Source organism: Periplaneta americana, chromosome 15, assembly GCF_040183065.1.
Source record: "Periplaneta americana isolate PAMFEO1 chromosome 15, P.americana_PAMFEO1_priV1, whole genome shotgun sequence".
Classification (NCBI taxonomy): domain Eukaryota; kingdom Metazoa; phylum Arthropoda; class Insecta; order Blattodea; family Blattidae; genus Periplaneta; species Periplaneta americana.
The window spans coordinates 124,725,477-124,797,565 of NC_091131.1; the positions used below are offsets into that span (position 1 = coordinate 124,725,477).

The 72,089-nt window shown below is 36.2% G+C and overlaps 1 pseudogene; it reads right to left on the reverse strand.

Annotated features, from left to right (window-relative positions):
- Positions 1–27,961: 27,961 nt before the first annotated feature.
- Positions 27,962–44,304, reverse strand: LOC138715734 (E3 SUMO-protein ligase KIAA1586-like; annotated as a pseudogene).
- Positions 44,305–72,089: the final 27,785 nt, after the last annotated feature.

Below are 72,089 nucleotides of genomic sequence, written 5' to 3' on the forward strand. Positions count from 1 at the left end.
CTTTAACATGTTTCTTAATTGTTATTACATGCAACCATAGTTTAATGAAGATTGACATATCATTTAGTTTTAATGTGTATACTTTATATTACTTGCTATATGTTTCAGAAGTTACTGTAAGAACATTGTAGAATTATGTCCATCTAGAGAAACTACACTTTCCAATGGTGAAATAATAATTAGACAAGTAATTAGCTTCCGATATTACTTCATACAAACACAGAAACATTCTCTTATGCTATGTTTAATAGCTTTCGATTGTTGTTGTCCAAGGCCCCTTATAGACGAAGTCATTTGTTTTTATTTCAGTACAGCGCCTTAGATGGCGTTGTTATTGTAATTTAAAACTCATTTATCTCATTAAATATCAGTCCTCTCAAAATTGTGTATAGAATAAAACTTATCGAAAATTATTTTTAAAGAAACTTTTGTTATGTAATATTTTTCATGAAAATCAATAATAAGCGAGATATTTCGATTTACTTAATTCAGGCCACCTTATAAGTCCCCTTTTAAATAAAGTATTTTGAATGCTATATAGCCTAAAATCTAAGTTACAACGAACTTAATTTATATTCCAATTTTCCTATAAGTCGGTTCAGCCATTATCGCGTGAAAAGGTAACAAACATACAGACAGACAGACAGACAGACATACAAACAAAAATGTCAAAAAAGCGATTTTCGGTTTCAGGGTGGTTAATTATATATGTTAGGACCAATTATTTTTGGAAAATCGAAAATTACCAGAAATATTTTGGCTACAGATTTATTATTAGTATAGATTCGCACGTTTACCTTCTTTAATTTTCTTCCGATAACCATGGTCTTCGTATTGTTTGCATTTATCTTTATCCCATACTACTCACAGCTGTCATTTATCTCCAGTAGCATGTTCCCTACTATCGTATCCTCTGCTGGTGACAATGCCATATCATCAGAAAATTTTATGCACTTTATTCTTCTACCTCTTACTATCACTTTCCCATGTTCTGAAAACAGTTCTTCACTAAATCCTCCAAGTAGATGTTGAACAGGGTAGATGATAAAGAGCATACTTGTCGTACTCCTCTCCGTATTCCACTTCCTTTTGACATTTCTTCTCCTATCCTGACTTTGACTCGTTTCATACAAAGTCTACAGAATGACCTCCTCTCTTTCCAATCCAAACCTATTTTCTTAAAGATCTCCGCAAGTTTATTTCACTTCACTTTGTCACAAACCTTTCCCATGTCCACAAATACTATACACTACTATATTTTTCTCTAAGGACTTCTCTTTCGCCGATTGTTCGCAGCAGCCCAATTCCATCTCTCAAACCTTGTCCCTTCCTGAAGGAAAATTGCTCAAATATCCCGGTTATATGCCACGTTACTAAATTGAGGCGTTCAAATTACCAAATTCTTGTCATTACATTTCCGGTAAATCACGTCGATTTTAATGCAGATCACTTCGCTAATTGTGGTCACGAGTCTCTGTAATTGTGACGCTGCCGTCTCTATACGGATGAACTACAGAGTGATTTATATAGAACCGACACATTTCTTTCTTTCTTTATTTCAAAACGAATGATGCTAGCCACAATTTGTTATACGTCAAATGTAGAGTATCTTTGGGAGATTACTAACCTCTATAGCAAATGTTGAAAATTTTTATTTATTCTGCTGCAAATTCATTTAATGACCAGTTTTTAACGTCAAATTAAGCAGGAGTTTTGATTCCCTGTCACGAGATGCGCAGATGTTTATTCCTTGTTCCTTATTGTTGGCAGCTGTTATCGACATTTTGTTTTAGTCACTGAAAATGTAGTACACATTAAATCAGCGGCTCTTCCTTGTGAAGCAATATTGGATTACAAATTCAATTACAGCTACTCAAAGGGCATACCAGAGAGAATTTGGTGTTCGTAATCCCCTCCAAAGAAACACAATACTGGGACTGGTAAACAAATTGGAAACAACTGGATCTCTAAAAGAATAATAATTTTGATGACAATAAATATACAGAATAAAGAATAAACATCTGCGCATCTCGTGACAGGGAATCAAACTCCTGCTCAATTTGACGTTAAATCTGGTCATTAAGTGAATATCCAGCCGAATAAATTAAGAATTTTTATCATTTGCTATAGAGGTTAGTAATCTCCCAAAGATACTCTACATTTGAGGTATAACAAATTGTGGCTAACATCATTCGTTTTGAAATAAAGAAAGAAAGAAACGTGTCAGTTCTATATAAATCACTCTGTACATTGTTAATTCTTCGAAGTTGTATCCTCTCTGGCCAAGAGCCTCACTGTTTTACGTTAAGGGGCTATCATCCTTCAACAACCATTTACTGGCAGGGCTTGTAGTGTTTTATATCAAGTTTCTCTTCTCCCTAAACGGATTTCAATCACCTTGACGTTGCTCTTCTTATACTCGTCGTGAGTTATGCTTCGCTTCTCCTCCCTTATTACTAGCCAGTAGCTTGCAGCGTAGTTGTCTGGTTCATTGGGTACTCCGCTCCTGTGCCACTGCAAGGTGATATTTCCCTGCGAGCGATGTAGAGGCTTTTACTGATTACACATGTTGAGGAAAACCGAGCTGGCTCTGTGAGTAGAACGACTATGGATTGAAAAGCTTCAGATTCAGTGAAATCTTGATAATTCATCTTTTCATAACTCTCAGAGCTGATCTGGGGCTACTATACTCATTTTCGTACAAAATGGAACACAAGGTACTTCCTAGAATAAAATGCGGCTGAAGCGTGAAGCTACCATATCACCTCTTAGTGCCGAAGTATTCCTGCTTCCCAAACGAATTTAATGGATTATACGTGAACACTTTTACCTTTACCCGTTTTCATTGTCTCTGATATGAAGGAAAATGTTATTACCATTTCGTCTGTTGTTTTTCTTTTTTCCTATCTTTGTGTTAGTATACCGTCCTTTCCTCAAAACGTCGACCCGGTTGGCAAGTTAGTATAGCGCTGGCCTTCTATGCCCAAGGTTGCGGGTTCGATCCCGGGCCAGGTCGATGGCATTTAAGTGTGCTTAAATGCGACAGGCTCATGTCAATAGATTTACTGGCATGTAAAAGAACTCCTGCGGGACAAAATTCCGGCACATCCGGCGACGCTGATATAACCTCTGCAGTTGCGAGCGTCGTTAAATAAAACATAACATTTAACATCTTTCCTCAAAACTACTAAACGTACTTTGGCCAGCTTCATAAATATAGACTTGTCTGAGAATTACGAATATACAAATTGTAGTTATCTAGTCAACTATCCGAAAACAGGTTTGAACCTCATAAGTGAGGCAACTGAGCCAGGAGATAATAGGATAGCATGGCCAGTTCCTTTCCCCCCCTCCATTGCATACATCGCTGACTAGTTATAGGTCTCGCAACCACGGATTACCGATGGAAGGAATGCGAATCAAACAATGGGATAAGGAAGAGCGGGCGACAGGAAAGGTCACGAGGCAACTTGAATGATATTCGAGAGTACAGTCGGAAGAGAAATGACATCGATAGAATCAGTCTTGCGTTGTGATAGTTACATTACAACTTTAGTTTGTTCCATTGCATGTGAATGCGTGTCTTGTATCGCACGGTATTATTATTTCATTCGTAAACGTATGTTGCGCGTTTAATTAGCTTCGAATTTGCCTCTTGCTACGTTCTTTATTTCCACAACGATGTCCTCATTTGTTCATCTTCTTGGAAGAGACAGTACTTCCATCGGCTCGCACCTCTCTCCCCTCGGCGTGCCTACATACACACGTCAAAACAGACAGCAACGCCACCATTAGTTTTCGGTAATAGTTTCTTGCGCGAGCTATACATATTACAATAATCAGGCTTCAGATGTACACAAACAATTGTTTTTCCTCTGACACATACCGTCAAGTGGCCATGGCGTAGCTCAGTCGGCTAAGGCGCTTCCTGCCAAACTGGAGTTGCGTTTGGGCGCGGGTTCGATTCCCGCTTGGCTGACTACCTGGTTGGGTTTTTTCCAGGTTTTCCCCAACCATAAGGCAAATGTCAGATAATCTATGGCGAATCCTCGGCCTCATCTCGCCAAATATCATTTCACTGTCACCAATTCCATCGACGCTACATAACCTCGTAGTTGATACAGCGTCGTTAAATAACCAAGTAAAAAACAGTCAAGTGAGATGTATGCCTGATAATAGATGTACATAGGCTATCAGCCAGAACCTCAATTAGAGGTAAGAATATACAAGATGAGAATAATATAACTATGCACATTGAAGGGGGCAATAGAATACATTAAAATAAATAAGAAACCTATTATGCGTTTTATAGTTAAGTGCATGATTTATTAGAAAATTAGACGAAGTCTGCATAGTTTGGCAACAGCGCATCGCCGACTCACGAATACACGCACGAACTCGATCTGAATTACAGAATTCCGTCTCTAAGTCAGCGTAGTTTGCTTACTAAACTTCTAATGACAGAAAATGAATCTTAATCGTTTTATTTAATTTGCAAGAAAGCCGTCTATTTTATTTGAAAAGTGTAAAAGGACAAATGATTCCTTATCAGTTTCTATAATGATAGGAGTTAAAATCAGAATCTTACGTACAGTACTTATCTAGTAAAACAGTGTTAACATTTAGCGGGAAATTATGTTTCCTAAGGAAAGTATTCATTTAGGACTAAAATGGTATTAGAATTTTTTCTTGTGCTCTGTCCAAGGTATAAGCTGTTATAATCTGCGCATTTATATTACTAACACCTTCTAGAGGACAGAAAAATGTTTATTTCGGAATTAAAATTAAATTGTTTGAAGTTTTTACATCATAAAGAGACTAACATGGAATTACTGGAAAACAGATCAGCAGTTTTCTTTTATTTGATTCATTTATGTAAGAAACAGTGCCAAATGGAACAGCAATGTACCGATTACTAAACAAACTTTTTCGCATTCAACTACTTAACGTTTTGTCGACCACCAAACTCAGGAGAGAAGTTACAGTGATCTGAATCTTTCATCCTCGGCCGGATTTAGACCTGAGAATGGTGGAGAGGATTGTAACCACCGATATATCAATATTATGAAGAAAATAACGATAAGCCCCTCCTTCGCGACATCTTCTTACAGAAATTTTCGCAGTTGACACCGAAACGACCCCGGAATCTTCCGGTGTACCCCAATGAGAATGAGGCATATTTTGAGTGTCGACGTCATCATCAGTAACACTCGTCAGCCCAGAGTGGACCTGGCTTTCTATAGAAGTTTTCCTAACGTAACTCACCAAATAGTTATGCTGTGCGATTATTGTGACGTGGGGTGAACAAAACATACATGCCCTGTGCGAAATTCCAACCCACGACCGCGTACTTAACCGCTACTGTAGCCACAAACGGCATCAATAAGTATTAATTGAAGTGCGATAGATTGATTTAATTTGCAAGGAATTGAATTCAGTGCATCTTCAGAGTGATACAATTTTACATTCATCAAGGGAAGCACTAACTATTTATATATTTAATCCTACACACAAAGTGGACAATCTTGCAAAGTCACGAACGACATAAATCTGAGGACAGAACCAATTTGAAATATATTTCAAAATATGGTTGAAAAATATATCACAACCATAATGTTAACACATATGGTTCGAATTGGAGATCACCGAAAGATGTTAGTTTTCAATTATTTCTCTGTAACGCCAACATTTTTGAAACTGATTGATTGTTTGTTACGTACCCTTAGCATTACGCTTCGATTTCTCCGACTCCTCCCCGATCGGAGAGCAGGGACGACCCCCAGGCGACCTGGGACGACGGCGCACAAGTCTACAGAGCATAACGTAGCGTGCCACATCAAGAACTGCAGAGTTCTTGTATGCACGATGTTTTCATTATCAAATTTTTGTCTAAATCTGGTTTTATAATAGGGTATCCCAGGACGAATGTAATAGTACATTATGCAACGAGCCTATAATGGTAGTAATTAAGACGCGAGTATGTTTGTTTATGAAACGAGCGCAAGTTTCATACGACTTCATAAGTATTCATGTTATGGTTATGTAAATGAGGAAGGGGACTGACCTTCTAAATTGTGAGATGTGCGCAGACGCGAAAGTATTGATTTTTTTCGAGGAACGAATGTCATTGACCTTGATATAATCTAGAGAATAACATGAACATTAGTCTTGATATAACCTGGAAATTGATTTAGAATTGAAAAACGAGAGACAAATTGAATTTATTTGAATATTATTTACAATTAACGCTAATTATTATAGTAACAATACTGCGACAGTATTGGATTTCCAGCCTCCGTGACTTTTCGCTGGTTGTCTTTCGATTGCATATCCGAGAATAATCGATACTTCCGCTTTTATAATGCTACAATGGTGATTTCTAATTGGCTGAACAACTAAACTATAACGAATAGGTGTACTTTAATGAGGTGCATTAAAGGGTTACTACCAGGTGTATAATTACTACATTTCGGCATGGTCGAGCATAAAATACTTTAGGATAATGTACTTTGGGTTAATCTATATCGATTTAAGCTGATATACCTATGTCCAAAATCTCACCCACCTACCCGCTCGCTCACTTATCTACACACTCATTCAATTATTCACTCATTCACTCACTGAATCCTTTACCCACTCACCCACTAATTTATTGACTCATTCATTCTCTCAACCATTCACCCAATCACTTACACATTCATCCACCCACCCACTCACCAACTCAATTAGTATAATGTATAATCTTGTTATTGAAACAGAGCTTCCGGGCTAAGATGGCGTTGTCTACTGGTGCTGACGTTACCAGACGTTTCGTCTACTTCTACGGCAGACATCTCCAGTGGTTAGGTATCCTCGGTCGAAGTCTTCTGCTCGGGATACCTGTAGGATAACAGTTGCTACAGGTATCCCGAGCAGAAGACTTCGACCGAGGATACCTAACCACTGGAGATGTCTGCCGTAGAAGTAGACGAAACGTCTGGTAACGTCAGCACCAGTAGACCACGGCATCTTAGCCCGGAAGCTCTGTTTCAATTAGACACCGGCCGTGAAAGCCTGCATGCTAAGATTAATCTTGTTATTGTATTTAGATTCCATATCAAAATACTGTTTCTGTGTAATGGAAGATAAACTACTACTACTACTGCTACTGCTCACCCATCCATTTACTCATCCATTCATTCACACATTCAGTCAGTCACTCATTACTAGATTCCGCCATTTGCTTACTTTGAGTGCAAGTTACATGCACATGGATCATACCAGCTTCACTTTCAAAGGAGGGCTCTGACTTGTCTCCTCGCTCCGTTTCGTGTGTTACATCTGCTTATTCGTATAGGGCAGTATAGGCACTGAATAAAAAGAATTCTACTCACGTACAAAATATACTGTCATGTGTATTAATTAACAGATTTAATAACAAACAAAATATTTATTTAAAGCCATCTTATGTACAACAGAAGATTATTCTTACAATAAGTAAAACGAATCTAGATTCTAACGTACATAGGCCTACGTTTCTGTTTCACAAAATATTTTTCATTCAAAAAGTAAATGTCAATGTTCATTATTTTATGCCTGTTTACAGAGTTTTGAATATTTAAATTCACTTTTTAAAGTAAATAGATATATTTTATTAAAGCGAAATGAGTTTAGACGTAAATACAGCAATATGATACTTTATTTAAAGAATTCAAAATTTGAATATTCACAATTAAAATGACTTAATATTGAAATATAAATATAATATACAGTATTTCGATTTTGATGTTTCGACTTCTGTTCACTTAGAAATGTTTATGTGTTGTTTTTGTCTGCATATAGTACCGTCTCTAATGCCCGAATACAAAAATTAATTATGAATAGGGTTATTTGTTTTACAGATGAACGTTGTAAATAGACATAGCCCGTGTATATAGCCTACACATCTGCAAATAAATACATAAATAAATTATGGAAATTACAATTATACAATGAATCACAATAAAATGAAAGCTTTACAAGTCCCTATACATTACAACGAGACTGTAAACATTTAGTAGTAGTAGTAGTAGTATTAGTAGTATTTATTTATTTAACCTGGTAGAGATAAGGCCGTCAGGCCTTCTCTGCCCCTCTACCAGGAGATTCCAACTATAATATGAAGAATAAAATTACAATTAGTATTAAATTTACAATTACAATTACAAATAAAATTATAATTAGTATTACATTTACAATTACAATTACAATAAAAGTCAAAGTAGGAAAAGATTACCTGACTAATTAAAGCTAGATAATTTATCATAGAAAAACAAAGAATTTTTAAAGAACATTTAAAGTGTTTCAAAAAAAATTATTCTCCTTTCTGATAAAATACGTTTTCTTCTTTCCTAATAAAGTGGTCGCTACCAAATTCTCCTATTGGAACACTCATTTCCAACCGTCTAGCTTTGTTTTGTTTTGACATGGTTCACTGAACAGCAGCAGTCCTAAAGTGTGTACGCTGCGCTGTACTTCATACATATCTACATACACTGTTGCGCGTTGGTCGGATGCTTTAGGTAATCAAACGTGGGACTCTACTCATTACTCACAGTGTAGAGAACAAGAAACACTGACGAGTGTATTCTTGCATCAAGTAGATCTTAAATGTATTACAGGTACTGTTTCATAAGTAATGTTGGGTTTGGAGTAAATATTTAGCTGGAGTGTGTTATGACAAAAAATTAATCTAAATGCAAAGGTCATTAGATTCTATAGTCTTTAGCCACCTGCTAGCGAGATTTTTTTTATCTCGTGAGGGTGCCATTTTCTGTTTTTTTTTATGCGAAGAATTCGGTGATACTTATTTCAAAGGCTTCCAAGTTCTGGAAATTTCTTCTCCGCAGAAGGTGGATCCTGAATCGAAACAAATGGAATCTGAAGATGCAAGATCTTGTCTATAAATCCCACTGTGGTAACAGTTCGAATCCTCACAAATTCCGGACTTATTCCATAGTTGTTTGAGCGGTATGGGTCTCACATTGTCCTTTTGCAAGAGAATTTTTTCGTAATTTTCAGTGCCTCTCTCCCAAAACTTCATGAACTCGTTCTAGCTGTTAAGAATGAAGATATGCATCGACTACATTTCGTTTGGAAGAAACTTTTATTGAATCACACCTTCAGAATTCCAACAGACACATAACATTACTTTGGGGTAGAACCGAATTTGTTTAATAACGATTTTGACAGGGTGAAGGGGATCGATTCACTGCTTTGAGTTGTCAGGGTTGCGGTACTTTACCAATTTGTCATCATATACGACAATTCTACTAATATCACCCATGCGATTTTCGATAAGTGACGACAGATATTCACTCTGTGTTGAGCCTGGTCAGGTATCAATAATTCATGAGGTACAGATCTAAAACTTAAATGTGATTTTTAGACCGTCTTAATGTGACAATGTATTGTATCTTTTGGAACACAAAATTTTTCTGACAATCTACGGGTACTTTTTGTGGAGTTTCTTCCAAAACTCTGTGTGTACTCTCAATATTTCATACCTGAGGTCTTTCAGGATGTTGTAAAACTTTAATGCCTCCTTCTCTGTCATTGAAAGGCTTCACTGGAATTATCGTTGTGCTACACGTTCACTAACGACACCTTCACCCTCGAATTCGCATAGTCTTCGAGCTGCGGTAGCAGCTTTATAATCTTGTTTGCGGTAGTGTTTTAGAAGGACTCTGATCTTACCTGCGTTTCATATTATTTGTATTAAAAATTGACGAATGCCACATCCTCACAATACGCAATAATAACAACTTATTTCATTCATAGTTTTCTGCTCAGGGGCAGGTATTTCACTGCAAACCAACGTTCTCTAATCTTCTCTATTTGCCGTGTCCTGTAAATAGCATTGCCCGATTAAAGAATATCATTCAAATCTTACAAAATATCAAAGTTAAAAATCCAACAATAGTTATGAGTAAGGATTATTTAAAAGTGAGGAAGGCTTTTTAAGTCCTCTACGTCAAGAAGTAAGTTTATAGAAAAATAATAATATAGTTATTTTTCCATAAAATAATGAGTTATATTCAGGTATAAAGGAATTTAAGGACATTTACATTTGGTCGTCTATTTTCGCATCTCTCATTAGTAGTCTTTCTTTTAGGGGGTTAATGACATTCAGAAGAAAATCTTGCGGAATATCTTCATTTTTCTACAAGTTTCCACACGGAAACGAAATGCAGATCCATATTCCAATTCGTTTTGAGTTCAAAATCTTTCCATTGCGATGGAACAATCACTATAACATAGTAACACCGAATAAAGACATTTCGTATATGTATTGGCAAAACAATTAACCCACTCAAGAACAACTTGAATTGCTATTTATTTCACTTGTCATACCAACAACAGTGAAACAATTCAAATAGAAGTTTCTGTGGAAGTGAAATAGTATTTTCTAACTTGTAAATGATTCTATACAATTTAAAGGCTATATACATACAGAGTGGCGTAAATGTTACTAGTCTTATGCTTGTGCTCCTCCTGAGGTGTTCGAAGGTTAGGCGAGACCGCCGGATGGAGCGCCGGGAGTCTACACATTGAAAGGTTGTGTCCTTTCGAGTAACCTCGCTTGTGTAACTGGGTAATAAATGTCGAAATTTAAATTTGGAAAAACACCGCGATCTTTATGGAGAGGGGATGTAGGTCCGTCGCTCATTTCTTTTAGGATCATCTCGACATTTGTCTTAATGCCTTAGGAAAACCACGGAAATACCTTAAGCAGGATGAGTTGTCTCGTATTAAGAGACTAGCATTTAAGAGACTCTTTAGGTGACTCTTTTGGTGGGTGAATATATTTACTATGACCCGGTGAGTTTCTGAATTTAGGAGACTAGCCAATTGGCTCTTAAGTGAGGTGACTTTATTGGGTTATAACGCGATGGGCTGGATGAATTGTCTCAATTCAGGAGACTAGCCAATTGGCTCTTTAATGACTCCACCGATCTGTAAGAGGGTACTAAAAGATTCTATTAGCCTATAGCCCTAGTTAGAACAAGGTCATTTCACAGCGGTTGCTTTATTCAAGTCGATATGACTCCCGCCATGATATGACTGGTACCAGCATATCAGAATCGGCAAAAAATAGTCTAAAAAAAGCTATGTATTGCAGGCCTATGAGACACTGACATGCGGGTCTATGGAGTGAAGTTGGTTAAAAGCGGATTCATAAATTATCCTGAATCTATTGGGTTAAGAATATGAGAAAGGACATACTTTGCCTATTTTAAAGCGCTTTTCTGCAATGACTGCTGTGTTTTAAAATAAGTATGAAATTGTCTTTACTTAGCTTTCAAACTGTCTTACCTGTTAATATTTGAGGAGAAAATTTCACTCCGGCGCCGGGGATCGAACCCGGGTCCTTGGTTCTACGTACCAAGCGCTCTGATCACTGAACTACGCAGAATCCAATCCACAGATTACTGTGCACTTAACTGCGGAATCCCGGCCAAACAGTCACTCAGCTGAGTGCGCCCCTTGTATAATGGTAGTTGACTTGGACATAAAAACGTCAACGTATATACCTAACTTGGAGTCAGGCCACAAAGGGAAACATTGAAGAAGGAGAGTTCGATCCGGTGCTGTGGATTGGATTGGGCGTAGCTCAGTGGTCAGAGCGCTTGGTACGTAGATCCAAGGACCCGGGTTCGATCCCCGGCGCAGGAGCGAATTTTTCTCCTCAAATATTAATTTTCAATATTACAGATATTATTCTGTAGGACAAAATAATAAAATCTTTAATATTATCTTACCGGTATTATCAAAAAAATATGGATATGATATCAAGATATTTGCTAAGAATATGTCGAACAACACGAAAAATATTGAAACAAAATCTTGAAGTGCAATTGGAAGTTATAAGATAATGACAGTACATACAGCCAACTTATGAAAGTTAAAATTGACAAACAAAACAAAATGTAGCCAACAGAGACAAGACAAGATTCTTATTTTCCATAATGGGATTCTCGTTTGTAGATAAAAGTGTAGTTCAGTAGTGAGATACGAAATAAATGGGGTCTAGGTGTTAACTTCGTAGGGAAAATAGGAGAAAGGAAACAATTTTTAAGAAAAAGCGGGAAATCATTAAATTACACGTCCAATCCAAACCGAGACGTGAAATGACTCTAACAAGGTGAATCTTCTTCAATTTCAGACACAACTACAGTAAATTCATAAAGGAAATATATCACTTGCTGAAGATGGAGCTAGGCAGTGTATATAATGACACCATACTCACTGCTGAAATTGTATTCAAAGAATCTCTTGTCTTGTCCATTAATGCATCAGAATATCAGTGCATCTCGATCTTCTTAACATAATGGCATCATTGTCTTCACTTTTCCGCTGTATATTTGGCGAAGAGCTATTTGTACATCCTTTTAGTTTCATATATTCATATCTTTATATCCTCTCAAACTACCTATCTCCTTTCACAATAGGCTTAAGTAATTGTCAATTATGTAATGTTTTTCCTTCGGTAAATCTTTGAAGATTTGAAGTAACCGAGGCTACCGCTTGTTTCCAAGGAAAACAATATTTTCTTCCTTGATCATATGTGAACTCATCTACTGTGACTTTCCTATTCTTTATTGAATTCGAGTATGAAAAATATAAATAACGAGTACCTAACAAAAACCCGAATACTCTCCTAAAAATTGACAACAGCGATCTTGGAGGGACACCAGTGACTTTACCTGTTATTTCACCAACATATTTCAAATTTTAATTCTGACGCTTTTCAGGTATTAAAACTACTCCTATGCAATTCAAATTACCAACTGTAACACATGGGTTGTAAATAAAGTAGTGCCAACACTGTTGGGAATGGATCATGCGCATTCGCATGCGATACGAAACAACTAGTGATCATAGTAGGATATTGTCGAATGATAAAACCGTTTGCTATGACAATAGATGTTATTGTTAAATGTAGAGCACTATTTTAACTGCTCTAAAGCATGTTTACTAAACTCGAGCAGCGATCGTGAATAAAAATCGAGGTAGCACGCCGCCAATGTCATCAAGCTTTACTTGAAGCTTGTGGCAACGATGAATTGCCGTATCGGACAGTTGCAAAATGGGTCTCTGCATTTCCTACGGGTCGGAATGAGACGGCACATGTGGCTCGCACAGGTGGACGAATAAGTGCAGTTAGTGCGAGGTCTTCTTGCTTTTGACCATCGCTGGACTGTACGAGAATTATCCATCGAAGTTGGACTCAGTCATCAAAACTGTCATCCTGAAGAAAAAACTTGACGTGAGAAAAATTGCAGCACGCTGGGTTCCTCATAACCTGACAAAAGCACAGAAGTGGCACCGATACGCAATAGCTCAATTCCACATACAGAGGTACCACAACGAAGGGGACGTATTCCTGCAACGTATTGTTGCCATTGACGAGACGTGGGCACGGGTTTACGAGCCTGAACAAAAGCGTCATTCTAATGGATGGCACCACAAAGGATCATCACGAACAAAAAATTCGATATGAACCCTCTAGGGTGAAAGCCATGCTCATAGTGGCATACGACAGTGAAGATGTTGTCATTAGCCATGCCGTACACCAATATGTCAATGCAGCGTACTACCAAGATTTTCTCAACACAACCTATGTCCAGCTATGCTGCGCAAACGTCCACAGTTCCTGAGAGACAATCCACCTTTCCTCTTGCATGATAATGCTCGTTGTCATGTCGCAGGAGCAGTGGCTGAATTGCTACAGAGATGGGATTGGAACATCCTCCGTTTTCCCTTGACATGAGTCCTTGTAACTACGACTTGTTTCCACGATTGATAGAACCACTTAATTAAAAGCAAGAGGTTTCCAGATATTGCATCAGTGCTTCATGTAGTAGGACAATCCATTAGAGAGATCAACAGAAACAACCTCCCTAACGGCATTCAACGGTTACCACATATTTGGCATAAGATACAGGAACTCGCTGGTGGTTATATTGAAAGGGTTGTAAATGTATTTTCCAAATTCAATAATATGTTCGTATTGTCTATGTTGCCACTACTTTATTTACAACTCTCGTATGTACGCTCTTAGACACTCGAGCAATTTTACAGATAGCCTGAGTCCCTTTATGTAAAGACAAGATGTGATTTTGTCACGGTAGTTAGTTACTGTAGCTGGTCCAAACTGTAACAGAAGACCGAGAATAATTGCTCCGAGAATCGCCGAGGGATAATACAGCCGCAGCCACACACGCGACAACTGCAGAACCACAAGACTACGGTAATATTTTGCCACGTCTGGATATATTTCTTTCTTTCTCCTCCTCTATGCCGCAGCTCTACATTTAAAATCACTCTTTATGCTTGCAGTATTTATTCGTACGAGGGCTATGGAGTCGGAGTCGGTAAAAATGTATCTGCTTTCGACCCAGATCTTGACGAAAATATTTTAAGATAATTCAATTTAATTTTTTCAATACCTTGTGAGCAATCGACGCTTCAAGTTTACAGAGGCTCGAAGAATCGTTGAGGCTCATAATGTGGGAATAATGTTTTGTAACTTTATACTCTAAGAATCGAGCTTTATCCTTGGCTACAATAACCATTGGACCTATACTTGGAGAACAGTTTATTTCTCGGCCGGAAATTGTTAACATTTATTTTGTGCGTTCCCACTCGTTTATTACGGAGATTCTGCAAATCACGAACTATTAAAAAAGTATAAAACAGTTAAAACGTCATTTAGCCTACTTTCCTACATTATGAAAGAAAATACCGAATCTGTCTGCCTTCTTTTTCCAAACATCTTTGGTACTTGCTCAAGAAATGACGCAACACTGACTTCGGTTCTCTTTGAAGAAAAGAGACGATGTTTTCCTCGATGTATTTTTCATTAGGATATGTGAATTGTTTGTATGCAATTTATCTTTTAAGTTCACCAGAGAGCTGTTAGGTCGGGGGATTGAGAAGGCCACACAGCCCTGCAGAGAATTCTATAAATGAACATTGTATGAATCCGTCTATAGAATAGTGGGCTGCACGGCAGAATCTTGTTGTAAAAAGGTAAAAGCACGCTGCCTCTCCGTTAAGTTTCTGAAAACAGATTAAAATCATTCATTTCATATGGGTTCTATTATCATCTCACTTCATAGCACACTATACTTGTATTTTTTTTTTTTTTTGTCATCGAGAGACTCTTCATGAAGGAGGTTGAGTTTATCGGAGCTCCGATACTCGTTGTTAGGAATATTGATACTCTGAAGGAGATTTTTTATTGGGTTATTTTTCGACACTGTATCAACATCTAGGTTATTTAGCGTCTGAATGATATGAAGGTGATACTGCCGGTGAAATGAGTCCGGGGTCCAGCACCGAAAGTTACCCAGCATTTGTTCGTATTGGGTTGAGGGAAAACCCAGGAAAAAACTTCAACGAGGTAACTTGCCCCGACCGGGATTCGAACCCGGACCACCTGGTTTCGCAGCCAGACGCGCTGACCGTTACTCCACAGGTGTGGACCTGAAGGAGATGAAGGTAAGCATCTCCCGAAAGCATTAAGAACTGTAGCGAATGATTCGTAATTTCTTAAGCAGGAGTCAAAATATTTGAAACAAGAAGACAGAGAGTTTTAGTGTCTTTTTTCAATATTTAGGTGAGTAAATAATGTTTAACTGCCTATATTTGGTGTTTTATAATATTTTGTTGAATCACCACTACGTTGTCTCCATAACCAGTGTTTGGAACCTAACTATTGGATTATAATATAATTAAATTTGGACATCTCTGCCACATCTCAGACATCGAATACGTCTGAGCAGAGTTGCCAGATTGTCGGTTTGAAGTAAAAGAAAATCACACTTGATATGTAACTGCGAAAAGTAGTAGGTTCGGTTTCATAGTGGTAACAGTTAAAATAGTGATAAAGAAGTAACAGGTTTGCTCGTTATAAGATCAATAATTATTATCATTGTGAATTTGCGAAATAAAAAAATTGCGTCAGCGCACTTTTTCTACCTTGCCCTGACACCATTTTTGTCCACACAAATTACCATTGGTTTCACAGACATTTTAGTCAGGTTATCCGGTATGGAAAGCTACGTTCTAGAATCTTGTCAGATTGGCGATGCGTTGACGTTACTATACGTTATGCGAAATCGCGTTGTGTGCCCCTAGAGATAATACGGTCGGGCGGATGGGTGATGCTGGTCCAGTCGCGCTTGGCTGAGCTATGATGAAAGACGAGAGTGGAGTGACGAGTGGTGGAGAGGCCATGTTTCGACATGTGGGAACCACCGCCACACTTTCAAATACTTACACCAGCCCTTCATGTCTCATCTGATAACATATGCAACGCGGATAAAAACGATGGAGCTTCTTAGAAAAATATATAACAATTTAGGCATCCTCTTCATTCTTTGTACACCTTATGTAATTTTATTTATGTATGCTAGTGCATATAGGCCTATGTTTCTTTTTATAATATCTCCGGCTGTTAATTAATCGGAATATGCTTCCATCCTCCGCATTAAAGTGGAGCTTTATCTCCATTTTGTAAGACTTTAGTGTATGTGAATTTTCTTGTGATTGTTTTGTGATAACCACATGAAAGTTAATGATTCTGTGAAGGTAAAAAATATGTTTAGCAGAAGAATTTCCAACGTCCATGTAAATTTTCTTATCCTTTCATAAATAGGTACTTTTTCACCAACGGATACTCAGTTTTAACAAAACTAATTTCTTATCAAAGCCACCGGCGTGGCTCAGTCCGTTAAGGCGCTTGCCTGCCGATCTGAAGTTGCGCTCGGGCGCGGGTTCGATCCCCGCTTGGGCTGATTACCTGGTTGGGTTTTTTCCGAGGTTTTCCTCAACCGTCCACACCTGTGGAGTAACGGTCAGCGCGTCTGGCTGCGAAACCAGGTGGCCCGGGTTCGAATCCCGGTCGGGGCAAGTTACCTCGAGGTTTTTTCCGTGGTTTTCCCTCAACCCATAGGAGCAAATGCTGGGTAACTTTCGGTGCTGGACCCCGGACTCAGTTCACCGGCATTATCACCTTCATATCATTCAGACGCTAAATAACCTAGATGTTGATACAGCGTCGTAAAATAACCCACTAAAAAAAATTTCCTCAACCGTAAAGTGAATGCCAGGTAATCTATGGCGAATCCTCGGCTTCATCTCTCCAAATACCATCTCGCTATCACCAATCTCATCAACGCTGAATAACCTCGTAGTTGATACGGCGTCGTTAAATAACAAACTAAACAAATTATTTTCTGGGTTACACTTTGGTGATCTTCATTGTAACTAAGGAAGCTTTAACCAGCACAATAGCGTTCGGAATCGGAAGTGTGCCTGTACACGCCGCTAATAATATCGAGGGAAAATATTACATTTTTATTTTGGTCCACGGTAATTTTTGCTCCATTTGTATTTCATTTTTTGGTCCATGGGAAATACTCGTCTTTTATTCACAGATTTATAGTTCAATTTTCGGTCGAGGAAAGTAATCTTTACCGAAAAAAAAGAGCTAAAGATCGTCTCGAATTGTACACTTTAACATATGAACAGTGAGAGCAAACGAAGGTTTACGCACAATACAGAGTGTCTGATGTCGTTCATTTTTGTTTAGGCAGTCCAAATATCAGTAGAGAGATGTGGGAAGTATTTCATGTTTTGCAGGCGGAACCAGGAATGTGTATTAGCTCCCATGTAAATGGCTTCGTATGATAATGTTATGTTAAACATGTGCAGTCAATCTGTTAATTATTTCTTTTCTTTCGGCTTTTCAACGTTTCTTATAGTCGCGTTTATCATTGAATATGTTTTATTGAGTAATTTGCTCTTACTAGAATCCCTATATTATTTCTTAATCCTATGTTATCTCCAGTCACTCAGATTAACTTGTTTTCTTTCATTCAGAATAACTAACGGACATAATAAAAAAGTACGGTACCTTTAAAGAACAGACAGTGTAGAGTTTTAATACAATTTATTAATTCATTTACAGATATTTTGAATATCTCACTCCTAACGACACTACCATGAGAACGTGACAACCTGATTAGACCAAGAAAAACGTTGGTTTCAGACTGCGACAGACCATAATGGTCTACGACAGTGATTTCAATGTATGGTACTCCCACTGACTAGATATGTAAAAATGCTGCCACATTTATTTTATTATACTTGTTAATAATTATTACAATTTATATATTTTTCTTTCACAATATCAACTCTTGTTTTTCTTTGCTTCAGTAATATTTTACATAATTCATAACTACTGTAAGTTCAATAATAATAATAATAATAATAATAATAATAATAATAATAATAATAATAAAGGTAAAAGGTGAAGGTATCCCTGTAACATGCAATGAAGGCACTTGGGGGCATGGAGGTAGAGCCCCATGCTTTCCATGACCTCGGCACTAGAATGAGGTGGTGTGGTCGGCACCACGCTCTGACCGCCTTTTACCCCCGGGAAAGACCCGGTACTCAATTTTATAGGAGGCTGAGTGAACCTCAGGGCCGTTCTGAAAGTTTGGCAACGAGAAAAAATCCTGTTACCACCTGGGATCGAACCCCGGACCTTCCAGTCCGTAGCCAGCTGTTCTACCAACTGAGCTATCCGGCCGCCAATAATAATAATAATGATAATAATAATAATAATAATTATTATTATTATTATTATAATTATAATAGCAGTAATAGTACAAATGGCTTTTGAGCAACCAGAAGGTTCATTGTCGCCCTCACATAAGCCCGCCATCGGTTCCTATCCTAAGAAAGATTGGTCCGTCCCTATCATCATATACCATCACCCTCAAATCTATCTACTTCAATATTATCCTCCCATCTATGTCTCGGCCTCCCCAAAGGAATTTTTCCCTCACGTCTTCCAACTAACACTTTGTATGCATTTATGGATTCACCCATACGCAATAATGTTAATAATAATAATAATAATAATAATAATAATAGATTTAACGCAGAATAAACATGGGAAATGCGTGTTATTATTCGGTTGATAAGCTTTTGTCATCTAGTCTGCTGTCAAAAACTCTGAAAATAATAATTTATAAAACAATTATATTACCAGTTGTTCTATATAGTTGTGAAACTTGGACTCTCACTTTGAGAGAGGAACAGAGATTAAGGGTGTTTGAGAATAAGGTTCTTAGGAAAACATTTGGGGCTAAGAGGAATGAAGTTACAGAAGAATGGAGAAAGTTACAAAACGCTGAATTGGACACATTGTATTCTTCACCTGACATAATTAGGAACATTAAATCCAGACGTTTGAGATGGGCATGGCTTGTAGCACGTATGGGCGAATCCAGAAATACATATAGAGTGTTAGTTGGGAGGCTGGAGGAAAAAGCCCTTTAGGGAGGTCGAGACGTAAATGGGAAGATAATATTAAAATGGATTTGAGGGACGTGAGATATGATGATGGAGACTGGATTAATCTTGGACAGAATAGGGACCGATGGCGGACTTGTGTGAGGGAGGCAATGAACGTGCGGGTTCCTTAAAAGCCATTTGTAAGTTGTTTGTAATAATAATGACAATAATAATAATAATGATAATAATAATAATAATAATACTATTATTAATAATAATAATGTATTTTGGTACAACTTCAGTCATAGTCTTTTATTATTTTTTATGCAATTGCAACGCAGTTTGGGAGTACTAAGGTAAAAAGAATGTATTTTGGAGTGCAGTATGAAAAAATATTGAATACCACTCCTCTACAACACACCAGATCGATGACAGTCCGCATGTAGTTGGACCATATTGACGTATTCTGTTTGCCGGAACACGTTATATTCATTCTTCATTCACTATCTTTCACTTTTGCTGTCATTAGTTTCAGAGATTCGAAACATGAATGATTACCGAAGGTAGGATTCGAGGTTTTATAGGTACATCTATGGAACATTCTGGTTCATGTGATATTTCGATCGATTACATATTTCTGTTTTAAATAATTTTAAATAGAACGTTCTAGAATCACGTGGAATCTGAGTCTGATATTAAAGAGTACACGTACGTAAAGAAGAACCGAGCATCGAACCCTAACAGGCAGTCGAAATATTCATAGATCCATTACGCTAGCTTAGATCCATGAAGTACCTTGAAATATCAGCGTATTAGAAATTAATGTTTCTTTCTTCAGACGCATTGTATGAATCAAAATATTAATCAGTCCATCCGTCTCTGTTTATTATTTTCGCTGTTTTCAGTCATTACATACTTACTTACAAATGGCTTCTAAGGAACCCGCAGGTTCATTGCCGTCCTCACATAAGCCCGCCATCGGTACCTATCTTGTGCAAGATTAATCCAGTCTCTATCATCATATCCCACCTCCATCAAATCCATTTTAACATTATCCTCCCATCTACATCTCGGCCTCCCCAAAGGTCTTTTCCCTCCGGCCGGGCCTCCAAACTAATACTCTATATGTACTCAGGATTCGCCCATACGTGCTACTTGCCCTGTCCATCTCAAACGTCTGGATTTAATGTTCCTAATTATGTCAGGTGAAGAATACAATGCTTGAATTTCTGCATTGTGTAACTTTCTCCATTCTCCTGTAATTTCATCCCGCTTAGCCCCAAATATTTTCCTAAAAACCTTATTCACAAATATCCTTAGTCTCTGTTCCTCTCTCAAAGTGAGAGTCCAAGTTTCACAACCATAAAGAACAATCGGTAATATAACTGTTTTATAAATTCTTTCAGATTTTTTGACAACAGACTAGATGAAAAAAGCTTCTCAACCAAATAATAACGAGCATTTCCCATATTTATTCTGCTTTTAATTTTCTCCCGAGAGTCATTTATATTTGTACTGTTGCTCCAAGATATTTGAATTTTTCTATCTCTGCGAAGGATAAATCTCCAATTTTTATATTTCAATTTCGTACAATACTCTGGTCACGAAAGATAATCATATACTTCGTCTTTTCGGGATTTACTTCCAAACCTATCGCTTTACTTGCTACCAGTAAAATTTCCGTGTTTTCCCTAATCATTTCTGGATTTTCTCCTATCATATTCACGTCATCCCCATAGAAAAGAAGCTGATGTAACCCGTTCAATTCCAAACCCTCTCTGTTATCCTGAACTTTTCCAATGGCATATTCTAGAGCGAAGCTAAAAAGTAACGGTGATAGTGCACCTTCTTGCTTTAGCCCGCAGTGAATTGGAATAGCATCAGATACAAACTGGCCTATAGTTTTCAATGATTATTAAAACTAAATACAAACGCTGCGAATTAGAGAATTCCAATGACGAAAAGTGCCACACCTGAAACAATTTATGAACATTTTGTTTCAGACACCCTGTATATAATCGGCTAAACTTTTTATCACCGAACATTTCAAACAACATACACTTTCTCATGGTAAACGCTTTCGTTTTTGTTTATAATTACAAAGAAGCTTCAATGTTAACTATATGTCAATATCCCTTGGTATTTCACAATAATCTGATACATTGTGTTCTAATATTCCGTTCCAATCACGCATATCACTGATCATTGGTATTTTAATGTTCAATGTTTCAATTATCACGACAGTTGAATAGATGTCTTCTGCTGCAAGTTAATATCGTAAGTCAGTTGATCCAAAAGTGATTTCATGTATTGAAGACTTATTTCTTAAATAATTGCAAGGGAAAAATTGTTCCGGGGCCGGGTATCGATCCCGGGACATCTGGTTGAACGTACCAGCGCTCTGCCAACTGAGCTACCCGGGAACTCCACCCGACACCGTCTCAACTTTTTCCTTTATATCCACACAACTCGCGTGGGCTGACGAAACGCCAGAAACCCATCATCGAGTGCACACAATCTCTGTGTGACTTGGAATTGTGGTTTTCCCTCGAAATTATTCAAATCTGCTTCACAGGGAGCTTCACCTGAAAGACTAGATTTACATAATATATACGTCACTGTGTACGTTAACAGAAAACCACAATTCCAAGTCACACAGAGATTGTGTGCACTCGATGTGGGTTTTTGGCGTTTCGTCAGCCCACGCGAGTTGTGTGGATATAAAGGGAAAAGTTGAGACGGTGTCGGGTGGAGTTCCCGGGTAGCTCAGTTGGCAGAGCGCTGGTACGTTCAACCAGAGGTCCCGGGATCGATACCCGACCCCGGAACAATTTTTCCCTTGAAATTATTCAAATCTGCTTCACAGGGAGCTTTACCTGAAAGACTAGATTTGCATAATATATACGTCACTGTGCACGTTAACAGAAAACCACAATTCCAAGTTACACAGAGATTGTGTGCACTCGATGTGGGTTTCTGGCGTTTCGTCAGCCCACGCGAGTTGTGTGGATATAAAGGGAAAAGTTGAGCCGGTGTCGGGTGGAGTTCCCGGGTAGCTCAGTTGGCAGAGCGCTGGTACGTTCAACCAGAGGTCCCGGGATCGATACCCGACCCCGGAACAATTTTTCCCTTGAAATTATTCAAATCTGCTTCACAGGGAGCTTTACCTGAAAGACTAGATTTGACTTATTTGTTGTTAAATTATACACGTTATAATGATATACGATATCTAATTTTCTTACATAACATCCTTAATATTAACCTTTTCATCATCTAAATAATATCTAAGTGCCGTTAGTCCGTATTTTCGTACAATACAGTCAATTCCATTAATGCTGTCACATTTTGAAATTGTGTTTACAGTCACTACTTCATTCCCCACCCATCGTTATGCGAGTGAGCATGCATACAAGACATACAGATAACTATTTCTATGAGCAGTGGCGTCCCGTGTTGGCATACATCGCAAACGAGTTCTAGCATAGTAATTGTGTAGCTACTGTTCGCATTTCAGGAGAAGATCCGAGCAAGGGATACGAATTTTTTCCCCCACTCTTACAACTAACGCCCGACACGTAACCGACGACCAATGACTGAGCCTTGTTTGTCCCAGCCAGGCAATGACACCAACCCCATCCACCTGCTTCTTCAGAGGCGCTGTGTTACTAGCTTACCCTCTTCTCTTACCCCGCAAGGACCATACTCTCATCGCTGGAGAGATCCTTTCGTGAAATTTTCACAGTACTACGCTAGCATTAACACCGCTGGAAACCGGACTACAGAAGACAGACGAGTCAGCTGCACGTCTAATGTAAGGGTGGGATTGAAATTCGGAGTTTCGTTGTCAGTAAACGACTAGGAACGGGACGGCGTTAATGGATTCCAGTATACAGTAAAGGTTGGTAATATTGTGATAGTTGTTTTTAAGAATTTATTACAGTTTTACTGAGCGAGAGAAGGACCGGTTTTGTGCAGCAATTTATCCACGACCATTCCATTAATATGTTGACGGTATTTATATATTTTTTTTCGTAATTTAATTTAATGGTTTGTAATTTATAGAACGCAAATGGTGTCGGAAGCTAATCTTAAACATTGAAGGGAAGATGAAATCCGGGTGCCAAAATGAACTCATACAAGCAGAAAGAAACATGTATCTCTGAATATATTGAAACTGCCTGCATGTTGTGTGGAGAAACATAATTAAGACTGGATCCAATGCTCGTCTTGTAAAATATGAGCTCACGAAGCTTGTGGCAGTGTTCCAAAGAACATCAGACAACTAAGAATGCGATTATTGTAAGCATTAAAAAATGTGTCCGGTACTGTACTCGATTTCTAAATATATTCTGAATTTTATATTCACTTGATTTCTTTACAGCATTTTTATATTAATTTTTGAAGATTTTATATTAGAAATAGCTATTAGTTAGTTTATATGCTAATTTTCGTGTTAAAGGAAAAATAAAGTTAATACTATAGTAATTGGTTCTGTATAAGAAAAAACCGTAAGTGTCCGGTACTGAAAGAGCTCCACTTAAATAGTAAAAGTAAATTGGTGAATGTATAAGGCCTATATTACACTATCAAATTTCTGTGTCACAGAATATGATAAAATGTTTGATCAACTATGTATTATCAAATGTAAGATTTTGACTATATTACACTATGTCAAAATTTTGATCATATCTTTCATCACAGTTCTAATAATGGATCCATAATAGTTTTATGTTGTAACTGTAAAATATGCAGTAATGGTTATTCCATTAATACTTACTTACAAATGGCTTTTAAGGAACCCGAAGGTTCATTGCCGCCCTCACATAAGCCCGCCATCGGTCCCTATCCTGTGCAAGATTAATCCAGTCTCTATCATCACATCTCACCTCCCTTAAATCAATTTTAATATTATCCTCCAATCTACGTCTTGGCCTCCCCAAAGATCTTTTTGCCTCTGGTCTCCCAACTAACACTCTATATGCATTTCTGGATTCGCCTATACGTGCTACATGCCCTGCCCATCTCAAACGTCTGGATTTAATGTTCCTAATTATGTCAGGTGAAGAATACAATGCGTGCAGTTCTGCGTTGTGTAACTTTCTCCATTCCATTAATACTAAAGAAGAAATAAAAAAAATGTATTTCGTCGGTTTAGAGTGTAAACCTGCTAACCAGCAAAAAGGTAATTTTACAGGAGAAACAAAAAACTGAGTATAAATTAACTCTGAAACTTAGGACCAAACCCAAAGTACAGGTGGTGAAGTTTCAGAGTTAATTTATACTCACTTTTTTGTTTCCCCTGTAAAATTACCCTTTTGTTAGTTAGCAGGTTTACTCTCTAAGCCGACGATTTGGGTTAGAGATTGGGGTAGGGAGAAGAGATACAGAAGGAATCCATCAAACTCTACTGAGAGAACTTCAGTATGAAGGTATGAAATCCTATATACAGGGTGTTTCCAGGCTGGTGTTACAAACTTTCAGGGATGATGGAGAAGGGCACATGTATCAATTTGAGATCAGGAATCCTGGTCCGGAAATGACTGAGTCGAAAGCTATAAGCAAAAATAGTTGTGTGGAAATGGAATTGTGATTTCGCACCACGTGCCCTCCTTCCCTTACCTTTGGAACAGTCGTGGAAAGATGGTATGAGCCGGATGTATTCGAAACCAGGTCTGCATATTCTGCTCTCGTGTACTCCTCCATTTCACTAAGGCTGATCGACTGGACACTGCAACTTGTACACATACATTACTGTCTACAGACGTGCATATCAGGACCGACCATGTTCGTTACACATTACTCCATTTGCATTGCTTTGGTATAGTTTCCTGTCCCCACCCCTCAGACAACGCACTGAATGGAATACTGTAACTAAACAACGTAAACAACGTCAGATGAAAACAGTATGTGTAAGATGTACAGATAAATACCCATAAATAAGGTGTACAGAGGAATAAAATTATTCAATTTCCACACAACTATATTTGCTTGTAACTTTCGACTCAGTCATTTCCGGACCAGGGTTCCTTATCTCAAATTGATACATGTGCCCTTCCCCATCATCCCTGAAAGTTAGTAACACCAGCCCGGAAACATCCTGTATATAGGATTTCACACCTTCATACTGAAGTTCTCTCAGTAGAGTTTGATGAATTCCTTTCGTATCTTTTCTTCCTACCCCAATCTCTAACCCAAATCGTCGGCTTAGAGTGTAAACTGCTAACTAACAAAAAGGAAATTTTACAGGGGAAACAAAAAACTGACTATAAATTAACTCTGAAACTTCACCACCTGTACTTTGGGTTTGATCCTAAAATTTCAGAGTTAATTTATACTCAGATTTTTTTGTTTTCCCTGTAAAATTACCTTTTTGTTGGTTAGCAATTTTACATTCTAAGCCGACAAAATACATATTTTCTTTGATACCTTCTTTACTATTAATGCAATAACTATTACAGCATTTACAGTTACAACAAGCATGGAACTATTGTGGATCCATTATTAGAACTGTGATAAAAGTTAGTAACACTAGCCCGGAACCATTCTGTATATATACTAAGTACAGTATTTAATAATGGATGATGAAACATTTCATGTGACTCATAATGTGATATTAAAGTTTTGTGGTTTTCACAGACCATTTGTACTTAATATCCGCCATTTTCTTTCTTCTCAGTCACAGATTTTATCAAAGGTATGATGATTGCCATAATTTTTATCACAGAACTAACTATGTCACAGCTATAGGGTGATCAAAGATACTATATTACACTGTAAAAGATTTTATCATATGTATATTGTCAAGCTTCTGTAACACTGAAATTTGATAGTGTAATATAGGCCTAAAAGAGAAATAAAATTGACATCTGAAAATACAAACTAACTTATATTATGGCATACTTGTGAACCACCGTACTAAGAGCATTATAGCACTGTATTGGAAATTAGCAGCAGTTGGTACATGGTCTGGTCCCTCGCTTAATATAGTTGGTTACTATTTTGAAGAGAACTCAAAGCGGACGTGGATTCCTCTAACATGCGTCCCCCGCCGTTACTGCTACTCCTGGATTATTAATCCGAATTGATTTTGCAAAACCCCGGCCCGGAGGGAGAGAGAGGGGATAGAGAAAGAGAGACCGAGCATGGAGAGAAGAGAAGAGGGGAAACAGGCGGCCCGATTAACACGTAGGGAGATAGCCGGGGTCTGCTTGCCATACAACGCACAGCTAGGCCCATCATCTCCACTCGCTCTCTGTCATTATGTGCCGGCACGGCTCGGGAAAACGGAGCGCGGCGCAACAGTGTGCTATGACTACCACGATACAGCGCAGAGCTTGGTTTTAGACGTGCGTATCACTCAGCCGTAGATTAATTGCTGATGACAAACGCAATAGGGCTCTATCACCGACATGTTGTGTGTTACTTGTAATAGATGTGTGGTAAAATTCCTTTTCAAAAAGCGGAGTTGTTCTGCTGATATATTTTGACCATTGCTCAGTCAGTAGCATCTCCACAAATACCATTAATGTATTATATTTTTCTGTTCTCTGTTTCCATTTCTCTTTTCTTGTTTTTTGTTTGTTTTTGCAAGCTTTCTTTCTTTTTTACAGCTTTCACGTATTCTCTTTTAATTTGATTACTCGTTTTTAACCCTTGTACTACCAGACATTTTTGTGACACTGAATACCATGAGGTCAATACTGACCCCAGTATTTAAAAAATCGGAAAAAAAAAACTTTCATTTTCAGTACTGACATTTTTGCACAAGATTAGTCTTCAGCCATTGCTTTCGTTATCATTTATTCATAAAATGATTATTTAATTACAATATTAATATTTTTTTACAGTTATTTATACATACTGCCTCCGTGGTCTGTTAGTCAGCATTCTGGCGTCCTGATCTGGAGGTCCCGGGTTCGATTCCCGGGCTCGACTCTCGGTGAATTTTTCTTGAAGAAGAAAAAGTACCTGGATGTCTAGAGTCTGGAAATTAGTATGAATGTGAGTGTGCCGGGTTAATATTAATTAGCCGATCATCAAAATATAAAATACATCAGGACTGTCGCTGGGCAGTAACTTGAACAAACGTTTCTGCGTCACATTGTTGACAATTAACTCCATCTGTTAGCACAACCATAAAACACTAATAGATGCTATAGAGTTACGAACAACGATTAAAAAAAAAAGTTATTGATACTGATCTGTAGAGAGGTAATACATTTTTTCAAACATCTTTCATATCTGCTTCTCATATGTGCTTCTACATTGTTTGCGTGTCAAATGTTTTCGGTCCACAGATGTGCTCCGATAAAAGTCCTAATGTTTCAATTTTATCAATCACAATTATTATTTCAGTCAACACTGGGAATTGAACCCGAGAGCACCTAGTGATAGGAACACGCGCTAGCGCTGTTGAACTGGAAGGCTTTATTCTATTTTATGACATTATACAGAAAGGATATGACTTACTTTTTTTTACTTGGTTATTTAACGATGCTGTATCTAGCGTCGATGAAATTGGTGATAGCGAAATAATATTTGGCGAGATGAGTTAGAGGATTCGCCATAGATTACGTGACATTTCCTTAGAGTTGGGAAACACCTCGGGAAAAACCCAACCAGGTTATCAGCGCGAAGCGAGAATCGAACCGACGCCCGAGCGAAACTCCGGATCAGCAGGCAAACGCGCTACCGCCTGAACTACGCCAGTGATTATGACTCGAAAATGCGTTGGACAGCAGCAGTCAACACTTTCATCCTCACCGTCAGACGAGGACTCAATACTTGATGCACAGTAACTACTCGAAGCATCACCGTCTTCAAGACTTCCGATGGCGTCAACTTCCCCATCGTCATCAGAAAGGTTCTGGTCATCGTTCGTCAACAACGTAGCATCACAATGTTTCGCATCATCATTTTCTTGTAAAAATTTTTGCATACGTCATGATCGAGCAGATTTAGACCGCAAAAAAAAGGCAGCTAATCGCTGAAGTACAGGTGAAATCTGGTCGAAAAAATTAAGAACTGTACTAAAGAGTGTCATAATCTGCCACAAGGTAGCATAAGAGTTAATTACGAGTGGTTTGTCCGCAAATTATAAACAGCACAAAATGTCTTTTTGGGGTCAATGCTGACCCCACGGTACTAGATATAATTGAATCAATATTTCAGAAACTAAAAATGGTAGACGAGAAATATTTTACAGGAGTATCATTAACGTAAAATAAATAAAAGTCAAAGGGGGAAAAAATATAAGATTTTTTTTTTTAGAAAGTACGAACGATTTGCTTAATGCGTGAGGTCACCATTGACCTCGCGGTAGTAGGAGAGTTAAGCTTTCTTTGTTCCTTCCTAATTTTTCTTTCCTCTTCCTTTTTATTTAATTGTCTTTATTTATTCTTCAAACTCTTATTATTATTTCTTTATTTTGTGTTTTCTTTCTTTATTTTTATGCTCTCCTTGTTACTTTTTTATTTTGTTTTCTTTGTTGATTTTATACTTTCGTTGTTACTTCTTTATTTTGTGCTTTCTTTCTTTATTTTTATACTTTTATTGTTATTTCTTTATTTTGTGTTTTCTTTGTTTATTTTTATACTGTCATTATTACTTCTTTATTTTATGCTTTCTTTCCTTATTTTTGTACGTTCATTGTTATTTCTTTATTTTGTGTTTTCTTTGTTTATTTTTATACTCTCATTGTTACTGCTCTATTTTGTTTTTTCTTTGTTTATTTTTATACTGTCATTGTCACTTCTTTATTTTGTGTTTTCTTTGTTTACTTTTATACTCTCATTGTCGCTGCTTTATTTTGTGTTTTCTTTGTTTATTTTTATACTGTCGTTGTCACTTCTTTATTTTGTGTTTTCTTTGTTTATTTTTATACTCTCATTGTTATTTCTTTATTTTGTGCTTTCTTTGTTTATTTTTATATTCTCATTGTCACTTCTTTATTTTGTGTTTTCTTTCTTTATTTTAACACTCTCATTGCTACTTCTTTACTTTATGCTTTCTTTCTTTATGTTTACACTCTCATTGTTACTTCTTTATTTCGTACTTTATTTTTACACTCTCATTGGTACTTCTTTATTTTATGCCTTTTTCTTTATTTTTAACATTCTCATTGTTGCTTCTTTTTATGCTTTTTTTCTTTATTTTTACACTCTCATTGTTACTTCTTTATTTCGTACTTTCTTTATTTTTACACTCTCATTGGTACTTCTTTATGTTGTGTTTTCTTTCTTTATACTTTCATTGTTATTTCTTTATTTTGTACTTTCTTTTTTATTCTTTATACTTTTTTGTTATTTATTTTTCTTCTTCCTCTCTTTATCCTTTAAACTCTCGTCTTTACTTCTTAATTCCTTTCTTTTCATTCATTTCTCTACGTTTATGCTTTCTCTTTTATGCCTTTCTTTGTTATATTTCTCTAGCTTCCTTTCTTCATTCTGTATCGTTTCTCTTTCATTTCTGTCTTTGTTTCTTTTTCCTTGCTTTCTTTCTTTATTCTGTATGCTTTCTTTTATTTTTTTTAATTACTGTATTTTCCTCGTTTCCTTAATTTATAATTTATGCTTCGGAGTTTATTTCTTTTTCTTTCTTTTCTTCTGCTCTTTCTTTATTCCATGTACTTTTCTTTTACTTGCTTCCTTCTTTATGCTTTTGTTTTACTACTTTCTTTATTTATTTTTATTTTTTCATTTATTCTGTATGCTTTATATTTTATTAGTCTTCTTATTCTTTCTTTCTTTCTCACGAATCCGTTCACATCAGAGGAACTCCAGACTAATATTGAGCAATAAAGTAATGAGAATTTCAGTTGATGAGCTTAAACAAATGAGTGACAAACATATTGTCGCAATATCACATTTGTATACGAGTGGAATATCTGCTGCAATGTAGGTTCCATATTTCAATTCTGCTTCCATCGTTGTAGGCAGCAGTTTACCGGCTGACGCTTGACCTGCCGCCCGGCAGTCAGATCCTGGACTGTGGCAGCCATATATATTAACGACTCTAAGTTCTTATGGCTAAGCACAATTTCAATAATATTATCTACACAAGATGTGCAGATAATCCTAAGTCTGTTAAAATGGAATGGAAAATGTGTTGAGACAAAACTGAGTTAAATTGTCCATTGGAACTGACTTAGGTTGTGTACTAAGAAATGCCGGACCGAGTTTGGCTGTATACTTAAAGAAAGCTGCTACTGAGTTTGGATGCTTATTCCTCCCACGGGACCGAGTTTGGATTTTGTGTTCCTGATACAAGGGGAGAACAGGTGGCCAATATCACGCGTAATATTGTGTTACGGAGCTAAGACGAAGACAAAAATTGTTTCTGGCAATATAGAATACAACTTACTCTTCCTATACCTAACTAGTGGCTCTACCATTTCAATTCTCCAGATTATTCCTGACTTTGGTAAACCAATCATCATATTATAAAGCCCCCTCCTTATCTTGTCCACATAATGCTTCGTCGTTGCAGAGAGAAGGATGGAAGATGAGGTCTGTTGCCATGACGTTCGGGTTGCCTCTTGTGCTACCTCAAATTTGTTGTGGTTACATAGATTACACCAATTACTGGCTCTTGGTTGGGATTAAACTGCAGACTCTAGAGTATGAGACCTTGATCTTGCCTGCTTCATATACTGCGAAGAAAATGGCTTAATTAGTTTGTAAAGTTTCTCTCAAGTTCAACGTTTCGTAACCCTGGGAATGGATATTGATCGAAATAATTTCTGATCAGTATTTGCTACAACATGCAAACATATCGTAACTATTACACTGCTTGTGTGAGATTTATGGTTTCGTATGACCTACTTTTTTCATCATTAATGTCAAATATTCCTACTGGACCTGCAAAATCTGTTAAGTGATATAGAAGTTGAAATAGCATCCTATTATCACACAGGAAAACTTACAGCTTAGTCTTTTTCGTGCTTATATTTTAAAAAAGTATTTAGCATATACCTCATATTCCCATAATAAACTCTCAGTCTTCCATTGTGTTATTACGGTCTTGTATTATATTTACTACACTTTGTCTTTAAGTTGGAATGTGTAAATAATTTCTCGTCAAAATTTCTGTGACTATAACCAATTACATCACGTCTTGTAACTACATCCAGAAATTTATGTACAACTTTTTTATGCATTTCACTGTTTAATAACATAGGTGCGTTTCCAAAAGTAAGGTACACTTGGAAAAGTAAATTCAAATTTCATTTTTCTTGTAATTGTGTACTAAAATGAAGCTTAGTTCTTACTTGTCAACATCCTTAAGCCTCTTTAAACTTTTGTCCCAACGCCACGCTAACTTCAAAAAAGCCTCTACATAAAAACTTTTGTCATTTTATTTCATTCAGTTTACGATCTCATTTTACATTTCTTAATAAGATGACAATATTGTTTCCTTAGACCTTTCAGCTTCCTAAAATCCTGGGGTGGTATGAGACAAGTGCTGTGAAGAGGTTGCTACAGAATTTTCCAACTCATTTCCAATAAATAATGTTTACGTGTTCTTCCAACAGAACGGAAAGTTGCATAATCACACAAAAAACTTGATGGTCAGTATTTCAACATGTCTTCAACAACTGGCTTCCTCGTAGTTTGTAAAACTTCAAGGTAACGGTCAGCATTAATTTGTTTCTGAACATTGTTGTTGCCGGTGCTTTAGTTGGAAATAAATATTTCGGGGAGCTCACCTTTATTTCAACAGTTTCCATTAGGGATGGGAGGTTATTCGAAAATAACCGGTTTTCGGTTAACCGGTTATTTTAAAATTAATTTAACCTAAAGGAAGTTAATCGATCAAACATAACCAGTTAATCGGTTATTTTCAGGTTATTTATTATTATTATTATTATTATTATTATTATTATTATTATTATTATTTTTTTTTTTTTTTTACATTTTAAAGTCGGAAAATTAGTCAGGAAAACAAAATGAGAGGTTACTGGCAATAGAAATCAAAGAACAACTTGCAAGCAACTTCAATGTAAGCCAACCAGAAGATAGTTAAAAGAACGTCATTAGATGCTGAAGATCATGAAAAAAATCCCTAAACAAAATACAGAAAAGAATAGGAGGTTGTGAAATTGGATATAATTATTCATTTCACTCACATTCGGGATAATAGATAAAATAAATAAATAAAAAATATAATAACACAAACCGCATAATTTTTACAATAATCATCTTCATTATCATACATTTCGATGGTCTATCTACTCTCCTATTTAACCAAGTTCTTCGCCGTTTATAATGCTCCAATACCCGCAGATATATACAGTATTATAAGCCAAACGGATTCTGAGATTAAGATAGACACATACTGTATTATTGACATCGATTCGAAATCGAATTTCATTTTGACATCTATGGACAGATGAAGTAAGTAAAGCAGTAGGCCTATGAGACAATTTGTGTACGGGGTTGATTACATGGCGTACAAAATAATAAAAATAGACGGTGTTCGACTGACATTAAATGTGAGAAAAACTTAACATACATTTGATTCGATGTGTACTTTTAAAAATAACCGGTCTTTCGGTTATTTAGAAAAATAACAGGTTATTAGGTTAAACCGGCAAGCAAAAATAGCCGGGAATTAACTGGATAATCGTATGAAAATAACCGGTTATCAGAATAACTGTTACTTTTGCCCATCCCTAGTTTCCATATCGGTTGATACTGGATCTTACTTTCACTTGACTCCGACTTGCGGCATGCTGTCTCGTTTGCTGATCGCCTCCCTGCCCCCAACCATAACTTCACATAAGGAATTGGGTTGAATTCCTTAGTTAGAGTCCAACACTGCTGATGAAGGTAAGTCCACTGGCTCGTTCCACTAGTAACGAATTTCTTCTGTCAGTCATATACCATTCATTGCACTACATGCTCTCTCACACTCAGACGTAGATATTAGAATGGTGTCAACAATTCTTATCATTGGTTTCAAATCCTCAGGAAAATTACTGGCGTCAATATATTCTCGAAATACATTAATCATTTTTCATTTTTCTGAAAAGTGAAATTGTTCACATAAATTGGCAATGAACTTGTCACCGTATGTGATATCCACATTGGAGAGCCAGTTTTTCTTGTAGAGAACATTCAAATCTGAAATAACATTCTTCATTTGGTTATCACGTGCAAAGGTGAGGCTTTCATGAGATGAACGATTTTCATTGTCTACAAGTCTATTGCGCAGATTATGTACAAGGCTCCAGAATAATTGGTCACTGTTTACTTACACTACTTTTGCATTACATTGCAGATCAATGTTTTTAAATTTCATGTCTTGACAAGCCTTAATTGTTTCTTCAAAGAATTCTCCCGGTAAACCGCACATGGACTCAAGAACTCTGACTGTTCTTCGGATAGCATTGTCAGCATCTGGTAAAATCATGCTTCTCCTTTGTAATTGCAATGACAAGTCACTCAGTTCAGTCAATGCATCATGCGTCATTCTCAGATTCATTAAGAATTCTTTTGATGTTATAATATTGAAAAGGCCCTGGTATTTTGCCCTTTTGTCATGTCATTCTTTGCAATTCTGAAATGTGTTGCTAGTGCACCATAACAGTCCCATATGCTTTTCACAGTGCGCAGAGTCGATGACACCCACCTTGTGGTAAATATTTTGCAAATTTTCTTTATTCGTTACTCTAACGATGCTGCACATTCCATCAACTCACTCTGATTCTTTGGGGACATGTTGTACGTACAGAGAGTAGAGTTTATCAAAAAAGGAGTGGAAATGATTGTTGCCTTGAACATCATTTCTCGTATCGAGAACTGCTAATTCCAAACGGTGATTTGAGCAGTGCCAAACTATTAGGTCGGTAAATATCTTAACTAGCTTAGCTGCAACTCCATTTTTTGTGCCCAACATAACTGAGACCCCGTCAGAAGCAAATGCAACAATTTTTTTTTTCAAGAACTTTTCATTCATTCCATGCGATATTAAATTGGCCAGAATTGCATCTTTAACCCTAGAAAGCTAACGCTTCGTCAAAATGACGACGCTTAAATATAAAATCTCTCCCCCCACCACTTCTCATTATGTGAGGCGCTTGGCGCCTTGTGTACCTTCAGTTGGTCTTGAGCTACGGCGAGAGTGATATCAGTCGTGTTTAATTGTTGTGTTGTAAATTGGTTATTGGTGCTGCGTAGTCATTCTGACGAAGCATTAGCTTTATCGTAAGTATATTGGACTGCTCGGCGGAAGTTATATATTTTGTTTTACTGTCTGTTATCTGTAAAGTTTACAAATATTCTTTACATCTCTCTATGTAGGTACTGAAACTAATACGTCTTAATATTGTGAAGTGTAATTTGTATAGAATGGCATCTACGGAAGAAATTTATACAGAAAAGAAAATCATAAAATGGCTAGAGGAAGAGGAAGAAATTGGTGAGAATGGCAATAGTTGTAGTAAAAGTGAGGATAATACAGAAAATGATATTGTGTTGACAGACGACAACTCTGATATTGATCCAACTTTTGACCCTCTTAGCGAAAAGACAATACATCATTCTATAGACTCCAGCTCTGATGAAGTGGAATAGTCTGCTGAAGAAATAGATTATACAGTTCAAACATCTGATACTGATAATTCACAACCGCAAGCAGGGATCCATAGTCAAGCAGCTCACCCAAACATCATTGTATGCAGTAAAACTGGACTGGTTGGGAAAAATGGGCATCGTTGGTCTGCAATTTCTTCGAAGCCACCGAATACTCGTTCAGCAGCTAGAAATATTATACATGTTCGACAAGGACCAAAAGCTGACGTTAGAAATGTGGACTTGCCGAAAGATGCATTTTCCTTATTTTTTACTCAGACAATGCGTCAAAAATAATTCAGCACACAAATGAAAAAATTGCAACTAAACGTACGAATTATAGTGTTCAAAACGCAACTGTATCTGAGCTCAGTGTAGAAGAATTTGATGCATTTCTAAGTATTCTGATATTGTCTGCAGTTCAGAAGAATAACCACTTACCATCAAAGGAATTGTTTGATTCAGAAAACTGTGGGATGAGATATAAAGCGACAATGAGTTGTGATAGGTTCGACTTCCTTTGTGAATGTTTGCGTTTCGATGACCACACAACCAGACTTGAAAGAAGGCAAACACAAATTTGCTCCAATAAGGGAGATCTGGGAACAGTTTATAGCTGCCTGTAGGGAATCGTACAAGCCTGGCTCTTTCCTTACAATTGATGAACAACTTCTAGCCTTCAGGTGGCGATGTCCTTTTAAAATGTACATCCCTAACAAACCATCAAAGTATGGCATCAAAATTTTTATGGTATGTGACAATGGTACTAAGTACATGTTCGATGCAATGCCTTATCTAGGCAAGAACACTGCTCCTGCAAATCAACCGTTGGCAGACTTCTTTGTAAAGGCCCACACCAGGAGTGTTTATGGTACCAACCGCAACATAACACTGGACAACTGGTTCACGTCGATTCCTCTAGCATCTGAGCTCCTGAAAACTCCTTATAATTTGACAATAGTGGGCACTCTACGCAAAAATAAGTGGGAAATTCCACCCGAATTACTCAACCATAAGACTAGGAAAGTGGGAACGTCAATGTTCTGTTTCGATCAAGAAAAAACTCCTGTATCCTACAAAACAAAACCTAACAATGTAGTGTTGCTGCTTTCGACAACTCACGACACAGCATCCATTAACCCAACTTCCAAAAAAACGGACATCATCGAGTTTTACAACTCAACAAAAGGCGCAGTGGACACATTGGGCCAAATGTGCAATCAGATGACTTGCAGCAGAAAGACAAGAAGATGGCCGCTTTGCGTCTTTTATGGAATGGTCAATATCGCTCTAGTGAACAGTTATGTGATTTACACACACAACAAGGTCAGCAATAAAGAAAAACCATTGACTAGGCGTCAGTTTGGAAAGGAACTTCACTCTGCACTTACGAATTCATGGGTGATACATCGCCTTGGAATGCGCAACTTACCGCGCTTGCTACGTTTGTCCATGGCAGAAATACTTCATGTGAACATGCCTGTGGATGAACCAGAAGCCCAGGAATCAAGAAAACGCAAGATCTGCGCCTTCTGTCCAAGCAAGAGACTGAGAATGACGAAAGTATTTTGCTACAAGTGTTCCAGAGCAGTATGTGGTGAACACCAAACAATGTGCTGTTTTGAATGTAAATATGGACGTTAAGAGTGTCAGGAATATTTTGTATGTTTATAATACTGTAAGGAACAAAAATATTACATTAGCAATTATAGAATACAAATAAACCTCTTTCTTCAATGCAAGAAAAAATTGTCGTCAAAATGACTACACGTTAGCTTTAATGCTCCTGATGTAGCACGTTAGCTTTCTAGGGTTAATGGCTGCTGCTGTACTTTTATTAAGTTCCACAACATCCCAGAAAAAATATATCGGTTCAGACTCTTCCGAAAATGACACCTTAGACAGATCACAAGCACAGATTTCTTGCTATCTGTGGTGGATTTGTCAACGAGAACACTAATTTTGATATTATTCTGGACTATTGTTTCAATAATTTTTACCCTCCTTTGTTTTTATATGTGGTCAGTTATATTTTCACAACTGACCTTTGTAAGAAAACCTCTACCCATATCTAAGCCATTGATTTCCTCAAGTTCTACATCCCAAGGGAAATCACTGAATGGTCTATTATGTTTGGCAATCTTATATCCTGTACAAAAATCCTCACTGTGCAGTCTAATTGTTTAGCATTCATACTATCTACTGTGGCTACTAGCTATTATCCGTGAGATTGAATTTTATTGGATTCAGAATTTTTGTGAAATAATTATACTCTGTTTTCGCAATTTTTTTTTCCTCTGGCTCTTTTGTTGCTTTATTTTATTATCACCTTTCAAATAAACCTTGCAATCGATCCATTCTTTTGAAAATTTAATTCCTACTCCTTTGAATGTTCCCATTGCCCGTTGGTTGTCCATTCAAAGTATTCCAAGGCTACCAGATCAACAGAAAGAATAGAATGGACAAACACATATACTTCGTTCCATAATGTCTGATAGGCGATGTAAACATTGCGGCAGAGAAGGAGACAAGTATAATTGCTAATCAACCAATGGCAGAGGTATCATTCCACGCTTGTCTTGAAGTTGGGCGGGGGTAGAACGCTTCATACCGCTCAACTTCAAGGTAATGAGAGCTCTGCTATTGTTCAATAGCAATTATTCCTCTCTCTCTTTCTGTCAGACATTATGGAAGGAAGTATAGAATCCTATTGAATTAATTTTAAAGGCATATTGGTTCCGTTAAGTTCAATGTTAATTGATAAATGAGTTCTATTCAGTCAATACTTAACATAAAAACACAATAAAGCATGCTATAACAACATTTAAACAGATTTAAAAACAAACGTTTTCGCCAATTTTGATTGGCATCTTCAGGTCGTGTAGGTCGAGTAGAACATGTTATAATAAGTGAACACTTGGTATATAAAGTTAAAAATAGAAGTTAAAACTATGGTATAACTTAAAACAGAGAATAGAACTTAGCAAAAAGCCACCACTATGTATGTAGAAGCACTATGTTGAAAGAGGCGTGTGTGATCCAAGGGAACGGCAAAACTCTTCCGTCATTGTAGGTACAGTTTTCAAGACAGATTTGACGATGCTACAAACAGGTCGGTCGTGTGGCCGATTATGGAAAGCAGGAAAAATCCTGTAAATTGTAAGGATAGAATGAATGAGTATTTAGAAGCATTTAAGTATTATTATAAATCTTCTAAAACAATACTTACAAAAAGTTGGAAAAGCGTCTTGAATCCATGAGGTCGGTGACACGACTGAGCTTTACATTAAGTGGTAGCGTATGACGAAAACTGTATACCTGGCAAGACTAGTGGATGGGTGAAAGTTACTTGCGTATGATCTTAAACAGCGGGTTATTTGAATTTGGGTATTGTTCATTAAGGAGCGGGCTGTCAATATTATTATAATGGGTGGTAATATATAGTTCCTCTGCAGCATTCATGTAATTATGATTGTTAATGGTCTTCAAGACCTGAAGGGCTTCTTCTATGCCAGTGAGTTCGTGATTAAGAGAAATGAGATGCGTGGCAAACTTTGATTTATTCCTATTGAATTTGAAGTCAGAGACGTGTTCTTTGTAATGCGTGCGAAAGTTCCTTTTTGTTTGGCCAACATATTTACTGGGGCAGTTTTTACATTGTAATAGATAGATACCGCTATTGGCAAACTTATTGTAATTTTGAATATTATTGGGAATTATATTATTAAGTTTGTTGTTGGTACGGAATGCTACGTTAATTTTTTTCTTTTCTAAAAAGGTTACCTAATTTGTATGATACATTTCCGAAAAATGTCATGGGTTTCCAGTGGGTGGTTTTAGTCTTTTTGACTGAACTTATTAAAGTGCTATTAGTTTTGGTTTCTGATTTAAATTTATTTAAGCGTTTTCTTATCAAATTGGTAATTAAATTAATGCAAAGCTCAGTCGTGTCTCCGCCCTCATGGATTCAAGACGCTTTTCCAACTTTTTGTAAGTATTGTTTTAGAAGATTTAAATAATACTTAAATGCTTCTAAATACTCTTTCATTCTATCCTTGCAATTTACAGGATTTTTCCTGCTTTCCATAATCGGCCACACGACCGACCTGTTTGTAGCGTCGTCAAATCTGTCTTGAAAACTGTACCTGCAATGACGGAAGAGTTTTACCGTTCCCTTGGGTCACACACGCCTCTTTCAACATAGTGCTTCTACATACATAGTGGTGGCTTTTTGCTAAGTTCTATTCTCTGTTTTAAGTTATACCATAGTTTTAACTTCTGTTTTTAACTTTATATACCAAGTGTTCACTTATTATAACATGTTCTATTCGACCTACACGACCTGAAGATGCCAATCAAAATTGGCGAAAACGTTTGTGAAGTTCGAAGACGACGCCAGGTGTTTAAAAATTTATTATTTGTGATCCACGAGATGAAGAGCGCGGGATGAAGCTGCAGGAGTTACGTTATTAATGTTCACATTATATGACACAATAGCGATACTATTAATTTTATTAACAGAAAGCAGACTTCATTAATTGCTGCTCATTGAGCTTGTGCTTAGGAAGTGAAGAGTTAAGCTATTTCTTAAAATGTAATTCTTAGTATATTAAATAGTTTTTGATAAGTAGCGTATTTTATCAAAATAATTAATAGGCTTACCTTTTAATTTCTATACGGTTATTGCAACTAATGTTTTCGGCATTAGTAATAACCTGACTACTGGTATACTCATCTGAGTGATGTTTATTAGAATGAGCAAACACAGTCAAGAAAGTCATATTCCTTCCGCTCGTTTTTTTTTTTTTCTGAGTAACCAACAGTAAGTTGTTCAGCATTACACGATAAGTGTTACAGTAAGAAAAGCAGAAGATATATTGTCCTGAAAGACGAGAATTTGGGTAAAATTGTACGATCGTTTGAAAATTCGTTAAAATCCCTTCGTCGCCTTATGCAAGAAAGAATATGGCTTAAGCCCTATAGTTCTGTGGAAATTTAAAAAATCTGTGGAAGTTAAAGCCATATAAATTTAGAGTGATACTAGAACTACGACGCGGTGATCTTTTAATCAGGCGTGGATTTCGTAAGTAGATTTGGAATTGAGTGGATGAAGACGAAATTGATTCTAATTTCCTTCTGTCTTCGAGCGAGATTTCATTTCATCTCCATAAATATGTAAAATACCAAAAACATGTATTGCAACTGCGAAAATCTTAAATTCCTTCATGAAGAGCTCCTCTGCTATGTGGAAATAGGAGTATGGTGTACTACGAGTGTGAGAGAATAAAATACTTTATGCTCGACCATGCCGAAATGTAATAATTATACACCTGGTAGTAGCCCTTTAATGCACCTCATTAAAGTACACCTATTCATTATAGTTCAGTTGTTTAGCCAATGAGAAATCACAATTGTATCATTATAAAAGCGCAAGTATCGATTATTCTCGGATATGCAATCGAAAGACAACTAGCGAAAAGTCACGGAGGCTGGAAATCCAATACTGTCGCAGAAGGTTATGTTCTGTTACTATAATAATTAACGTTAATTGTAAATAATATTCAAATAAATTCAATTTGTCATCTCGTTCTTCAATTCTAAATCAATTTCCAGATTATATCAAGACTAATGTTCATGTTATTCTCTAGATTATATCAAGGTAAGTGACATTCGTTCCTCGGAAAAAATCAATACTTTCGCGTCTGCGCACATCTCACAATTTAGAAGGTCAGTTCCCTTCCTCACTTACATAACCATAACATGAATACTTATGAATAATTTCAAGTTAGAAATATGGTCGAGCATAAAAAGTCGTATGAAACTTGCCTGTAATGGTAATTAAGACGCTCGTATGAAAATTATGAAACGAGCGCAAGCGAGTTTCATAAACAAACATACTCGCGTCTTAATTACTACCATTATAGGCTCGTTGCATAATGTACTATTATGTTTAAAATGAACTTTTAACGCCGAGTGGTAGGCCTATGTGAAGATTATTATATTTCCCTTTTTTGGCGACTTAATGGAGAGGGATCGTATTATTTTCTTCTTCTACCAGAATTCTACTTTTCCTCATATACCCGACTGTTATATGGAAGAATTTCATGCAGTATTGGAGGATAGAATTATCAGTAGAAATTTGTGACCCCCTCAATCACTTTTCCTAAGATTCTGTGACTTTAATCTCTGTTAAACATGGAAGATAATGTGTATAAAATAATCCAGAAAGAACTGAAAAATTAAATATGGGAAAACATGATCTACATTTCTCTAAGGGAACAAACACTGTGTGTTGCCTTTCTATTGCTTCTTTCAGTAAAAATAAGACAGTGAAATACCCATGTGAAAGGTTTCCGGAGTGCAGAAATATGCTACTGAAATTTGTGGAATATGTCTATTTTGCTTTCTCTCTTTTTTGTTCTTTGACATAAACTGATACTACTGTAGCATATTTAAATTATATATTCGTATGTTAAAATTATAAGGACTTCATTGGCAAAATAATAATCTACTATGTTAGAGATATCTGGTGACAATATGGCGACCTCACAACTTATATATTGCAATAAACGCCCTTATTTACAAAGAACCTCATAAAACCGGGACTGTTGTATCCAGAGTTCTCTGCTACACACAAACTCAAAAAAGCCGAAGTTTTCACAACGAATATGATATCGTACAATGAAATGAGCACACAATCTATAATACCAGTCAGAGCTATTGTTAAACAAATGTAAGTTAAGTGACTGTTTTTTTGGCTTAAAAACAGAGTATGCTAAATGCGAGAGTTGAGATAGCAACGTTATAAAGCAATGGATATAATGAAAGTTTATCCTCGTCACGTTTAGTAATGAAAAAATCTCTATAAACGAAGAGCGTTTTAAATTCTCGATTCGCCATTGTTCCCCTTTGAAGAGCTTTCAAATAAAAGGACTTGGACGCATTTATTAATATGCTCGCTTACTCTGCCTTTCAAACTATTTCCTTTTCGCATGTTTTAACCTTTTGTTCTGGTACAGCACAACTGTTTCCTCCATCTAATCAATTATGATGAATTCAATAACATTTCTTAGCCTATAAATTATCTGTATCTGCAAAAATGTACTTTTCGTAACAATGAACAGTGTCATTCTTTATTCTTTTCTTTGTTTCATGATTTACTTTTTTTCGATTCTTTACTATCTTTACCTTTCTTTTTTATGTTTTCTGCATTTCATTCTCTTGTTTTTTTGTTACTATTGTTGTATCTTGCATGTTTATCTTTTAACGTTTCTTCCTTCCCTTCTTCTCTTTATGTCCTTCATTATCTTCACTTTCTGTTTATTATCATCTCTTCCATTCATTCATTAATTCATTCATTCATTCATTCACTCATTCATTCATTCATTCATTCATTCATTCATATTTTGGCATGAAACTTCTATATTTTTAACATTTTCACATGAAAAGTATTTCTATACACTCTGTCGTTACTCATGGTACCATGGTAACAGAAGATTATTGTCACGTTCTTACATAATCCATGACATACAATTCATTCTTAGTGTTCTGCCCAAGGGGTGGTCTTTCACTGCAAACTCAACATTCTCTACTCTTTCCTATTTCCGCCTTCCTGTTAGTCTTCACATATGATCCACATATCTTGATGTTGTAGGGTAAGGTTGCCTAATTCCGTGACATATTTAATAAGGTATATATATGCCAAAATTGTACTAAAAAGTTTCAAATAATACCTAAATGACGTTATTTTGACCTTCAGCTACACTTTTTACAACATTCAGTGTCAACAGTTTCACAAGTTTGATAAATAATATATGATTCTTCATTGTTATACAGTGGCTCCTAAATCCGTGACAGGGATCCAAATTTCGTGATAGTGGTTTCCTAATTCCGTGATACTAAAATAATCCTCATTATCTGCTCAGAAAACAAACGTGTATTTGGAAAAACACTTTAAAGTCATGGTATATTGTTTTAATATGAATTAAGCAAGAAATTAAAACATAGAAAAAGGGCCTAAGTAACAAATTTCATAGAATATACTTGTGTAACTACAGGAATACATATTACATATTAATATATAATAAACAAAATAAACTGAAAGTTAAATTCAATACAAAATTAAATTTGAATAAATTGAATTATACCACAGTTATTTCTCATTACTTATATTCCTAACAACATCAGTAATTAAGTTAAATATACGCCCTATTATTTTATTATAATAATTATAATTGATGTTTTCTGTAATTTATTTCTGTTATTATTTCCATGAACTATTTTCTTTCATAGAATTAATTTTCACAATTTAGCGTTGGCATCACTGGTCGAGTGAGCCAGAAAGGAGAAATATGAAAATAAATCCGAAAATGGGAAAGCTTCTGTAGCATTGTTATTGTCTCATAATGTTTAAATAATCATACACATTGATTCAGCTGACTATAACCTACAGTAATATATCATTTTTATAATGCTATATTAATTCTTACCGCAAATATAAGATGTTTCTTCAGGAGCGGTCACAAGAGAAAAAAAAACTTACTGGTCAACCACCTTTCACTGTAAAAAAAGCTTCTGCAATCGATTGCTTCTATTCAAAAGGCGGGTAGTCAATAGAATTGAAAAGAAGACATCTCCTGGCATCTGTTATGTATTTCAAAAACTTAAAAGTCAGAGATCACAACTCCATGGTAGTCAATTGAAATTTTATCACGGGATTAGGGGTATCACGGAATTAGGCAGCTTCACCCTACATCATCTGATATCTTCTTCTGCCTCGAACATTTCTTCCGTTCACCATTCCTTCCAGTGCATCCTTTAGTAGGCAGCAACTTCTTAGGCAGTGACCCAGCGAATTTCTTTTCCTCTCTCCTGATCAGTTTCAACAATATTCTTTCTACACTCACTCTTTATAGCACAGCTTCGTTTCTTATTCTGTCTGTCCATTTCACACGCGCCATTCTTCCCCATATCCACATTTAAAATGCTTCTAGTCGCATCTATTCACTTCATCGCAATGTCTATGTTTCTGCCCCATACAATATCACACACCACACGAAACACTTCACTAGGCTAGTCTCTTCCTTTACTTCTTTTTCCAGAGGTCCACAGAAAATGCTTCCTTTTCTATTGAAAGCTTCCTTTGCTACACCTCTTCTTTTAACTTACTGGCAGCAGCTCATGTTCTTACGGCACATTCCAAGTACCAGTATTTTAAGCTGTCCACTTGTTCTACTGCCTCATTTGGAATTTGCACGTTTCCCTTTTTCAGTTTTCTTCCGATAACAATGGTCTTCATCTTCTTTGGATTTATTTTCATCCTATACTGCTCACAGCTGTCATTTAGCTCCAGTAGCATGTCTTCTAGTATCGTGTCATCTTCTGCTAACAACGTCATATCATCAGCAATTTTATGCACTTTATCCTTCTTCCTCCTACTACCACTCCTTCCATCTTCTGAAAAAAGTTCTTCGATAAATCCTCCGATTAGATGTTGAGCAGGATAGATGATGAGGTGCATATTTGTCATATTCTTCTACCTGTTCCATTTCCCTTTGACATTTCTTCTCCTATCTTGAATTTTATTCATATTTTCATATAACGGTTACAGAATAGTCTCCCCTTTTTCGAATCCAAATCTATTTTCTTCATGATCCCCATACGTTTAATCCAATCCAGTCTGTCAAAAGCCTTTTCCAGATCCACAAATACAACACATACTTCTTTATTTTGACCTACTATATTGCTGTAAAATTAGTACTACAAGATAAAATTCCGATATTGATATGATGTTTTTAGAGTTGTTGATTCTTTTGCTTTTGTGAATTGTGTTACTTAATTCAGTTATCAAAGACAAATCCTTGCACGTATTAATCAAGTAGAAATTAAATTTTAAATGAAATAGTGCAGACAATAGTCATGGCAATGTTGGGTATATTATTTATTTGGAGTAGGGTAAATTAGGGTCTGTTGGACAGTCGGGCATGTTGGACTCTTTGTACTTTAACGTGTTACCTCGCCACTTGTGGGCACCACATTCTGCTAGAAGTCAATGACGGAAGTAGCCACGAGTGGGGCTACTTCCGTCATTGACTTGTAGCAGAATGTGGTGCCCACAAGTGGCGAGGTAACACGTTAAAGTACAAAGAGTCCAACATGCCCGACTGTCCAACAGACCCTAATTTACCCTATATACATTGTACATGAATATAAAATAAAATAAACTACAGTGTTAAAGAAATTACGTAGGCCTACTGTATTTATTACTTTAATTCGAGTATAGATGTTTCACGCAATTATTGGAATCTCCTTAAATCCTTTGTAATTTTATCATTTTATAATTCTATAGAACTAACAGGTTTATAAAAGTTTCAGACGAATACACATGCATTTTTTCCTACCTTATTAAGCTTTAAGCTGAAATTACTGACCATACAGAATGGATGGTAAGCTCTGTAACAAAACGAAACTGGTAATAGATCATGAGGAGAGATTGGAAAAATCTAAATAAGTTTTTTCTCTAACGTTCACCATTTGAGAGGACATCGTTATTTTTCTATGAAGTATTCGGCAACATCACGGCTACTGCAATAACTCTACGAAGTTCGACCTGCTTACCTTCACATCTCCCTCTGCTGTGCTCAGTCGGTGACGTGCGATAGTGCGCTTCGTTGCAAGATGTATGTTAATGATTTTTCGGAATTATTCAATTTAAATCCATGGCTAAACTGTTTGATATGCAAAAAATATTCAACACATTAACTGCTGAGATCATTTTTACCTATCTGCTTGTATAGCAATCAGCCATTTCTCTCGGGCCATTACCGCAATAGAGCGTTGAAAAAACATTGGGCAAATACCTACTACTTTTTTCGTCCTTTTAATGGTGCTTCATCGAAGGAAAAGTGTAACAAAAGTTACATTTAACATGTACATGGATGGGCAACTCATGTTCTCAAACTGTCAACACAACCTACTCGTAAGTCAGGTGAAACGAATTCTGTTCTAGCTGTAGTGTCTGTACACGGTTCTTGCAAGACATAAGTTCGCTCGAATCTGCAGTAAGGGGCGGCTCGTTATGAATGTAACAGTATAATCCGATCAGATAGTTTCTCTTTTATTCACGACTGGGAAAAAGTACTTTTTTGTTAAGAAGGAACGCAGCTACCCACCATACCCAGGAATCGGAGACACTTCTTGACATTATTGCCACGACTAATCCTCAGCTAGTATTAACGAATTGACAACTATCAGCGCCGGGTATCTCAGCTCACGACATAATCTTTCTAGAATATTCCTTGTATTGTCCAAAATATAAACCTCATATCACATCATACCGTGACTTGAAGCATATTGAGCATGATGAATTAATCAATGACGCACTTAGCCTATCTTGGACTGAAGTGTGGAATTTACCAGACATTGACGACAAAATCGAAAAATTTAACGACCTAGTAATTCAGTTACACGATAAACACGCACCCTTGAAAACCAGACGAGTTGGTAGACGCCCTGCGCCTTGGATGTGCGATCCCATAAAATTACTCATGACAGACAGAGACACTGCTTATCGTAAATACAGACGGAGCAAGGACGAATTAGATTTTAATACTTACAAAGTTTTAAGAAATAAATGTAATCAAGCAGTTAGAAATGCTAAATTACGCCATGCACATTCCCTTATTCTACCTTCGGTGAGTGCGAAAGAATTGTGGCGTAACCTTAATAACCTGGGTCTAACAAAAGCAAAGCCTCGGGTAGGTAACATCAACTTGGCACTCAATAGTCTAAATGAACATTTCGTCACTGCTCCACCTGAACCATTACATAAACAAGAGACTCTTGAATTTCTCAGATCTTACCCCCAACCTGTGTGGGATTAATTCTTCTTTAAATACATTAACCCGACTGACGTAATGAAGACGCTGCGACGTATGAAATCTAAAGCCCAAGGTATAGACAATATAAATATCACTCTCCTGTATAAAATAATAGATGTGATCCTGCCGACCGTCACCCATATATTGAATGCATCTATTATGACTGGGTCCTACCCCTCACTCTGGAAAATGGCATTAGTGAAACCTTTACCTAAATCTAACACACCTTCTACAGTAAACCAATACAGACCGATATCAATTCTTCCCACTCTTTCAAAAGCATTAGAACATATTGTAGACGGACAACTTACGAACTATCTCGATGAATACAAACTCCTTGATGACTATCAATCGGGTTTTAGGCATGGACACAGCACTACTACAGCCCTACTTAAAGTGACTGAGGACATCCGTGAAGCTATGGGTAGGGGTGAAGTAACGGTACTAACTCTTCTCGATTTCAGCAATGCCTTTAGTTCTGTTGATATCGACTTGCTTCTTGCAAAGATGAAGACTTTGCACCTGTCAGACAATACCTTGAGCTGGATGGACTCCTACCTACGGGACCGCCAACAGTGTGTTTCACTTGATAATCAATTCTCCCAATGGCGATGCACAAAGGCGGGAGTGCCGCAAGGCTCCGTATGAGGACCACTACTCTTCTCTATCTACATTAATGACGTATCAAAGAACTTACAGTATTGCCGATATCACCTCTATGCCGACGACCTAAAACTTTACATACATTCCAATGAATCGATTGACAAGTTAAATTGTGACCTAGCCACTGTCTCCACTTGGGCGGCCAATTTCTGACTCGCACTTAACCCAAGTAAGACTCAAGCTATAATTACTGGCCATAAGCGTTTAGTTAACTCCCTTAATAACAGTAATCTTTCAGTTGTTACCCTTAACAACACGCTAATCCCTTATTCATCTGTCGTAAAAAATCTTGGCTTCTTTTTTTGATAATAATCTAAGTTGAAATTTTCAAGTTAAAGAAACGATAAAAAAATTCTGTTCCTCCATTCACTGTTTGAGTCGCTTGAGAAACTTCTTGCCCCAGCAACTAAAACTTACCCTAGTACAAACATTAGTAATCCCGCACTTCGATTATTGTGACGTTTTGTTAAGTGACCTAAGTTCTGAACTGTCAGTCAAGTTACAGTGAGCTCAGAATATGTGCGTCAGATACGTGTGCAACATCCGACGATATGATCACATATCACCGTCCTTCGCAATTCTTTCGTGGCTCCGACTTAAAGAACGCAGAACTTTACACTCTTTGTCTTTACTCTTTCGAATTCTGCACACCTCAACACCAAATTACCTTTCGTCTCGTTTCTCTTATCTATACTCTAGCCACGACGTAAATACCAGATCACTTATCTGTGGCACGCTAAGTATACCTCTTCATAGAACATCTTGTTATTCATCATCTTTTACAGTATCCACCTCGCGTCAATGGAATTCCTTGCCACAAAGTATTAGGGGCTGCAAGACAATAAACACCTTTAAAAACAGCTTAAAGGATAACCTTATTAGCATTTCACTCCAATCATACTGATTTAAACTGTCACTGACTACAATGTTACTTCATGCTTTAGACATCATCCTGATAGTGCTGTATTTTCCAAATTGTCTCATAATAATCTCTTTCTATTATCTAATATTATTTGGAAGATATTAACATTCTATGTATTTTAGTTTAATTCTGCTACACAGTTCATTTCAGTGTTTAATTAGTAGTTCATAGTATTTTGTTGTTTAATTCGTAAATAACTCTTGTATACATGTAACTCTCACCTAAATCAAATTGTTGAATTCTTTGTAAGTTCATGCATATGTATATACACTTTTTGCTGGTTGAGTGGAAGAGAAGGCCTTACGGCCTTAACTCTGCCAGCTAAAATAAATTATTATTATTATTATTATTATTATTATTATTATTATTATTATTATTATTATTATTATTATTATTATAGCTGTGTATCTTATATTATATTCTATTACACTTTTTTACGCATAACATTTTAGTATCAGAAGGCATTTTACAAATAAACATGATGAAAGTTTTGGTAAGTAATACTGTTATGGATCTGCAAGGGAGAAATTTTAGAAGAGCTAAAGAGAAAAATGGTATATCAACAAGGTGAGACCGATATCACATGTCGTCAGCATGTTATACGAGAGAGTTACAGAATTTCGCGACATATGATCGACTCGCTAAGAGTATTTGTATATATATTTAAAATGAGGCAGTATCAAGCGGAACATAAACAACTTTCCCATTTTCCTTCACTAGAAACTGTCGTAAACAGTGATGAAGAAAATCTTCTTATCAAATGTAGGGCTCTTCTTCAAGACGTTACAACAGAATTCACTGGTAGGTTTGGAGAGACAGTGACGATGGACAAGGAATGGAGTGTTTCTCCAATCCTTTTGGCTTGCAGTCGATAGAAGCTCTTGAAGGTTTGGAGCTTGAATCTACAGAACAGCACGCCACTTGGAGTTTCGGTGAAATCAGGAATCTAACTGCTCGCTAAGCTGCCTAAGTCAGAATTTCCAAATCTACGCTTATTTGCATCCTGTCTAGTAAACATATCTGCTTCCACATAATGTTCCAAAGTGGAAATAGATTTTAATGCAAGAAAAAAAGTGTCAAAACTCTAAATGCACAGAAAAATCTCAGGAGTGAGTTTATTTCATTTTCCGTGACATGTAAAAAAATTACATTCTTGAATTTGTTATTATCTAGAAATATAAGATAATAGGCCTCTGTTCTGAAATTATAAGCATACTTTTTAATGTATAAAAACCTCTCACGTTCTATGCTTGAAATAAGAAAAATATTAACAAATAGTGTAATAATAAATAAGTGCTGCATTTACCGGTGTATTTGTTGTAGGTTGAAAAGATTGTGTTCAATTTATGTTTTCTGTACTACATAATATTTACTTTTAAGGAACTTTCAAGGAACCCGGAACTTCATTGCCGCCCACACATAAGCCCGCCAGCGGTCCCTATCCTGTGTAAGATTAATCCAGTCTCTATCATCATATCACACTTCCCTCAAATCCATTTTAATATTATCCTCCCATCTACGTCTCGGCCTCTCCAAAGGTCTTTTTCCCTCCGGTCTCCCAACTAACACTCTATATGCATTTCTAGATTCGCCCATACGTGCCACATGCCCTGCCCATCTCAAACGTCTGGATTTAATGTTCCTAATTATGTCAGGTGCAGAATATAATGCCTGCAGTTCTGCTTTGTGTAACTTTCTCCATTCTCCTGTAACTTCATCCCTCTTAGCCCCAAATATTTTCATAAGAACCTTATTCTCAAACATCCTTAATCTCTGTTCCTCTCTCAGAGTGAGAGTCCAAGTTTCACAACCATACAGAAGAACCGGTAATATAACTGTTTTATAAATTGTAACTTTCAGATTTTTTGACAGCAGACTAGATGACAAAAGCTTCTCAACCGAATAATAATAAGCATTTCCTATATTTATTCTGCTTTTAATTTCCTCCCGAGTGTCATTTATATATGTTACTGCTCCAATATATTTGAACATAATATCGTATTGTAATTAAGAAAGCTTGGAAACAATAGAATTTTAGTATTTGTGTTTAGCTACACTTTGTATAAAACTACTATAATTCACGACCACCTGCATGAGCCGCCACAGCGCACCGTGGCAGTGAAATGCTTCTGCAGCATATAGGCTATACAAACGACTTGTAACTGCTGCGGCTGGCCCTGTTTGTCTTTCTTTGCGTCAAGGTTTTTAGTACTTCGTGAGCACGAGTTGCACATCCATGAACATGTACGAGTAGAAACACCTCTTAATTTTGTTACATCGGTCCCCTTCCATTCTTTATAAGAAGATCCTACCATAGTAGGCCTATTAATCGAAGTAGATTATTATTATTATTATTATTATTATTATTATTATTATTATTATTATTATTATTATTATTAGACTTGACTAAGCCGCCACCTTCTTATTAATTAGGCATGATAAGAAGATCATAATGGAGATAGTCTTCAGCATCATCAAAGAAAATAATGAAAACATTGTTAACAGTTGCACGAAATGTGTAAATTAAACTTACTTCCTGAGAAGATTTGACAACTCGATACCTTTGTTCGTAGCATAAGTTATTCTCTTTTAATTCCCCCCCCCCCCCTACTGCATATCATGCGGTGATGATAGGTAATGAAATAGTGATGGAGAACTGCTGGAATGCTGTTTGACGACGAGGAGTGTCTCGAAAAGATTTTCCTCTACAGCTTGTTTGTGCACCACACATTTCATTTTCACTTGACAGGAATTGGGCAGGAGGACACAAGTGAGAAGTCAATGTGTCATATACTCGAACAATAGCCCGCATTTTCCATTCTCCTTTTATTACAAACTTTGGTACCAGCAACCTGCTAAAATTGAAATTCAGAAAAATGAGAAGAGTCCTTTGAATGAATTCACCGCCGGGCTACTGCCCATTCTCGACAGCTGACGCGTTATGGCACAGGAAAGAGAGAGAATGCAGGAGGAAATGATGCAAGGAATGGGCATTCAAAAAGAAATAAGGAGAGAGTGAAAAAAATTACAAAAGACAGGCAGGTAAAAGGAGGAAGAAAAGGTATGGAATGGGAGAAGGAAAATAGTTATGATCAATAAAAATGGGAATTAAAGTATCAAAAGAAAAAAAAGAAGACTACATCAAGATTAAATCAATTGAAATCGATGGAAGATCAAAGGACGAGAGGAAACAGGAAATGAATGGAAGATGAGAAGGAACAAGCAATAAAAGAAGAAACGAACAAACAAATAAATAAAGAAGCAAACAGAAATAAAAGAACAAGCAAGGAAAGATAGAATGAAAGCAGGACGACAAAAGAACGGAAAATAATGAAATAGAAATTTAGGGAGTAAAATAAGAATGGAAAAAAATTAAGAAAAAAGCAAGAAAGAAAATATTCGGTTGGACGCAAGGTTCAATTAAGGGAGTGAACCAAGAAGAAATGTAGAGTGAGATAAGAAAAGAGTAAATCAGTAAATTAATATGTGCACTTCTGCGCGAAGCTCTACTGAAAATAATCGAAGTTTGACCAATTTTACCATTTTTTCTATTTTCGCACTAAAAATGTACGATTTTATGAAAAAAATCTCAGTATCTTAATTATAAGTATACTTTTACATAATTGGTAGAAGTTGTGTTAATGTACGAGATATGTGTAACCAAAACATTAAATCTAATTATCTGAAAAAAGAAAGGAATTTTTGTAAGTTTTCAACCATAAGTATTCATTTTATTTCTCAGTTGTTAAAGCTGGAGTGATTAAACTTGGTATTCTTATTCATTAATATCTCTGTTGTGAAGTGGAATATTTGAGTGGCTATATTCTGCATAGTTTTATTGCTAAAGGTTTTTACGTAAAGCTGTATTATTCTTTTATTAATGTTTAAACTTAGAAGAAATTATATGTTTTACAAGTGAAGGAGAAATTGCTGTACACGGAGATATGACACGCTCGAAATCACCAGGAATGCTAGAAATAGCAACTCGTATATCCGTGAAGATTTCGAAATAAACGTTTTTCATTAGTGCAAAACTGTATCATTGTAATTCGTGGAATTAGACAGTAAATATAGAGGAATGCACAGAGAACAGGAGAGAACTTTCATAAATAAATCTGGAAATAATGTCTGTAACACTAATAGAGTGATAACAAGAACAGAGAATTTATTTGTCGACTCAGAAATTGACGGAATTTGAATCTGGAAGAGATAAGTGACGGACGTCTAAACAATTCATGATAGCAAATTGATACCATCAGCACGATGATAATATTGTCATTACCGGTACCACAGTTTTGTCGTTCACAGAATTCTCCCGTTCGCCTCATTATATTGAAACTTGTTCATTTTTTCCTCCGTCCTCCTATATCTCCTCCTCTAGCAATTCGATATTTTAAAAGATAACAGTGGAACACTTCTGTGTGTGTGTGTTTTTTTTTTTTTCACTTTTTCTGTATTGTATTATTTTTCATTTATTATTATCATCTATATTCGTTTATTATTTCGTACATTCTGCTGAACACTTTTCTTCGCTGCTTGGGTTCCGTTCTCGCCTTTTATCTTAATTGTGCATGTTACACTTCCGCATAGAAGTGCTGTTACAGTCGTAATGATGTAAAATAATTTTAAACGTATTTCTTTTCTGATTTCTCTATTCAGTATACTTATTACTATCCACATCATATTATATGCTTTGAAATTTCTTCAGTTCAGTTTTTAAATCTTTGCTATTTGCTAACATGATTCTTTGTCATAAATGAAGTTCGAAACGTCTTCTATGATTAAGCTATTTAAAGTTAACCTAATACAGTATTTTTCATCACTAGGGCCAGGAATTTCAGGCATTTGGATATATTTTTTCATGGCTGTAATTAATTGATGATTTATTATCATCAAGAATGATCAATATTTAAGCTTATCAAATCAAATTTTTGCCTATATTTGCATATTTTGGTATTTTTTATAAATGATATTTATATTATTGTGGCATTTTTTCGCGTTTAAGCTCATTAAAGCGATATTATGTTGCATAAAAATGCATAGTTTGGATTTTAAAATGAAAGCATCATATTATATTTTTGAAAACTGGTGTTGAGTGGCATTATTATAATTATTTTCACCAGAAAAGTATTGAAAGTTTCGCGGTACACCTAGCGAAGAATCCCCAGGCACAGTAGTGTGCCGCTCTCTATAATCAGTGTAAGTTTAATCTCATCTGGTTTGACTTATAATGTTATTATAGGCCATTTGTTATCTCGTGAAAACTGTCTGCGTGTAAAAGAAGAGGTGGACTGGGAAACTTCCGTTCCTCGCTACACTTCAACTTGCAGGTACAGTAGAGCGTCTCGTTTAGGCACAGTGAAAACGTAAACAAAGTGCAGGTAACGTGTGGGGGGAGGACGAGCCGTACGATAAACACGAGGGATGCACAAGGTTTTAGTTACAACATTTATGGCAGAGCATTAATTAAAATTATATTTTCCAAAAACACACAAAACAAAAAACACAAATTACATAAAGTTATCATACACACATTTTAACAGACAAGCAATTGTAACGTTGAAATAATTCAGTATAACAAATCAAATTTTGATACTTACATGATGTTGCTTTCAAACAGCAATTTTACGGTCATGAATTTCATTCTCTATATGACTGACATAATATCACCGTCTTCTGTGGCCGAATTAACATGACAGGATTCCTTCTGCAGAGCGAACATCGGCGAATATCGAACTTACCGTATTCGTCAAACTTGAAGAGAATATAGCGCCTGTATTGCACAACGCTAGCGCACACAAGCATTTCGCACTCCCAGTAAAATACTGTCATATGTCGATCGTACATTATTTACAATGCTGTTTTACTAGTTGGAAATATGTAATTATAATAATAAAATAGTGGATTATCAAAAGTTTGGTACCTAGTTATTAAAATATTTTTACACTATTATTTTACTAAAAAAAGCGTATCTTTACAAATCAAAATGTTCTAGTTACGACACTGTTTTAATGGGAGTGTCATTTGGTTTACTATTATTATTATTATTTATGGCTGTTAAGGAACTCGGAGGTTCATTGCCGCCCTCACATAAGCCCGCCATCGGTCCCTATCCTGAGCAAGATTAATCCAGTCTCTACCATCATATCCCACCTCCCTCAAATCCATTTTAATATTATCCTCCCATCTACGTCTCGGCCTCCCCAAAGGTTTTTTTCTCTCCGGACTCCCAACTAACACTCTATATGTATTTTAGAATACGCTCGTACGTGCTACATGTCCTGCCCATTTATAAGTCTGGATTTAATGTTCCTAATTATGCCAGTTGAAGAATACAATGCGTGCAATTCTGCGTTCTGTAACTTTCTCCGTTCTCCTGTAACTTCATCCCTCTTAGCCCCAAATATTTTCCTAAGCACCTTATTCTCAAACACCCTTAACCTCTGTTTCTCTCTCAAAGTGAAAGTCCAAGTTTCACAACCATACAGAGAAACTGGTAATATAACTGTTTCATAAATTCTAACTTATTCTGCGTTTAATTTCGTCCCGAGTGTCATTTATTTGTTACTGTTGCTCCAAGATATTTGAATTTTTCTACCTCTTTAAAGGTTATATTTCCAATTTTTATATTTCCATTTCCTACAACATTCTGGCCACGAGACATAAATCATTATTGTTGTTAATATTATTAGTTATTATTATTAGTATTAATATTAATTAATTAATAATAATTAATAGTAATAATTATTAATATTATTAATTATAAAATAACTAATAATTATTATTATTAATATCATAATTATTTTTTGTTATTTATTTATTAGTCATATCAAGAAATATTGAATCTTATTAGTGGATATTTATTGGTATATTTTAAGTTTTTAAATGTATATTTGCATTCTTATTTAGTAGAATTTTACGGCATGAACTTTTGGCCCTAGCTCTCACTATTATTTTTAATACAAATTCTAATACACTAATAACTGATTTTGCAGCGTATACGAACTTTTTTCATTACATTCATTTCCCTTACATTGCTCTGTCATCAACAAAGAATGTAATTTTGACTGTGCAATCCTGACTCTGGTTAATTTTTGGAGGTATAAAGTTCGCAACCAAGTAATGCTGTAATATATAATAGATCAAGTTCATGCACGTTACGTAAATGATAGAGCGTGTCGCAAAGGAGAAGAGGATGTAGAGGAAAGCATTTACACCACTTTTCCTCTCGGTTGGTTGGTTGTTTGTTTGGAAGCATCCTTGTGCTCCCTATTGGTCGAGTGTGGCCTATACATTTCTATAGCAAGCGTCTCGTAGTAAGTACCATAGTTACCCAAACTTTGCCTGTTGAGGGGGAAATTATGGGTTACTGGGGCTTTGGTAATTGTAATAGGTTGTGTGGCTTGAACAATGGTGTACTCTCACATACTCTAGCTATACATCAAACCATGGAATAAGGACCCCGTAACGAGAGCACAATGGTCAACAAATTTAAACTTTATCTGCTATTAAAGGGCGGGATGAAAGCAGAAGTTGACATCTAAGGTCTCTGGATATTCTAGTTGTTTTCATTTACTTTGTTCATGTAGATTATGTAGACGGACTGGAACGTTCGCATTCCATTCGCAAGATTCTGTGTCTCATCCCAGCTAATCTGAGGTGGGCAAGATGAAATTTGAGGGAGATTTTCTAGGTTTATAATTCTGAAGTTCTCCAATGATTTACGCAAGCATAAAGCGTAGTACTGTTCATATTGCGCGAAAGCCACAGTCCAGATTGTAGTCATATCGCCTGGTTTATAGATATACATCATCATTCTGATGATTAACCTACAGCTAGGGATTGGATGTCTTCCTTACTCCTCGCCACGGCAGTCCAACCAAGTGCCCACGTAGTCTTCTTCGTCTCCATTTGTAGTAGCAGCAGCAGCAGCAGCAGCGCGAATTAAGATTTCTGAAGAGGGAGGGATAGAGAATACCATAGGCCTATATAAAATTATTATTATCCTCATTCGATACGGCTCAACGCTTGGTCGCACTGAGTTGCTTGTCTTGCATCTTGATCATAATAATAGTTGTATTCAAGAGCAGGCTTAAGATAAGATTTGTAATTCCTGAGTTATTGGTTGTTGTCAGTTTGCTGGTGATGATAATACATCTTTGCTTACTTTATACTTTATAAAGTACATATACTCGTATTATAACAATTATATTTTGTGAGGGGGCATAGAAGTTATCCCTGGCAGGGATGTTAATATGAATTTAGGGGGAAATCTCCCACTCTCCGTTAATAATAATAATAATAATAATAATAATAATAATAATAATAATAATAATAATAATAATAATAATAATAATCAGGGTGCGAATTAAGATTTCTGATGAGGGAGATAGAATCCTAGATAGAGAATACCATACGTAAAATTATTATTATCCTCTTTCAATACGGCTCAACGCTTGGACGCACTGAGTTGCTTGTCTTGCATCTTGATCATAATAATAATAATTCTATCCTTGAGCAGGCTTAAGATAACATGTGTAATTCCTAAGTTATTTATTGTTGTCAGCTTGCTGGTGATTACAATACATCAATATTATTTTCTTTCCTTGTTTTATACTTTATAACATACATATACTCGTATTTATTTTAGTAGGTTATTTTACGAATCTTTATCAACAGCTTAGGTTATTCAGCGTCTGATTGAGATGAAGGTGACAATGCCGGTGAAATAAGTCCGGGGTCCAGCACCGAAAGTTACCCAGCATTTGCTCATATTGGGTTGAGGGAAAACCCCGGAAAAAGCCTCAACCAGGTAACTTGCCCCGATCGGGAATCGAACCCGGGCCACCTGGTCTCGCGGCCAGACGCTCTAACCGTTACTCTATACCTGTGGACCATATACGAGTACTCGTATTAAAATAATTATATTTTGTGAGGTGGGATAGAAGTTATCCCTGGCAGGGATGTTAATATGAATTTATGAGAGGGGGATAACTTTCCAACATGGGGAAATCCCCCACTCCTCTTAATTCGCACCCTGTTAATAATAATAATAATAATAATAATAATAATAATAATAATAATAATAATAATAATAATAGAAATAAGCCTCAACGATCATCCTAACGTCTGTTAATACTGTGCTCTTCCCAGTCGTTATAGCTGGCTCGCCGAACAGGATTTCGCTACCTATCGTAGCTCCCGAAATTTCTCTCGATGTTGGGTGGGCACCGGTTGCATACACTAAGAAAAATATCAGAAAAAAATGTCTTCTACCATAGGCCCTAAGACTCGAACCAGCGCTCATTCATCCTCCTCACAATAGTCTTTGTAATTTATATTAACCTTTTATGTGAACGTCCTATACCTCTTCTTTCGAATGATAATTTAGTAATGATTCGAAACTTTCTCGAATTTCTAGCCAGGTAAAAAGTTGGTGATACACCGACGTTTAGAGGACGGACGTCTTCCTCTTCTTTAGAGTAAACTGGTGACTAGGAGAATTGAATTGAAAGAGGAGAATTTGGAGGACAAATTTAAAAGGTACGCAAAACGCGTCCTTGCAAGGGGTTCGGGGCTGTAAGAAACTAAATATGTGAGCCCCAAGCCTGTTGGCCACTAGTCTCACTCCGGGTTACGCTGCTCCACTGAAGGAGTTCTAGAAAATTTTGAAGGGGAAAAAAACCGAAAATGGACGTAACCTCTTAGGTACCACATATGCGAGGGGACGGAAATGTGATCAAAGTGATCACGGGACGGCACGAGGAAGAAATGGCTGGTGAAAATCTGCACATAAAGTTACCCAGCATTTGCTCATATTGGGTTGAGGGAAAACCCCGGAAAAAACCTCAATCAGGTAACTTGACCTAACCGGGAACCGAACCCGGGCAACCTGATTTCGCGGCTATACGCGCTAGCCGTTACTCCACAGGTGTAGACATGTGACTAGGAGGTATCGTGCTGCTTATTTATAGTGCCGGGGGGAGGAGCCAGGCGCTCATTGGCTTGGAAAGCGTCAGTAGTTATAATAATTTAGTATTTCTCCGGAAGTCTTACGTCGTTCATTGCTTTCATAATATGTGCTTTTCACTTGTCTGTATATTAATGTTTAATACAGTACATGCTTCATAAAATAATTGCTTTTCGGACTGTTATCACTCCGAAAACTTGAAAGCCGCTAAAGTCGCCATGGCAACCTTTAGCAGCGTTTTAAACAAAATCAACGCAGCACTGTATAAATCCGTATTCGTACATAGCCTATACGAGATTACGGCAGTGATATTGATCTTACCAACTTTAACAGGATTTTATACAAAATATTTCATCATATAACAACAAATAAAAACCAACATTGTTTCATTATGTTTGTCAGAAACTTTACCAATGTATTAAACAAAACAGTTCATCATAATATAACAACAAATATAACCAAACATTGAATGTTTCTGGCTCGAATTGAAATTTCCTCGGGATTATTATCCACATTTTTACAAAACTAAACAAAGCCTTTCATAAATAAACTAGTTCGTATGTATTGTTGTTTAGAAACGAGCGCTCAGAATATGTACCGCCGTTTATGTCCGCATTCGTACGTAACCTATACGAGATCCGAATCCAGACGGAAGTCACAATCGTCATATCAACTATAACCATGACTAAGCAGAAAGATAGGCTACGGCGCGACGTCACATTCTTAGTCATAACATGGCCAAGATTGAACACGTTTATATATAAATGCACGTTTAACATGATTTTAATAGCCTATAGCAATTCCTTTGTATTTTAGAACTTTGACCATGTATTTATTAGCCTATTAGGCGATTGTCAAGATGGCTATGATTAGACCATGATAATCACGTGTCTCCGATTCGTGCCGAAGCCTGTCTTTCTAGTTAGCCACGAATTATAACAGGGTTTTAATATGCCAATATTATTTCATTATGTTTATCAGACGGCACACAGTGTGCAATTTTCCCGATCTAGGTGGACAAAAATCAAATTTCGACTTGTTCAGTAAGGCATAGGTGGATATGAATTCGTGTTTTCTAATATTTGAAGAATGTTGTGAGTAATAGCTTTTACTGATTTATCAGCGGAAAACTATATTTAGAAGGGTATAAACTTTGAGTTCTTCCTAACACTTCTCGCTCCGGTTCAGTCGTAGAGAGAGAGGCTTACTATGTGGGTGAAAAAGAGCGAATTGTTAGTGATTTATTGCGTTCTGAAACATGGAATTTGTTCATATAGGTACGTTCTTCTTCAATTACAAGTTTATAAAGTATTCTCCTTCTTACAGTACGGTTTAAATATTATAATTGAAAAACTTATGTTTTTAAAGTTCTCCAAATATAATGGGAGTTTCAGTATAGCCGGTCACGCCCGGTTACACCTATTCTTTTACCATTTAATACACCATGATTTAGAGTGTTGAATCCTTGTTTTAAAGTTTGCGCGTTTTTGCGCATTTATCAGTAATTAATTTTTTCAGTGTTGGGGCGTACGGTAACTGTTCCATGTTTTGCTTAACAGCAGAAAAGAATCATTGACTAAGAAAGTTTTTAATCACTGTGACAGTGTTTCAGACCTACATTATTACTCACATGATATGGAATATCAGTTTAAAAATACATTGGACACATTTTTATCTGACTTTAACAAACGCACAGTGAATCAGAACGCAAATCATTAGCTGGACAAAATTAATAACTTCTCTGCAATCTAACTTCGTACATGACTTACAGGTGGCACATATGATTTGTATACAAACTCTGATTATGTTTGCACAAGAAAAACTACCCCTTTATAGTGGGTGCATTTAGACAGAATTAATAACTTCTCTCTTATCTAAAAGATTTTTATGATACATTGTACGGAAGTTACAGGTAGCATATATATTTTTTGCGCACAAACTATATTTATGGTTCCATAAGTGGAACTACTCCTTTTAGGGATGCATTTAAACAAAATTAATAAATTCTCTCCTATCTAAGAGATTTTATGAAATTTTGTACAGAAGTTTCAGGTGGAATACATTTTTTTGTCTACAAAGTCTGATTATGTTTTATAAGAGGAATTGCCTCTTTATAGTGCTGCATTTAGACAAAATTAACAACTTCCCTCCTATGTAATATATTTTTATGCAACTTTGTACAACTACTAGGCCTACAGGTAGTATACAGATGTAATCAGAATTTGTACACGAAAAATATATGCTATCTGTAACTCCTGTACAAAATTTCATAAAATCTGTTATGTAGGAGAGAAGTTAATCTTGTGTAAAGGCACACCTGTAAAGAGGTACTTCCTCTTTTGGAACTGTAAATATAGTTTATATACAAAAATATATATCTTATCTGTAGCTTCCGTACATTTTTTTCATAAAAATCGAGCTATTAGATAGAGAAGTTACTATTTTTGTCTAAAACCACCCCTATAAAGGGGGTAGTTTCTCATACACAATCGTAGTCAGAGTTTGTACACAAAGAATATGTGCTATCTATAAAGTCTGTATAAAGTTTCATAACAATCCGTTGGAATGCAGAGAAGTTATGAATTTTGTCCAGCTAGATTTGCGTTATTGCACACTGTGCGGCGATGAGAATATGACAGTTGACTGACTATGCCTTTCATGCTTATATTTATATTTACTTTCACTTTATTTTATTTCATATCATTTAGAAAGCATCTACTAAAAACTATTGTATGCACCACATACGTGAAACTTTTAGCGGATACTGAATTCGTCCTCTAAAGCATTATTTTTCGTAGTACTTGATACATAAGTAGCTATTATTTTATCATTCAATGAACAATGTGACAACGTTCTTAGTTCGTGTTCGCATTCAGGTTATCGTATTGTTTGTGTTTTTGTTTTTGAAGGAATCTTAGATAAGGGCGCAAGTAGCCAAGCAGCTGACGCGCCCTTTTTAAACCGTACTAACTCAGTGAATAGAGTTCTTCTCGGATATCGTCGTTTTCCATCTCTTACTTTCTAGTGGATCCTTTTATTTTCCATACGAATTTCATGTCAGCTGTTTGTATTTTACTCTCATCTCTTTTTGTGATCATCCAAGACTCGCACACATAAAAACTCCGTATAGTGTCAGGTGAAAAACGAAAAGTGTAGCCTACAGTTTGGGTAAACAGTGATAGAGATCTGAGAAACCATAACAGACAATTTTCTGAATTTAGTCCGTAGTTTCTTCAAAATTGTATTCCATTATCTCAGAAGAAAAAGTCTTGGCTTGTTATTCATTGTAACAATTTTTTTTTTTACGGAATAAGCTAAGTTCATTTCACCACCACACCACCACCACCGCCGCCGCCGCCGCCGCCGCCGCCGTCGTTTTCATGACTTCACTACTATACCACTACTATTATACTATTTAAGCTCAAATGAATTAGTTATGCTATGGCTGATGAAAAAACGAGAGAGGAAGACGATGACTAGAAGAAATTGATTTTAATATAGACAAAACATATTTGGAAAATTTTTCCCGTATGATTTTCATTCAGAAACAATTTGCTTTTAGTTTTACCATAGGTACTTCTACGATATGAGCCTCATGCTTTTTATTACTTTTAGAAAAAGCATTTAAAAACATTTCATTCATTCATTCATTCATTCATTCATTCATTCATTCATTCATTCATTCATTCATTCATTCATTCATTCACAGTTTTCTGTCCGAGCGCAGATGTTTCACTACAAATCCAGCCTTCCCCAATCTTACCTATTTCCGCCTTCTTCTTCGCATACGATCCTTGCACACTGCAAGCGAGCGGATTGTGTCCCAGCCAAACTGATACCGCCACAGAAACAAATACATGTGGACAGTGTGGAGTTATTCATTTTGGATGCCGAGCGAGTCCGGACCGGGCCGAGCGTGTCTGAACCGAACGAATTGAATCATCCTTGTTTGTTTCGGTGGCGTTTTAGGCGGCTTATCATCTTTCAATGCAGGACGGTCTTTTGAGCCTTGTATCATTATTTGGTGTTTTCTCGCGTGCATTTAGTTTCTTGTCGATTTCTTCGGTCTCGCCCAGATCGGACACGCTACGCTCCGCTTGCAATGTGAAAGCTGCCTTATAGTATCTTAATGTACAGTACCATAAAATCCACCACTTCGCAAAGTTGAGTTAAAAAGGCAAGTATGATAATCATTTGGCTACGGAGAACGATTTTTTCAAGGAAATGTATATTCGTTTTACCTGAACAGATAGTTAAGAAAATTTTAATATATTCAGCAAAAAATTGAAGTGAGAGTTTATTTTCTTAGTTTATGATACTGAATGTATTATATTTTTTTAAGAACGTTTTCAACTGAAGTTTTAACTACGAGTCTCAGAGAGGTAGTAACTCCCTCCTTCTCGCAAGAACTAGACATGTAACTTGTATGGGTACATCAAGCTCTTTGAGGTTAATGTTCATAATAATATTACTGGTAATTAAATAGGCCTAATCCTGAATATGTTGGTCTACGTATTTTTGAAAGAGGCGGCAAATGTAGCGATAATGATGATAAGATTAATTCATTCGTAATGTTCTGCCCAAGGGCAGGTTTTTCACTGATCACTTCCACATCTCCGGGTCTTCTCCTTGTTTCTACGCCATTCTGATGGTTCTCATTTCCTTTACCCGCATAACAATCTAGCTGTTGCGTTATAATTTTATCAAAAGTTGCCATAATTCTCAATATTTAGCGATACAAACACTGGATTTCATATACAAGTACAACATGCACTCAACTAACATAAGTAGCCATTACTGTAATGCGGTTCATGTGACAGGAAGCAGCGTTACTATTGGCCAAGTGGAAATAAGACAGATTGGAAATAAAAGAGCGGAGCAATAATGACACTTTGTAAATAAACACAACTTTCAAAGCCATTTGTAGACGGATTTATAAAGTTTTGAAAATACAATGTTGTTAGTACGATAAAAGAGACCTATTGGAATGTGAGAACTGTGTTAGCTCGAATTTTTTAAAATGTGGATTTAAGTCACTCTAGAAACTTTTCAATTTTGATAGTGATGATGAAGATAAGATATTATGAATATGATAAGATAATGATGATGATGATGATGATAATAATAATAATAATAATAATAGCCTAATGTGTCCCTTGAAGGGCAAAGGACTCCTGCTAGAGGGTAGCTCTGCTTCACTAACGCGGTGAGCTACTCCGCGTTAGGTTGTGTCTAGTGTTTCTTTGTCTGGTTGATGATTATAATGGTGATAATAATTGAGGGGTTTGCCGGAAAAGGGGGGTATACGTCAATATGGCGAATTGAGATACATGCAATCTAAGATTTTAAAACGCACCTGAATAAAATGTTATACACGCACGCAGCGCTGCCCTGCAGGTATGTACAGTACAATCAAAACAGAATTTCGCTACTATAATTATTCACTACCTTTTAAACCGCTTTCCCCCTAGAAGGGCGTATAGGTCTATCCGCCTTTCTTCTGGCAAAGCCCTCAATTGTGATATTATAATAAAAATATTAACGACTTTCATAATTTGTAGTCGGCCTGGTTGGCGAGTTGCTACAGCCCTGGTCTTCTATGCCCAAGGTTGCGGGTTCGATCCCGGCCCAGTTCGATGGCATTTAAGCGCGCTTAAATGCGACAGACTCATGTCATTAGATTTACTGGCGTGTAAAATAACTCATGCGGGACAATATTTCGGCACATCCGGCGACGATGATATAACCTCTGCAGTTGCGAGCGTCGTTAAATAAAACATAACTTTTTAACTTTCATAATTTGTAAGTATTTATTTACACTGCAAGTGGCAAATACCCGGTGGCAGTGGTACACACAATAAAAACAATACAAAATACAATTGATACAAAATAATTACAATTAATAATAATACATAAATAACCTAATTAATAAATGACCCTAATTTTACATTACAACCTACATAATGTATAACCCCTGCATAAGTTCAACATTGGTACTGATAATAATCTTTTCTTTTACTCTCATCTCACTCACTTTACTGGCACCATGACACATTTCACTGACACTTTAGAACACATTTCACTGACACTATATAACACATTTCACTGACACTATAGAACATATTTCATTGACACTATAAATTATCGCTAATCGAAACTATTCACTGCACTGTAAAACCATAACTTCACTGACTCATCACGCTTCACTGATACAACAGTTCAAATAAGACATTCAATTACACCCTTATTCATACTTATAAACAGAACTACATATAAAGTAAACATTTCTAGTCTAAGACTCTCTTACAAGTTACTTTTAAATAATTTACGATTCAAACTAAGGAAATAACTCGTCAGGCTAAATAAATACATGTCACCTTAATTTTAATTTACACTTAATACACAACTTTTTAAGTTATTGTTGAATCTCATTAAGGAATGACAACACTTAAAGTCCAGTGCAGGTATGGGGTACGGAGAGAAAAATTTTAACATTTTAACATGAAAGGTATTTCTATACACTCTGTATTTACTCATGGTGCCATGGAAACAGAAGACTATTGTCACGTTATTACATACTCCATGACATATGTCCACACCTGTGGAGTAACGGTTAGCGCGTCTGGCCGCGAAACCAGGTGGCCCGGATTCGATTCCCGATCGGGGCAAGTTACTTGGTTGAGATTTTTCCGAAGTTTTCCCTCAACCCATTACGAGCAAATGCTGGGTAACTATCGGTGCTGGACCCCGACTCATTATCACCTTCATCTCATTCAGACGCTAAATAATCTAAGATGTTAATAAAGCGTCGTAAAATAACCTACTAAAATAAATAAATTCATGGCATACTATTCATTCATAGTGTTTTTGTGAAATTTCTTTTCTTACACATGTGATAAAGCTACTAGTAAAATATTATTACATATACTCAACAAATAATATAAGTACTATACGTTACAGCAATGATGTCAACTGATGCCCATAGAAGCAAGCGCGCGCTTTAGAGCCTAGGAGAGCCTGAGCGCTTTACGCGGAAAGGAAAGAGACAGACGAAAGAGATAGTATAAATGCTGCTTGGTCGAGCTATATACAGGGATGGCCAGCACTGATTCAATGGATAAAGGGAAGAGAACGTATTAAAACTGTATCCATGTTAATTTTTAGATTTGTGTGAGAAGTATAAGTGCATTACGAGAATGTAAGTTTCAATTTTAATGTTCATTTTTTACGAGTTTGCTTTTTTATTCAAAAGGAATATTTTCTCAACGTTTTTACAGAAAAGTGAAATTTTCAGATATGTTTGTTTAGTAGTCTTACAGGTACTAAAACAATGTTTTCGTTAATCTAATATATCATAAATACGTATTACTGAAGATAGTGTATTAAAATGTTTGAAAATATTAGCATGAAAAATGTTTGTAAGGAAATGAATTAACAAAGCAAATACTGTTACATCACAAACAAAAGATATGTGCCTATTTGTTGGTAAAACGTCGGCTCTATAGCTTCAGCAGATTTCGAGATAATTTAATATTCTGATAACAGAAAGTTGCGCACCAATATCACCTAAAAGCATAATGCGATAAGAGTTTTATTATCTAATATTAGTTACAGTTAAAACATATACTTAGGCAACTTTGCTTTGTACTATAATATTGTTTTGAGTGCTTTTATATGGCTAAAGATATCACCAATATCAATTTCAACTTATCATGTCATATTCAGTGTCTTTCTTTGGGATAACACTTTCTTTATGAATGATGTGTTTAATTCACTTTGTACAGTATAGTTGTAGTTATTATGGAACTTGTGTGAATATTCCTTCTTTACTCTTTATTATGTTATTAACGTTTAAAACACAACTGCAATATTAGGCTAAGAAATAGGTGTTAGTACTTTTGTTTTACAGACAATATACAGAGTGATTTATATAGAACTGACACATTTCTTTCATTAATTGTTTCAAAACGAATTGTGCTAGCGACACCTTATTATACCTAAAATGTAGAGGAATTTTGGGAGATTATTTATCTCTATAGAAAATGTTGAAAATGTCCTCCATCCTGCATAAGGCACAACTCAACACGTCGTTCCATGTTACTGGCCACTCGTTGGAGGACTCTGTTGTTAGCTTGAATCTCCTGTATGATGTTGTGCTTCAGATCGTCCAATGTCTGGGGACGTGTGGCGTAAACCCTGTCTTTTAAGTAACCCCATAGAAAGAAGTCCGGCGTTGTCAAATCCGGAGATCTCGGTGGCCACAGGTTCCTGGAAATTATTCGGTCGTAACATAGCCGGATAAATGGAACCATGCTTCATCTGTGAACCATGTGATGGACAGTATGGCAGGATTTTGCACAATGAACGTCTGAAACAAACGACAATAATTCAATCTTTTATCCTTATCTGGTTCCTGTAGCTGATGAACAACCGTAACCCTATATGACTTTAGACTCTCTGACACATTGAGTAGGTGTATCCTGTCTCCTGCGACAAACGTCTTAATGATTTTTTGGGTGACTGCTCCAGTCGTGCTCTTACGTCAACAACAACCGTGGGAAGCCTAGATGATCGATGCTTGCCCTTTTCACTCACCAGAGATCCAGTTGTTTCCAATTTGTTTACCAGTCCCAGTATTGTGTTTCTTTTGGGAGGATTGCGAACACCAAATTCTCTCTGGTATGCCCTTTGAGTAGCTGTAATTGAATTCGTAATCCAGTATTGCTTCACAAGGAAGATTCGTTGATTTAATGTGTACTGCATTTTTAACTTTGACACAAAATGTCGAAAACAGCTGCCAACAATAGGAATAAAACGTAAACATCTGCGCATCTAGTGCTGCCAACAATAGGAATAAAACATAAACATCTGCGCATCTAGTGACAAGGAATCGAAACTCCAGAACATTCTGCTTAATTTGGTGCTAAAATTGGGCCATTGAATGAATTTCCAACGTAATAATTAAAGAAAGAAATGTGCCAGTTCTATATAAATCACTCTGTAGAAAATAACAAACAGAAAGAAGCCATATAAAATGACGACATAATATTTCACGTTCTGTTTGAAGTTTGTGCACCACTGTTTTCTTAATCCAACAGGCTGCTTATTCCTTCTAGCATACCTAGCGCTTAATGCCCGCGCACGACGTCAAGGTCAGAAAAATGCGCTTGCTTTGACATCACTGCGTTACAGAAATAATTATACTGCACCTAATAATATTGGACTCTACACTTATAATACGCTCTCCTGTTCAATTTTGTCTTCGTACTTAGGATTATATCATTATCATCCTTTCAATTAACTTATTTGCCATTGAAAAATTAGGTTAATAAATTCATGAATATCCGTACCAGTAAAGAGTCTCATGTTTTGCTTTCATATTTACTGTACGTAGTTTGATCAAATATACAACAGGCGAATAACGGTTACGCTTTTCTGGATTTAAAAAGCAATGTTTTGCAATTAACATGTATTTAGCCTTTTCGAGTGGAATATGTGATTCATAATACAATGAAAAGTTCGCTTTGAAATTCTAGGAAATTTCATTAACTGAATGCTTCCCACTTTTAATGAAAATCAAATCAAATTGATCATTTACACTAAGGTTCGTAGCACCTGATAACTTTTCCATTCACCCGGAACGGTTTTATGTATCATTTTCTAATATTTGTGCGTGATTACCACGGAAGTAGTTTACATGTATCAGTGATCATTTTGTTTGCTCCTGTTTTCCTGGACTTCTAAGCCATTCCTGTTATATTGTAAGCTCACCAGGGAACTGAAAGTGTAATATTTAACCTCCAACTCCACTACAAGGATATAAATTACTCTTTCAGTTTTATAATGATGTTACTCTACTACATGAATAGAGTATGAAAATTAAAGAGGATGAGAGAGATAAGAAAACTGGGAGCCTGCAAAATGGTTAGTTATATAAGGTGAACCGTAAGTCACGATTTACTTAAAATTGACATTGAGAAATATTCTGGTACTCTGTATTCTTATGCTGATGATATTGTGGTTATATTTAGCGGTTCGAGTTGGAATGAAACTTATCAAAATTCTAACAGTGGTATTAACATTATTAAAGAATGGCTGGATGCTCACTTACTTTCTTTGAACGTTTCTAAAACAAAATTAATACCATTTTCATTAACATCACATGGCCTTGAACAACTGAAAATAAATAATAATAATAATAGAAGTATAACAGTACATGATTGTAACCTACCTACTTGCTCATGTAACGCTTTAAGTATATCCTCACAAGTTAAATATTTAGGCATTATTATTGACCAACATTTAAAATGGGACAAGCATATCTCCTTCCTGTGCAACAGATTGCGTTAAACAATCCACAAATTTTCCATTCTACGCTCTTATTTACCTGTTAATGTTCTGCGTGCTGTGTACTTAGCTCTGTTTCAGTCAATAATTCAGTATGGTATATCAGGTTGGGGAGGAATGGCAAAATCGACTCTCCATCCTTTAAATTTGCTCCAAAAAAGAATTATCAAAATTTGTCTATATAAACCTTTTGATTACCCAACAAAATTAATTTTTCAGGAATTTGGTGTATCAAATCTAGAACAAATTTATAAACAAACATTGCTGATTTACTTCCATAAAAATCACAATAAATTTAAATTTGATCCTCATGAATACCATAAGAGGCAAAACTACAGTTTCTTTCTAAATACTCCCAAATGCCACACAACTGCTGGATTAAAACACAGCACGAATTTTGGACCCAAAATATATAATGAATTAATTAGAGCTTACCCTGAGCTAAGTACACTTAACACACATAGATTTAAGAAACAAATCAGATTAATTATTTAATTGTTTAAGCTAATTGAGTTAAAAATTGATACTCTAATATTCATGTACTTTTGTATTTTATATTTGTATATAGACCCTATTATTACATGCTGTATGTATTTTACCATTTAGTAATGTTATTGTGCTCAATGGAATCTCTTAATTTTGTGATATATTTTGTATAAATGATCTGAACTGCGCCCGAGCACGAGCTTCTACTCTTTCGGGCTGCAATGCCTAATGTAGCTCAAGTGTAAAGTATTAAATAAATAAATAAATAAATAAATAAATAAATAAATAAATAAATAAATAAATATATAAATACATAAATAAATAAATAAATAAATAAATAAATAAATAAATAAATAAATCAATAAAAAAATTAATTCATTAATTTCAAGGGGTTATTCTTTGAGATATTTCAAACAAAAACGTTTGATACAATTTTTCTCGAGATAAAAATTGCTCTATAAGAAACATTTCATAGCGCGATTTGGGAAAGCCAGTTATTTAATTCCAATATGCTCAGTTAATTTAAGAGAGCAATGCATTGTAATAATAAATAACTGAAGGAATTTTAGTTTTGTCCATTAAATGTGCAGAAATTTTATCTGAACAAATGTAACTTTTCGTTCTGCAAAGAAAATTTACAATGTTACATTTGTTCGAACCAAATTTCTGCACATTTAAAAGACAAAATTAAAATTCTTTCAATCATGTATTACCATAATACACCGAATCTCTAAATTGACTGAGCATATTGAGAATTAAATCAATTACTTTCCCAAAACACGTTATTAAATATTTCATACAAAACAATTTTTATTTCGAAAAGGAAGTAAAAATTACCAAAATTGTATTAAACTTTTCTGTTTCAAATATCTCAAAGAATAACTTCACATTAATGACATTACTTACGGCTCAACCTGTATATGTAAACTACGACTAACTTTCAACTCCATGGAAGCGAGGTAGCTCTATAAGTTTATTGAATTATTAAATATTCTGAGAACTAAATTAATTTTAAGAAAGGGAAAATAGCATATAAGATATATACATGTATATATGCTCTTATATAACTAGCTGATTTTTCTTGTAATGGCTTCTGCTTCTTGGACAGTTACGAAAAGAGACAAGCAGAAACTGAAGATTTCTTAACCGAAAATTTTGAAGAAAATATTTATTGTAATATTTAATTCATTTCATTTAGAATTAAGAATATTATCAAACGAAACATGTTGCAGTCTCTATTGAAATCCCAACACAATTGTAAAAGTTAAAGCTAGAACAAAACTAGGACTTGTAGTAACAGCCCCAAAAGAAAACAAAATTAAGAGGGTTTTGAAAGAAATATTATATACGAGTAGACGCAGATCACTAGGAAGGCTAAGATTCCGAAATTTAGATAGCTTAGAAAAATACTTGAATAAGACTAACCTGTATATTTCCAAAGTGGCAATTGCCTCCTGTAACTTTAGTTACAAGGGTAGCTCGTATTAACTCACTTGGTGAGATCTACAAGTTAGATATTAACCTGTCCTTACGTAGTTGATAACTAACTTGCTATTCACAAATATAATTTTAAAATTCTCGTGCATATTTTCATTTATGTGAAGGACTGAGCAAGCTTATTTCAACTTTATAGCATTGGCCGTTTATTCAGTCCTTCATATTTACACTTGGAATGGAGTGGAATTTTCGGGAGGGAGACACTATGCCCTGCACTGGATCTTTTACGATCTATTGCGCTGACTCTCAAGCTAAGCGCGTTGCGCATCGTCTGACTTCACTAACAAGGGAGGTAGCCTGCTCTAATTGTCAGAAAGAAATGTTGGATTTCTACATCATTAGCAAAAACTAAGGACGTAGCTCTCGAATCGAATCTAAAAAAAAGTGATTTTCCAGTGCATTTAAGCAGAGGCGACTTTCACACTTGTCACATTATATACCAAATAAATCGAAATACATAAAGAATTCCCATTTGTTTACGACCATGCGTTCGAAATAGGACTTCAAACATCGCAAAGGTCATAATTTGTTATAGTTGTCATAAGTACACTTACATAAAAAAAAAACTTTTTTACTAATGGCGGACACGTAACTGTTAGTCACTGACCAATATGAAGCCAGTTGAATACTTCAATATACCAACAGAGTCGTTGCCCAGGGTGCGGACACTTAACTGTTCGTAATTGATCAATATCAAGCCAGTTGGATACTTCAATTTACTGACAGAGTCGTTGCCCAGGGTGCGGACACTTAACTGATCGTCATTGATGAATATCAGCCAGTTGAATACTTCAATTTACCGACAGAGTCGTTGCCCAGGGTGCGGACACTTAACTGTTCGTAATTGATCAATATCAAGCCAGTTGGATACTTCAATTTACCGACAGAGTCGTTGCCCAGGGTGCGGACACTTAACTGTTCGTAATTGATCAATATCAAGCCAGTTGGATACTTCAATTTACCGACAGAGTCGTTGCCCAGGGTGCGGACACTTAACTGTTCGTAATTGATCAATATCAAGCCAGTTGAATACTTCAATTTACCGACAGAGTCGTTGCCCAGGGTGCGGACACTTAACTGTTCGTAATTGATCAATATCAAGCCAGTTGGATACTTCAATTTACCAACAGAGTCGTTGCCCAGGGTGCGGACACTTAACTGTTCGTAATTGATCAATATCAAGCCAGTTGGATACTTCAATTTACCAACAGAGTCGTTGCCCAGGGTTCGGACACTTAACTGTTCGTAATTGATCAATATCAAGCCAGTTGGATACTTCAATTTACCGACAGAGTCGTTGCCCAGGGTGCGGACACTTAACTGTTCGTAATTGATCAATATCAAGCCAGTTGGATACTTCAATTTACCAACAGAGTCGTTGCCCAGGGTGCGGACACTTAACTGTTCGTCATTGATCA